Source organism: Polypterus senegalus, chromosome 15 (assembly GCF_016835505.1).
Source record: "Polypterus senegalus isolate Bchr_013 chromosome 15, ASM1683550v1, whole genome shotgun sequence".
Classification (NCBI taxonomy): Eukaryota; Metazoa; Chordata; class Cladistia; order Polypteriformes; family Polypteridae; genus Polypterus; species Polypterus senegalus.
The window spans coordinates 89,541,013-89,613,101 of NC_053168.1; the positions used below are offsets into that span (position 1 = coordinate 89,541,013).

Below are 72,089 nucleotides of genomic sequence, written 5' to 3' on the forward strand. Positions count from 1 at the left end.
TTGGAATTCTAAGGAGATACTCATTTGAGGATCTGAGGTAACAATTTGGAATATAAGATGTCAAACATTCCGATATATAAGATGGGGCAAGATTATTTAAGGCTTTATAAACCATAAGCAGAATTTTAAAGTCAATCCTGAATGACACAGGCAACCAGTGTAGTGATATCAAAATTGGAGAAATGTGCTCGTATTTTCTTTTCCTGGTTAGGATTCTAGCAGCTGCATTCTGCACTAGTTACAAACGATTTATGTCTTTTTTTGGGTATTCCTGAGAGGATTGCGTTACAGTAATCTAGTCGACTGAAAACAAACGGATGAACTAATTTCTCAGCATCTTTCAGTGATATAAGAGGTCTAAATTTTGCTATGTTAAGTGAAAAAATGCTGTCCTAGTGATCTGATTAATATGCGATTTAAAATTCAGATTACAGTCAACAATTACCCCTAAGCTTTTATCTCCGTCTTGACTTTTAATCCTAATGTATCCAGTTTATTTCTAATAGCCTCATTGTATCCATTATTGCCAATCACTAAGATTTCAGTTTTCTCTTTATTTAGCTTGAGAAAATTACTATTCATCCATTCAGAAATACAAGTAAGACATTGTGTTAGTGAATCAAGAGAATCGGGGTCATCAGGTGCTATTGATAAGTACAGCTGTGTGTCATCAGCATAGCTGTGGTAACTCACATTATGCCCAGAGATAATCTGACCTAACGGAAGCATGTAGATTGAGAATAACAGTGGGCCCAGGATAGAGCTTCGTGGAACACCATATAGGATATCCTGTGTCTGAGTTGTAATTCCCACAACTAACAAAGAATTTTCTCCCTGCCAGGTAGGATTCAAACCAATTTAAGACACTGCCAGAGAGGCCCACCCATTGACTAAGGTGATTTCTAAGAATATCATGATCAATGGGGTCAAATGCGGCACTCAGATCTAAGAGGATGAGAACAGATAAATGGGCTCTGTCTGCATTCACCCGCAAGTCATTATATATATATATATATATATATATATATATATAGTCAAAAAGCATGTAAAAATGCAAAAGGGAAACGATAAGAATTTCTGTAAGTAAACAGCAAACATTTTTTTTAGGGATGCACCGAAATTTCGGCCGCCGAAAATTTTCGGCCGAAATAGCATTATCGGTTTCGGCCGAAACGTAAGAAAGCGCCAAAAATAAAAGCCGAAATTGTCGCCACGCCTCCCCATCCTCCCGTCTCGTTCGCGCGGTCATTATGCATCAAACACGGAGTATGTCGGCGGTTTGGAAGCACTTCAAAAGTTTCAGATCAGGACAGCAAAGTTGCAATATGCAACATTTGCTCTGCAAAAGTTTCAAGAGGGGGTTCAACAGCAAAGACATTTTCGACTACAGGTTTAATACACCACCTTAAGTCAAGACACGCAATTGAATTTGAGGAATACCGTCAAACAACGTTGGTTAAAACTAAGCCAACTAGCACATCAACACCCTCGGTTGCCACATTTTTCGAAAAAATTAAGAAATTTGCAAATGACAGTGCTAAAGCACGTGACATAACAGAGAAAGTAATGGAATTCATTGCTTTAGATGACGAGCCGTTTTCAGTCGTGGAGGACATCGGATTTCGTAGGCTAATACACCACATTGAGCCGCGTTACACACTGTCAAGCAGACGGTATTTTGCAGAGACCTCTCTACCTGAAATGTATGACTGTGTTGCAAAACATGTTCATGAGCTCATGACCACAGATATCTCTGCTCTAAGTTTTACCCCAGACATATGGAGCTCTGACGTTAGTCCAACTAGCATGCTCAGTTTGACAGCGCAGTGGATAAACGCGAGTTTAAATTGCAAAACATTCTGCTTCATGCACAGGAGTTTGTCGGCTCACACACTGCAGCAGCAATATCCGATGCTTTGGCTAACATGTTTGAAACTTGGAACATAGACAAGTCTAAAGTGCATGTGATTATGAGAGATAATGCACGGAACATGATAAAGGCTATGGATGACAGTGGATTAAAGAGCATACCTTGCATGGCACACACGGTGCAGTTGGCTGTGAATGAGGGAGTGCTTAGTCAGCGGAGCATATCAGAAATCACAGCAACTGGGAGAAAAATTGTGGGACATTTTAAGCATTCTCCGCTTGCTTATTCCAGACTACAAGATTTGCAAAAACAGTTTGGGATGCCAACAAAACGACTACAGCAAGATGTGGCCACTCGCTGGAACAGTACATACTATGTGTTGCAAGGATTACTTGAACAGAAGCGGGTTTTAGCTGCATACATGACAGATCACGACCTGCCAGCAACTTTGAGTGCACATCAGTGGATGTTGGTGGAAAACATTGTCTCTCTTCTCGCCCGTTCGAACAGTTAACCAAGGAAATAAGCTCAGCTCAAGCGTCTGTTGCTGAAGTTATTCCACTGATCGCAGCACTGAAGCGCCTGCTTGGAAAAGAGGAGGAAACAGATCATGGCGTAAAAACAGCTAAAAAAAACTCTACTGGAGGCTGTTAACAAACGCTTCCAAGATATTGAGTCCAACCCTCTTTACGGCATTGCAACAATATTAGATCCACGCTTTAAAGACCATTACTATGACGATGAGAAAAGGCAGGATGTACGCGAAATGGTGCAAACAGAGCTTACGGCTCTTGAAACCTCTGGTGAAGCACAAGCCGCGACGGGGAGAACAGAGCAAACTGTGCCTGAGAAACGGTCACGTACAAGTGATGAGGCGCACATTCCTTCGCTTTATGTTTGACGAAATTTTACAGGAAAGCGACCCAACCCACAGCGGTGTAAGAGCAAGCGCAGCCTCACAAGAAGTAGCAACCTATCTAGCTGAACTACCCATTGGCAGAAGTGACAATCCACTTGACTACTGGCGCGAACAAAGATCGCTTTCCTTTGCTTGCATGGACTGCGCGCAAGTACTTATCTGCCCCAAGCACCAGCACAGACAGTGAGAGATTATTCAGTGCAGCATCTCATGTTCTTGATGAGAACAGAAATCGTCTCTCCAGCCAGAAAGCTGAACAACTTTTGTTCATAAAGAGAAATCTGCCACTTTTGCTAAAATAAAAGCAGCCTAATTTGATGTTGTTTACAGTTAAAGGTTTGATTTATTTATTCTGTTATTGCAATGTTGTTTTGCACAGTAATTTAAAATTAAAGTAAAACGTTTAATGCAGGTAATATTTTGCACAATTCGTAAAGGCACTAAAAGCTAGCACAGACTGAGTGATTTTATTCAGTGCAGTATGTTCTTCATGAGAAGAGGAACTGTGTCTTCAGCCAGAAAACTGAAAAACTTTTGTTTATAAAGATAAACCTGCTTCTTTTGCTTAAATTAAAAGCAGACCAATTTAGTGTATATAGTTATGTTGTTTACAGTAAGAGGTTGGATTTATTTATTTTTCTTCTGTTTGTGCACTGTTTGGTACAGTAATTTAAAATTGAAGTAAAAAAGCAGCTAGCATTTTTTTTGCACAATTTTGTTACAGAAAGAAATTTTATTTAGTTTTGTTATTGTTAAACAGCCTTATTACTGTTCTTTAATATCAATAAAAGTTTGATTGTTTAATTAATTTGTAGTTTTTTTTAATACAAACAAAAAGAAAATATTTTAAACATGTTTTTTAATGAAGCCATTTTCGGTTTCGGTATCGGTTTTCGGCCAAGTGCATCCAAAAATTTCGGTTTCGTTTTCGGCCCAGAATTTTCATTTCGGTGCATCCCTAATTTTTTTCAGTGCTGCTCAAGTAAAAAAAGAAAAGAAAAAAGCAGTAAGAGAATTTAGGAAGTTTCAGAGATCCACAAAGAAAAGAAACCCTGAAAATGAGCAATATAAAGCCAATGAACTAAACAAATAATTTTATATAAGTATTTATTAACAATCAAAAGATAAGTGAATGCCCCAGGAGACACAGAAATAGAGGACTGTTTTTAAAAATTTTACTTATAAAAAGAGTCAGATGTCCTTCAACCACCCACTAACAAAGTCCCCAGGCCTGATTCATTATAACTGGTAGAATTGCATGAAATTAAATATGTTCCATTAAAAAAACAAACCATTAGTAAAAAAAAATTCTGACAAAAACATAACACTATAACACCTGAGTACCCAAAAACTGAAATGTGAATTCAATTGACAAGGTGAATAACAAAATAAATCCTAGCAATTAAAGACCAATTGGCCTTACTTCTGTTCCCATAACCTTACTTTTGTTTCTAATACCTTTTGAATTCTATTTCATTAGACATTCACCACAGGTTTAGTGAACAGATAAAGACGCTCCAAATGTTAACTGTTGTAATACACAGTAATAGAATAGTATAGCTGCACTCAGAATAAATACTAGATAGGCTTACAAAGCTTGTGGTTAAATAAAAAAATAAAATAAAAACCACCACAAATTGAGAAGAGGTGGTATTCCAGGAATAAACTATGAATCTATGCAATACAGGCATACAACTTAACTTTTTATTTAAAAAAAATGAAAACATGATGTGCAAGTTTCATGCTTTCTAAAACCATCTACCATTTAAACATTAACAATGTAATGCAAAATCCTCAAAGTCTTTGAAATAGATAAGAAAAACAAAGTCAAATAAAAACTCTTAACACTCTTACTTTATGAACAGTAGAAGTTTAATCAAGGTGCAATGTAATTATATCAAGTTCTATAAATTTTATCCTTTAACAGATATTTGATCCATCCACGATTTTAACATATAGTAATTCAGCTAAAAGTAACTGGATAATTACAGTTCAAAAAGAAACATTGTTCTTCAGGCAAGGGACTCCTGTTTATGTTTAACTTCAAGTTCTCATAATTGACTTTTCTTTACAATATTGCAATTTTGGATAGAATTTGTTTGGTTTTCAACTTTGGATTTGTGAATCCATATTTTAACATTCCTCATAAAACCGTACAAATTTTCTGTGTACAAACTCATGATGTACAAAGACAATTCTGCCCCAGTCCTCCAAGGTATCCTTATTCAGATACAAAATATTTAAGCAACCCCAACAAAGTCCTTCATTCAAGACTAGGTGGTAAACTTTTCAAACAAAAACCAATCAGAACTGAACATAACTTTTACGGATGTAAGAATCCCAAAATATGCTACGCAATAATATTATTTTGGAGCCAAACAATAAGAAAATTATATCTCAGAACTCTTACATGACTTTGTGTGAATATATCATAAGATGTGTACAGCTCAGAATTTTGACTTTCTTGACTTGACTTTTTTTTTTTTTTTAATAAATTATTGTTCAATTTTGCTTGTAAAACAGTAAACCATAAAAGCTGAAGTTTCATACTACTGAAGTTAAGTATTTCAAAAATGTACTCAGCAAATTTTACAGTTATGTTGTAGTCTCCTTGGTCCAGTGAAAGTTAGTTATATTTCTGTATTTTACTTTTGGTTTTAAGTTATTTTGAAGGATATAAATGATGGAATTTAAATTTAGATAAATTCTCAGATGATGCAAAAGAAATACTTGCGGCTTCTAATTTCCTTTTTATTAACTTATCCTAGTTTCTGTCATGGAATTAACCCTGCTTTTAGGGAAAGTTGAGCATCCTGAATTTCCCTGAAGGGACGAATACAGTGTCAATCTATGCTTCATTATTCAAAACTATTTCAAAATGAGAAATTTCAATGATTTAATCTATTGGGACCTTCATTTAGTAAGTCAGAAAAAAATAACAGGGTAAAGAAACATCTAAATGTGTCACTGTACTCTTTCCAGAAATTGATGCATTGAAACACATCATGAATTTGATGTGACAACATACATTGTAGATCATCCTCTGATTCACTTCTACTCCAGATGGGACCAATATTTGCAACAAACTTTAATAAGCAATTCATTATAAGAATTGAATGCAAAATAATGCCTACATTTTTTTAATGAAAAGTTTCATTGACACTAAATTCCTCATTATTTTTCATTCAAATGCCATCTAGGATCCCTTAGTTTGTCTAATCAATGATTCCATTAAAGTCCACTGTTCCTTGGTTACCTAGAGAAAGAGAAGTATATGCTTAGAGACCATTGGGTAACCACATGAAATAATTAATTCTTAATTAGAAAACTGTATTACCTTTATTAGGTTATTAAATTCACCAGCCATAAAAACATATTCTCCGCCATCCATTCTAATTACCTTTAAGTGAAAAGAAAAACATTAGTGAATCTTAAAAGTGTGTCTATACTTTTGTAATTTATATTGCTTTAAAAGAATCAAAATGTGTTGCCACATTAAAATGTGCTATAGTTTATGTGTTTGAAAACTGAAGCACAATTTGTTGGTAGCCCTTGCACTTTAACTTGCAAATGAAATAATTTTTTGGATCTTTTTAGCTATCCAGTTGCTTAGGTCCTTCACTATGCCAACTTTTTCTGAGTACTGTATCACAAATTACATTGAAACAAATGTTTAAAAAGTCATCCTTACTATATGGTTCATGCATAGAAGTACATTCAAATATTTTTTCACCTTATCTTGGTCACTGTCACAATAAAATATATAACACAATAATGCTTATCTTTTTAGAGGTACTGTATTCTGACACTGCTGGAGAGACTTTTCTAATACACTGCAGTTCAATCTTTTTACGTCTATGGTGGCCCAGCAATAATTATTTTTATGCAGAATAAACAGAAACTCACTGCTCCATTAACCCAGCTGGCATAGTCACTACAGAGATATGCAACAAGGTTTGCAATTTCTCCAGGTGTCCCCAAACGTCCCACTGGTATTCTGTCAGCCATTGATTTTTCAAATGTTCCTGTTGGATCCAAACGACTAAAGGCACCCTGAGAAAAGATAAAAAAGGAAATTTTGCAGAACATCTCTCTAATTAAATAATTATGAAAATAAAAACTGATAAGATGGTTACCTTTAGACTTGAAAAAAATCAGTTGCAATATATTCATAATTTCTTATGGTGTATTAAATATCTATATGCATCTAATAACTTTGAAGTTTCCTTATTTACATTGATACTGTAACTGATGTTAAAAGTACCTTTGTTTTTATTGGTCCAGGTTGGATAACATTGAATCTCATTCCATATCTTCCCCATTCACCAGCAAGTGACCTAAACATGAAAACATAAATTAAAAAAAAATGACTCTGGGAATGAGCAGCGAGATTAGCAAATTAGGATTAATAAATACTTTGCTGTTTATCATGCTTATGTTTAATAATAGTATATAAATGTAACCCCTTAGGCCAAAATCTCAAGCACTAGCCACCACTGTCAAAGATGTTGTTGCAACAATATATTTTAAGATCATGTCAAACAAACAGGGTATACTTTAGTTATGCATTTATTACCCAATAGACCTTAAATAGTAAATGATAAAATTCAAGAATGGGCTGCACATAATGTTCTTTTAAAAAATGCAGCTTTCATACTTGCTTTGTGGCAGTGAGTGTGATTTGAAAGTATTTTCCAGTTGCCTACCATGCCTCTTAAAGAAAAATGTCAATATGGAATTTCATACCCCTAACAATCCTGTTCAGTCATAAACATTTCATAGGAAGAAATGTTTCATTTGTTGATTTACTCTCTGTAGACAAATTCTATTCAAAAAAATATTGAATTTACCCTTGGAAACAATGCACAAATGTTTTACTATACTGAATTATGGGAGCACAAGTGGTGATATACCAGTTTTTCATATCATTTGGGTCAAAACTGATCCAATTTTAATTAGCAATTCTAATCCTAACTTCTGGAAGAAAAAAAACCAAAACATTATGTTTAGATGGAAAATTGTATTTTATTGGATCCTAACTCCGAGGTAAATTAAATCACTTGTACACTCATGCCAACACAAAAAGTAGTAACTATAATCCTAGATATTTGAAACAGAAAGCAATCTGAAAAAAATGCATGAATATGAAGCACAAAAACATATAATATAATGCAAGCAAAACAATTCCTCTAAACAACGGGATAGAGCTAAAACCCTTTTTTCAACTAACTTTTGAATTAAGCAGTTTCATTAACTACATCATGGCAAACTAAAAACTAACCAAAAACTCCATTCACAAATATACAGATAAATATGATCAAAGAAAAGTCTTCTTCCCCGTATAAAAAAATATAAACTGACAAATCTCTGTCTGTTTCAGATCAGATTTATGCTATGAAACATCACTTCCCCATAAGGAATGAGCAGTTCCTTGTTTACAGATTCTGTACATTTGGGGATTACATGAGAAAGAATTTAAGTTTTTTTTCTTTTAAGGATGTTTCAAGGTAGTTCTGCTCAAATCATGGCACCAGAGAGTGGTGACATATTCCATCTTAATTAACACATGCAAGTATGAATGTTACTGTACTTTGTACATGTGACAATAATGACTTAAAAAAAAAAAAACACACTATAAACCTATCCATCTGGATTTTTTTCCTACTGCACCTCAGATAAGTTGTACAGAATACATAACATAAGCAAGTGAACAAATATGCATATAATGTCCATTGATTTAAATTCAATTTAGAAGTACAGTTCTTTGCATAAATCATGCTACATTCACACTCAGTAGTTTTTGTTACATAAAGAGGACATGAGAGTTCAGCAAGTTGATGTTGCTTCTGTCATCAAGAAAACATTCCCTGCCATTTAAGATAAAAATGCATACTTGCTTGTGATCCATTATGAACTTTAATCAAAATGCAAAGTGGAAAAAAGTGGGGGGGAATAATCCCCTCCCCCTCATTTTTTGTCTAAATCACTTTTAACATTTATTATCATCTTTCAACAACTCTAGCAGCACCAAGATGTGCAAATTCATACAATCCTAAAAATCTGACAGGAAGCTTTTAATCTGGAGAAGCCTCAATCTGAATTTGACTAAAAGTCTGGTTCTTTGTGTCTTCCCACTCTCTTTTTCTAATGTAACACACTGTTTAATTAAAAAAAAAAAAAACTGCTATAAAATTACTTTTTTCATTCAATTATCACAAATCTTTTCATAAAGAACTATTCAAGCATCAGACATTACTGAAAGCTTTTTATATTGCTTAAATTACTAATACCAAAAGCTGTAAGTACAGATCTTCATATACAGTGCATCTGGAAAGTATTCACAGCGCATCACTTTTTCCACATTTTGTTATGTTACAGCCTTATTCCAAAATGGATTAAATTTATTTTTCTCCTCAGAATTCTACACACAACACCCCATAATGACAATGTGAAAAAAGTTTACTTGAGATTTTTGCAAATTTATTAAAAATAAAAAAAATTGAGAAAGCAAATGTACATAAGTGTTCACAGCCTTTGCCATGAAGCTCAAACTTGAGCTCCGGTGCATCCTGTTTACCCTGATCATCCTTGAGATGTTTCTGCAGCTTAAATGGAGTCAACCTGTGGTAAATTCAGCTGATTTGACATGATTTGGAAAGGCACACACCTGTCTATATAAGGTCCCACAGTTGACAGTTCATCTCTGAGCACAAACCAAGCATGAAGTCAAAGGAATTGTCTGTAGACCTCCAAAACAGGATTGTCTTGAGGCTCAAATCTGGGGAAGGTTACAGAACAATTTCTGCTGCTTTGAAGGTCCCAATGAGCACAGTGGCCTCCATCATCCGTAAGTGGAAGAAGTTCGAAACCACCTGGACTCTTCCTAAAGCTAGCTGGCGATCTAAACTGAGCGATCGGGTAAGAAGGGCCTTAGTCAAGGAGGTCATTATGGGGTGTTGTGTGTAGAATTCTGAGGAAAAAAATTCATTGAATCCATTTTGGAATAAGGCTGTAACATAACAAAATGTGGAAAAAGTGATGCGCTGTGAATTCTTTCTGGATGCACTGTATCCAAAGTGCTGTGATTTTTTTTTTTTTTTATAAATTAAAAATGCAACTAAACACCACTTCAGTTGCAGAATTTAACCACTCTTGGTAGAGTGACTATATTTGGTCTAACCATTTGGTCAGGATAAGTCATTGAACTTAAGAGTTTGTACATTATTCCATTATCTGCGCAGATTCAGACTTGGTGTTTTGGCTCTGCTCCGAGTTAATGTTTTTGTGTTACTCGTTCAGATTTCATATAAAATAACTATTTCAACATATGCAACATTTATTTCAAAAGTAAATTAAACACAAAGTAAAATATATCAGATCAAAGCTGTATTGAGAGGATTTCACTGAAGCTGTCAACTGTGTGACATTTGAAATTGGCAATTACTGTGCATCTTTCACTCAATCTATTAATGTGCATAGTGCACAGACATATTTATAATTACAATCAAGTGCAGTTCATACTAAAGGATTCCCAACATAACTTCCACAATTCTGCCCAACAAATCCCAAACTTAACAAAACCCCTTTCTTCATGAGATTGTGAAAAAAATGCATTGTATCATTGATTTTACTTCTTTTGTATAAATGCTATAAATATCAAACAAGACCAACACAAAAAAATGTTCACCCAAAACATGAGTGACAAATTTAAAGAAAAATAAGTTTATAAATCTGAAAGCCATTCATAACTTCTAAAATTCTAATCAGCTATCAGTTTATACATGAAAATATTTATAATGCACAAAATAAAACCTGACCAAAAAGTAGAATTTTTGGAGCATGTCACATAGCAGGATCAAAGAAGTAAATCATGAATATGAAAAAGATTCTTAAGACATCCATTCAGGATCCATCTTTTAACTGGTTTATCTTGCTAGATGCTGCAGGAAACCAAGAACACTAGATGGGGACCAGTCCTGTAGAACAAAGTGCAGTCTTCTACACTATTCTAATGGGCACAGAAAATACAACAATGAATAGCCAAATGCATACAAAAAACATATTGTAAGGGAGTGACTGACCAATAAAAAGTAGCTAGGGAGAGACGTCTTGGAGGGAAAGTAAAGATTGCACAGATAAGAGAGAGAAGAAGAGAGAGATGGAGAGAAACTCACATACTGAAAGTGTAAAGTTCTGTGCTGTATTTGCCAGTTTAAGATGAACAATGCAGCAGACACACTAATGCAGAACAGTTAGAAAAATTGGAAGCCCGGAAAGAATCTACTCCATATCCAAAGAAAGTAAAAATCTATTGCAGGGTGACAAGAGGCCTCTAGATCTCTTAACAAACTTTGACTGGGATACCTAATAAAAAAAAAGAAAGGCTGGTTTCTCTCTTGCTTATCCACTATAAGGACAGCATAAACTCTCCCTTTTGTCTTAATCAGTGAGATCTTTAAGAGCTACCAAAAACACTAGAGTGCAGGAACACCAGAGGCCATTTTAGGAGTTCAAGTTAAGAATCCTTATAGCCAAAGTGGGGCTCCCTAGACATGGAAGGCAATTTCAGAGTCTTAGGAAGTGAAAGTTTTAAGTTGCCTTGAGGCTGATAATAAACAAATTCTATGTTGGGAGAAGAGTTCTGGGTGAAGGTTATCTGGCAGGAGAAAAGAAAGTGAGTGAGAAAGAAAGAGAAAAGATAGACAAGAGAGTGAGTGCTTGGCAGTATTTGGGAAAGTAGGCAATCTACATCAAACAAATATGGGTTCAGTCCTATATGTTAAGAGTCCAAAGGAGCAGTGGATTTTCTTGCTTTGTTTTTTCATTTATAATTTGTATTCTACCCATATTAACCTCTCATTGTGTACAGTAAAAGCACCATTTTATAAACTTCTGTCTGACTTGTCCTCTTTGTAAAGCAATTGAAGATAAAAAGTTATGAGCTTCAGCATGTTAATGAAGAACTCGGGACCTTAAAGAGACAGGTCTAGCAGTTCCTCACACAATAATCCAAGCTGAGGAGAAATTGTCTAAGAATTAGTCATGCGAAGCAAAAGACAGGATGATGTGATGATTGTAATAATAAATACAAGATGGGCAGAGGATGAGTGTCATACAAAATACATGATGGGTGATACTGACTTACAGGAACAATCTCTAAAAAGCATATACTGTAGATGTTTATGTTGATGCATTTTAAATTTTGTCTAAAATTATGAGAACGCAATTACATATAAAAATTACACTGTAAAAAATGTATATAAATAAAGGGATTTTAGGTTAAGCATAAATAATACACAACAAATGTGTTGTATACAGTTCTGGTCAACACACTATAAAAAAGACATAGCAGCAATAAAAGATGTGCAAAGCATCCCTCCCACAGACATAGATGGCTTGTGGGGTCCCCACAGATTCCAAGATAAAGTGGTAAGGACACAAGCTGGAGTTGAGGTACCCAAGTTGGTAATGCCAGAGATGGCTGGTGCCCAAACTGAAGAGAAGGATGGACTATGCCTGTCGGTCCACATATTCTCATGCTGAGGATACATCAGTTTAACAAGAAGGCGCGTGTTGGTTTTAAAAAAAAAGGTCCTGAATAGGTTTTAACCTTGGGATTTTAAATGCGTCATTGATTGATTTATATACTGGACATCCACTGTAACACTGTTTTTATGGATTAATTGACTTATACAGTATATTCCACTTTTGGACTTTGACGTTCTGAACCACTGTTTTGACTTGTGTGTGAAAGCATTATTGCATTTTTGCACCTTATCCTTTGTCTGTGATGTGTCCTCATTGCCTTGGCTCATCCTAGTACCTGAATGATATATTGATATAAATATTAACTAACCAAACAAGCTTGATGGAGTACACTCCATTTGTTTGTCAACCACCTTAAGTTGGCCTAAACTTCTGTGTAGTTATGGTCAGTTAATAACTTGCTTTGTTTGATTAGTCTATTATCTCATAGTAAGTAGTAAGTAAACATTGAAATTATAATTGAATTTTATACACCTTCATACCCATTACAGTTAATTTTTGATACATGTGATTATTTCTTTAGCCAATAATAAATTATGTACTCTCCCATAAAATGTGAAATTTTTAAGATATCCTCCTTCTATCCTGTAATTTTCTAGTCTGAAAATTTCAATATAGTAGCAGTAGCAGCATCATCAACAAAAGTAGCATTTGATACAGTTTTTGCTGTTGATTCTACTCTTTGCAGACTGGGGTTAATTAGATTTTTTTGAGGTAAACATTCACTACATCTTCACCAATACTTGCATAATAAAGTATCTTTTGATAGTCCTACAAAAAAGTGATTCATTTTCCTGGTTTCAGATTATTTCTTAACCATCAAGATGTTACTTAGACCAACCTTCCTTTTTCAGTTGCTGTCTTTACCCCTGCTCAAACATATTCTTCAAGTAATGCAAATAGTTAATAAAGGACTCTTTTATATAAAGAATAAGCTTCTTACCTACTGCACATCACTACCCTTTATCCTTGTATCAATAATTCAGCTTTTTTTTGGTAAAATACATTAGTACACTTGGGTAAAAAAAAAAAAAAACATTCTGTAGCCTTAATTTTTTTATAAAATCACACTGTCTTACTTCAAAAATACAAATATACTATAGGTACAAAGGAAATGTGATTTTACTCAAAATCTACAAATGAAATATTTAGATTTTAGAAAGACTTTGCATGTTTACACCTTATGTAATTTTAAGTGTTTTAAAATTATGTATTACAGATAAATCGGTGTTGCGTTTCACATACTTGCATAAAGCGTCAACTCCTGCTTTTGCAGAAGCACTGGGAACTACAAAGCCTGATCCACTTTCTGCATAGATGGTTGTGATTGCCAGGAAAGCTGCCCCTAAAAAATAAACAAAAAAATACAACAAACAAATATTAAGATGGTTAAAATATTTGGAACAATTGGCTATTCTAAACCAAGTCAAGAAATAGTTAACAAAATTTAAAATACAGTGCAAAATATCCAAATAGAAAATTACTGTTGCCACTATGACAAGAGAAATAACACGACACAATGTAAGGTTAAACAGACCAGCTTTCTTTCTTGTAACTTAGTAAAATATTTAGTTAAAAAAAAACTTGAAACTACTAAAGAAAAGCAATGAATTGAAGGATAAAAATGTGCTTTGGTATTCTCTACTTTTTATAAGAGGCGCGCTTTTTTTCGGAAACATGGTATTTCCTTTCATCTTTATGCAGATGATTGTCAGGTTTAGTTCCCTCTGAAACGCCAAGGTCTATGTTCTGTCCAGCCCCTGCCTGATTGCCTTATTGACATAAGGAGTTGGATGGCATTAAATTTTCTAAATTTTAATGAGAACAAAACAGAATTCATGCTATTTAGACCCAACAGAACCAGCGGAACCCCCTACATCGACCTTTCCACTGTGGCTCAATTTGAGAAATTCATGATCACAAATTTAGGTGTGAAAATGGATCCCACTTTAAAATTTGATAGCCATGTGAACGCAGTGGTAAAATCTTGCTTTTTACAGTTGAGGCGGCTGTCCACCACAATGCGTTTGGACAGCATTACATTTTTACTTTCAATAGTCAAAACAAAAGTAAATTCTGGACAGTGATGTACTATACCTGTAATGTCTTCAAATCACTAGGCTTGTCACCCAAGACATATTTGATACTGATTCAGTGGATCTCAAATTCAACTTTTTTCAAACAGCACAAAACCGAGTTCAGTTTTGGTATTTCTAATCAAAGTTACATTCTCAGGGTGCAAGACACAGATGCTACTCTTCTACAAAAGATAGGCATAGCTCTAAATCTTGAATCGTCTGTTGATACACCTGCCCAAACTAACAACTTATCTAATAGTAAAATCTTGAATAACTCCTTCAGCAATTACACAGATATATGCAAGATCATGACTGTACTGAATTTTTTACCCAGAAAATTCTCTAACATTGAGAGCAGCTCATCCTAGAAGTCACTATATAGAAGCAAGCAAGTATTAAGGTGCCATCTTATAGCATGGAGAAGGCAGGGGCCATAAACACAAATTAGTGGAAAATGAAAATATAGTCTAATTTTGATTAAAGCTGATAGCAAGGAAAGAGATATAAGAACACAGAGTCAAGGGATTAAGAAAATGGAAGGAATCAAAAAGATTTAAGCATGAAATAGTATACAGTAAAAATTCTGAATGGGGTACAAGCTGGTTGGATGGGACTGGTGATCTGCCATAAATGGGATAAATGAAATATTGTTGCTTATAACCGTAATTATCTCACTGTTCCTTCATTGTAAAATGCAATTAGTTATATAGGTAAAAAATTAAGTAGAGGGATATACCATGGCAAGTATATGGAAAAAATGAGGAATTGTGTGATTTTCTTCCTCTGCAATTCTGTTAGTATAGCTAAATCTCTCAAAACTAGTGATGCTCAGATCAGTCGGCCACCAATCTAAATTGGACATTTTTAACTAAACAAAAAAAAAAAAAAGACACAATCAGTGATTGGTAAATTGGCCAAACACAAAAACAGATTGTTTCATCTGCTGCATTTCTAAGCTTTACCGTAGTTTAGCTGCAGTGCTCCTTTGTGTAAGGTATTATGATAATTCAGCCAGAACTTTTCTTTTTTTGCTGCAAGCTTCCTGCAGTGTAAACAAAGAGCAGCAAGTCAAGGCTTGTTCTACCAGAGAGTGAGAGATTATTAGAATATTACACTTTACATTAAAAAAGTGGAGAAACAAAAAAAAAAAAAGGAAATGGAGAAGTCATCCAGTGCAATTTGACAAACGACAAGAAAAGATACTTTAATTCAGACCTTTTTATTTTCTCCTATAAAATTAAAATTGACACTGCTTGAGTTTGGACAGCGAGCTTAATTTAAGTACAGCAGCTTACATCTTTAATTGGAAAAAGAAAAGAAAGACGAATATGAAATTGCTGCTTAGTAAACAATAGGCTTGTTAGCATAACCGCGAAATGTACTTATAAACTTGTTAAAAATGTTATTTTTGTGTCATCTTGATAAACAACTTATGAACATTTGTCATATTTGTGGCTTTTTTGTTAAAGATTTGTACTGTGTTTATTTACAAACCAACAACTCACCTGTATAAATATAGTAAATCTTTATTTTAACAGCAAAAAAGCTATAGTGCAATTAATGATTAAAACCATAAGTGCACAAATATTTACATTTAAGCAGTGTTTAAATACCAATATCAAATAATTGATTGTGTGAGAATATTAAACAAAATTTATTTGTAATTTGGTGAAAACTACTTTTTTTTTTTTTTTAAATTAAGCCTTGTTTCAGATAAGTATATTATAGAAGAAAATTAAATATGATAAACTTGTTTTTTTGACATTTTTCTTTTTCCTCCAGCCTAACTGGAGTTTTTTTTTTTTTTTCTGTCCTCCTGGCCATTCAAACTTACCTTTTCTTTGTTACATACTGTATAATATTATTGCCTAATCTTGTTTGCTTATGTTTTTTATTAATTTTCTTTTATATAATTTTGTAAAGCACTTTGAGTTGCAGTGTTTGTAAGAAAATGTGCTATATAAATAAATGTTGATGTTGTTGAAATTGCGAGAAACATTTTTTTCTTTTATGCCATACGTATTATGGATTCATATTTCTGTACATATTTTATTTGTTAAATATGTCTTTTAAGGAAATTATTTATTTTACCATTTTTATGGTCAATGAACAATAAGCCTACAAAATTTAATTTTGTTAATATAGTTTAACTATAAAAATACACTTTAATAGGGGACATAAGGCTTCTATAAGGCTTATGTAGGAGCTTAATGTAAACATTTTTAAAGGGATAAAGGAAAAAAACCAACTCCGAATTAGCCGATCAAGTAACATGAAATCGGTGATGGGAATCGTTCCTTAAAAAGCCTGATCAGAGCATCCGTACTGATATTCTTCAGAACCTGAGCTCAAGTTTACTGTGCACTAAAATCACAACATCATGCTTTCCGATGAGTGCCGATGAAGAGGACACAACATAATGATATCTGTTGCATAGCCTTGTCAAATCACATTCCAACAGGATGTTCTCTTGCAAAAGTGAGAAATCCATCTTCGTATGTCATAAATATTCAAGGACATTTGCTTTTTTAATATCTGAACCTAGAGCCCAAAACATTCTAAGATAAATGGATGAGATCAGCACCAAAAAGAAAGGCATATGAGAAACCTAGCCAGAAGAAAAAAGAAAGTAAGAAACAGAAGACAGGGTGAAGATGTGCTGCTACTGACTCCATCCGCCAGCCACCAAGAATTTAAGAATGAATAGCAGGGCATACCATAAAAACAACTGACTCCCAAACTACAGCACCTACAGACAGTAATCCTTTCTGTCACAAAACAAACCCACAAGAATGGATACATGAAAAAGTTCCACTTAGAATTTGTTACTTTACAACTGCATGAAGCTTTCATTGTTTTAAATATTGTGTAAAATGCTAAATTTTAGAATTTCTTGATCTAAATCATCCATGTTAAACTTATTGCCAATATGGTACCTAAAATTTGGCAAGAAGATTTAAAAACAGTAATTTTCTGTCAAGATATTAGAGATTAAAATCGATCAGAAATATCATGATCTATAAACCTCTAGCCCCCACTAATACCCCATTTCATCTGGGTACGATACTGTGTGGAAAAGGCATTTCAAAAAATTTTCCACAGCAATTAAAATACCTAATCTAAAATTTATTATGCTAACCCAGAATACATTATGGGTTTTATTGTTTCAATTCACTGTCTCATAGCCAGGTGGGGCCAGATGTGATTCTTGAACAGAAATACACATATGAAGACAACCCATAAAAAGTTTATGGTGAATAGCAGCAAAATCCTGCACTATAAAGGTAATACGCAAAGACTTCTGCCTGAAACACCTGCCCCCAATTTCTCCAGTCTGTTGCGTTTTAAACTGCCAGTGGAAATTCCTGAAGAGAGCAAAAGACTCTGGGAGAAAAAAAGAAAAGACTTAATGCTAAAAGAAAAAGTTAAAATTGCTATTATCAATTCAGAAACTCAGTAGCAAAAGGCAACTAAAATTTAATGCTTAATATGTACATTTTAATGAACAGAAAGAGGTACACTGCTGTACATGATTGAGACATGATTCTGTCTGCTTTAATATCCTTCTGTTGTTTTGACTATTGCATCACTATATGCCATAATAGTGAGCAGGGTTTAGCAAAGCATTGGGGTCAATACACTACATGTTAAAACACTGTGGCTATTCTGGCATGAAATGTTTGCATTTTCAATTAGAATATAATGCAAACTTTTTAGTTATTTGTTTAGACATGCAGTCAGAAGGTGGATGCTGTACCGCCTTTTCATTGTTCTATTGATGTCATTAGGCAGATTTGGTAATTTGGGTGTGATGAGCACTGAAATCTGTATCTCCTGTAACTCTTTGTTAATAACATCCCCAAATGGCTGTCCTTTAGACAGGGAATGACACATTGTTTACTTCTAATGCATACTTTGCAATTCATATTTTCACGAACATAGCTGCCAATTCTTTCAAGCTTACATCAACACCTACAATATCATCGTAATGCTGACTAAAAGAGGATCACACAGCACCTGCGACAATATATCATATACACTTGATGTCTCTGAATGACAAACTTTAATTCGAGTGTACAGAAAGGTTTTTCCCCTTGCAAAAGGTTACGCTTATTTTTAACATACACAATGTGCTCTCTGTACACACAACACACATATGTTTAATAGGGGTCTTTTTTCCAAGACCTTTCGGCTGTATAATTCATTGAAACGAGAACCTGGCTGTCTGTTAGATCAGGCTGACAAAAGCACCACTCTTTGCAGTTCAAAAATCACTGCCCATACTTGAGAACTGCCTTTACAAGGTATTGGATTGTTTAAGAAATGTGACACTCAGTGAGCCATCTAATATTTACCACCCAATTTTAAGCACAATTCACTCATGGGTTGTCTTCAGACATACATATTATATGACTCAGCAAGACTAGTGGAAAAGGTAGGTAAATAAATAAATAAATAAATAAATGTGATTACAAAACTAAAATTTCAAATTAAAGTATGACTTAACGAGTTCAGATGAATTACCAAAATAGGGGAGGAAAAAAAAAGTTGCAGCCAGTCACCTATAGTTATGACCTTACAACATTCGCAAAAGACTGATATATGCATTAAACAACAAAAAACTTTACCAGATGTACTGCAAGTACTGCATTTGATCACTTTTCTAAGATTTTTCACTGCAGAAAAGAATAATCCATGAGTGTTTGTTCATCAAACTACTTGCTGTTTAACAGAAAACCTTATATCTTTAGGGAAGGTTATAACTTTTTATAATGGATAGCTTAATTTGTTTAACATAACATTATTTGCAAACTTGGAAGATGAAATGAATACTTCCACATAAGACAAGAAAATAATGGCACAAAACTTACATTTAAACCTGTGCATATTAAAGAGCATTAAAAATTAGGAAAAAGCACAAAACTGAACTACTGGACCTTACACAATGGATACTAGTTGAATTTAGTAACTGTGCTCTCGGTGTATTTGCTCAGAACAATAAATTAGCGTGGAGTTTAAACTAAAACAACTAAGTGCAATAATACTACATTGTCAGTTATGCACAGTTAAACAAAATTGGGTAAAGAATTCAAATGAAAGCCCCACACATTATAAGCATACAAAAATTTACCACATTTACCTTTTTTCTCTTTAATTAGACGTTTTCCAATATCAAGAGTTACATAGGCTGTGCCATTTAAAACTATATCTGTTATAGTTCTCCAGGCATTTGGAGATAGTGCTTCTGTAGGAGAGATGAAATTGCCAGCAGCATTATTGATTACCACCTGCAAAATTAAAAGTAATACAGGAGCTTTTAAATATGTGCACCAATTTATACAATATTTATGAACAGTGTATTCATAACAAATTTATGTTAGATCTTTGTGTTGAAAAGCACTTGGTTTGCTTTTGCAGTATGTTTTCCCTCATTGTCCATCTGTACTAAGAAGCATAGTTTTGCAGAATTTGGCTGAATCGGGGCAAATAACATAGTCCTATACACTTCAGAATTCATCCTGCTACTTCTACCAGCAGTCAGATCATCAATAAACACTAGTGATGGACCTCCAGTCACAGCAATGCATGATCATGCCATAAAACTGCCTCCACCATGTTTCAGAGATGATGTGGTATTCATTGGATCATGAGCCATTCCTTCTCTTCTTCATATTCTTCTCTTTCCATCATTCTGGTATATAATTTATTTTGTTTCCTTTGTCTGAAGAAAACTGTTCCAGAACCAGACAAGTTTTTAAAAAAATGGTTTTCTGTCAAAGTCTAATCTGTCCTTCTTATGCCTGAGGTGTACCAGTGGTTTGTACCTTATGGCAAACCCTCTTTACTTTCATGAAGTCTTCTCTTGATTGTACACTTTGGTAATGATTGGTCTACCTCCTGGAGACTGTTCTTTGTTTGGCTAAATGTTGTGAAGTGGTTCTTCTTCACCAAGGACAGATTTCTGCAATCATCTAGCACGGTTGTCTGGTCTTTCCGGTGTTGTCGAGTTCACCAGTGTGTTCCCTTTTTTTTTTTTTTAAGGATGTACCAAATGGCTGATTTGACCACTCTGTGCGTTTCTGCCATCCCTTGTTTTGTTCTCTCAGCCTAATGATAGACGGTTTTTACTTGCATGGACAGTTCTTTGGACTTCATATTGTGAGTTCACAGCAATAGCTTCTAAATGCAAATTCCAGACTTGGAATCAACTCTAGATACTTAACCTGCTTAATAGTTAATGAAATAATGAGGGAACTACTCCCACCTGGCTATGAGACAGCTTTTGAGCCCCTGGAAATGGTGGGGCTATGCAGAAAAATGGCTGTCACTCAACACAATATTTTGGTTAACCCCTTAAATTAAAGCTGAAAGTCTACAATTCAATCACATAATGATTGCTCAAATTCATAGTGATGGCATACAGAGCCAAAATTAATTGTGTCACTGTCCAAGTACTTACGGACTTGACTGCAAAAAGGGATGTGAAGGATTGTAGAAAAAAGAGAGAAAGGAGAAGTGACAGGAAGAAAGGACAGTTTGCAGAGGTACCGTAACAAGATATAAATGAGCCCAGGATTGTGCAGTGGCCCTGGGTTCATGGTTGGGGGTGTTTGAGGAAAAAAAAAAATAAAAATCAGCAAATATTGCATTGAACAAATTTGGGAAGGTTTGTGTGGTCTGAAGAATACCAGTAAGGAGAAATGTTTCCCCTTGGCTTCTGGGTATTTATGCTCAGTAGTCCCTCTGTGGCCAGTCGCGAATAGCTGACACAGACTGCTCAGCCAATCAGGCCTGTCGTGTCTCATAGACCGGAGTTCGGTTCCCCGCTGGGGAGAAAGTTTTTATTTTATCTTTTTAACCATAAAGAGACTGTAAATAAAGCACCATATAATAGGTATAAAACTGACGATAGATAGAGATAGATAGATACTATATGATAGGCAGACAGGGAAGCTTCTATATAATAATAGCATTACTTATTTCATAGACAGGGATTTCACTGTATAAAAGACACATAGAGAAAGCACTAGACAGATAACAGTATTAGCAATATATTAGTTTTATTTTATATGTGTATTTTATCTCTGATATTTATGTTAAAAAATACACTAAAACGAAAAATGCTACAGCCTTTTTCTTAATCAACAGATACTTTAGGAAGGCAAGTAGGCAGTGAGAGTACATGTAGATGTGAAAAGCACTAGACAGACAGTTTTGTATCTGTTATATAGTGCCTTCCATATTTATCATAAACCGGGTATTCAATAAGTAATATACAGGCAGAGAAGCCACTAGATAGGTATATAGATAGACAGACATGAATGGCATTATATAACAGATAGACAGACAGATAGATGGGAAAGGCACTATATACTAGGCAAAGAGTGAAGGTACTATATAAGAAAACATACAGAGAAAGCACTAGACAGAAAGATATCAGTATTAGCAATATATTAGTTTTATTGTATATATGTATATATTTATCTCTGAGATTTATTTCAACAACAAATGAAAAAATGCTTCAACTTGTTTATTAATCAGCATACGCTGCAGGAAATCAATAAGGCCGTGAGAGTACATATAGATCTGAAAGGCACTGTATAGACAGATAAATAGGGAAGACACTGTACAGTAATCCCTCACTATATTGCACTTTGACTTTCGTGGCTTTACTTTATCGCAGTTTTTATAGGTAAGCATATCTAAATATACATCGTGAGATTTTCCGCTGCTTCGCGGGTTTCTGCGGACAATGGGTCTTTTTACTTCTGGTACATGCTTCCTCAGTTGGTTTGCCCGGTTGATTTCAAACAAGGGACACTATTGGCGGATGGCTGAGAAGCTACCCAATCAGAGCACGCATTTAAGTTCCTGTGTGCTGATTGGCTCAGCGACAGAGTGCCAAATTCGATTCCACTGCTTTAACCAGGAAGTTTTGTCTCATTCATTCAGTATCAACGTGTTTCGCTGTGTAAAGAGTTAACATTTGTGCTCTTTTGGGTTTATCTTTGTGCATAGTCAAGCCCTGCATTATGGCTCCAAAACGATCTGCTCCTCCTACTGCTTCAGGGGCCGTGCCAAGATGCTAACGATTGCCGTAAAAGTAAAGGTTTTGGATATGTTGAAGGAAAGGAACAGCTACACCGCTGTAGGACGCAATTACAGCATCAATGAGTCCACGATTCTTTTTATTTAAAAAGGAGGAAAAGAATACAAGAGCTACGGCCACAGTATCCTTTAACCAGGGCGCAAAACGAGTTGTAAGTGGACGTAATAAGGCGGTAGTCCAGATGGAATCTGCTTTAGGGATTTGTATTGAAGACTGCCGAAAGAAGAATGACGACGGTGCTACACAGTCGCCTTAAGAGGCTCTTTAAAAGAGCTGTAACTCTCTCCTTTGTTGTGCAGTAAAGTTAAACTTGTCGTTATTGGACAAGTCATCATGTCATTGTTGGTGAGTAACCATAATTAATTTTCTACTTACAGTACATGTACGTACATTTAGTGTCACTGTACACACATTTACTGTATACAATTTTTCTTGCATTGTACGTATTTATTGCTGGTGGCCTGTCTATCGTAATGGCTGTAACATATGCAATATCGGAGACACTCGATATCTTTAAAATAATACTTAGGTTTTACTGTATATAAACAGTGGGTTTACATACATAATTTCAATGAATCTTACCTAATATCTAAGAGAATACAAAGGGTTTATGCTGTATAACTGTGCAGGGAATATTTATAAACAGTGTGGGAGAGTTTATAAGGGCTTAAAATATATAAAAATAACCATACAAACATACGCAATCCCCACGATCGAGGAGGGATTACTGTATAATATTATACTCACCTAATGGATTATTAGGAACACCATACTAATACGGTGTTTGACCCCCTTTCGCCTTCAGAACTGCCTTAATTCTACGTGGCATTGATTCAAAAAGGTGCTGAAAGCTTTCTTTAGAAATGTTGGCCCATATTGATAGGATAGCATCTTGCAGTTGGAGATTTGTGGGATGCACATCCAGGGCACGAAGCTCCCGTTCCACCACATCCCAAAGATGCTCTATTGGGTTGAGATCTGGTGACTGTGGGGGCCATTTTAGTACAGTGAACTCATTGTCATATTCAAGAAACCAATTTGAAATGATTCGAGCTTTGTGACATGGTGCATTATCCTGCTGGAAGTAGCCATCAGAGGATGGGTACATGGTGGTCATGAAGGGATGGACATGGTCAGAAACAATGCTCAGGTAGCCCGTGGCATTTAAATGATGCCCAATTGGCACTAAGGGGCCTAAAGTGTGCCAAGAAAACATCCCCCACACCATTACACCACCACCAACAGCCTGCACAGTGGTAACAAGGCATGATGGATCCATGTTCTCATTCTGTTTACGCCAAAATCTGACTCTACCATTTGAATATCTCAACAGAAATCGAGACTCATCAGACCAGGCAACATTTTTCCAGTCTTCAACTGTCCAATTTTGGTGAGCTCATGCAAATTGTAGCCTCTTTTTACTATTTGTAGTGGAGATGAGTGGTACCCGGTGGGGTCTTCTGCTGTTGTAGCCCATCTGCCTCAAGGTTGTGCGTGTTGTGGCTTCACAAATGCTTTGCTGCATACCTTGGTTGTAACGAGTGGTTATTTCAGTCAAAGTTGCTCTTCTATCAGCTTGAATCAGTCGGCCCATTCTCCTCTGACCTCTAGCATCAACGAGGCATTTTCGCCCACAGAACTGCCGCATACTGGAGGTTTTTCCCTTTTCACACTATTCTTTGTAAACCCTAGAAATGGTTGCGTGTGAAAATCCCAGTAACTGAGCAGATTGTGACATACTCAGACCGGCCCGTCTGGCACCAACAACCATGCCACGCTCAAAATTGCTTAAATCACCTTTCTTTCCCATTCTGACATTCAGTTTGGAGTTCAGGAGATTGTCTTGACCAGAACCACACCCCTAAATGCATTGAAGCAACTGCCATGTGATTGGTTGATTAGATAATTGCATTAATGAGAAATTGAACAGGTGTTCCTAATAAACCTTTAGGTGAGTGTATATGTGTGTGAATGACCTCCAAAGAGCGCGGAGACTTTTGATCACGTGAACGTGTCTGCAAAAAGTGGCGTCTCCTGCCCTGCAAAAGTCGAGCAGCCGGCGCGCGCGTGCATAGCTGTGCTGGCCTTTGAGATGCTGACTGCACTACCATAGAGAATGAATGGGAAATGGTTTAGGGAGTTTTAGCTAAAGAATTCGTGGCGGCCGCTTCTGTGCAGCTGAACTTTTTAATGATGCTTGATGTGACGAGAAAAATAAATTGTAAAATGCTTATATAATATTCATGTGTTATAATAGTAACTATTAAAATACATCCGACTAAAACAATACTCCATACAGGGCAAGACTTTCCTAATAAAAAAAAAACAAAAAGATGTGCAAGTATTTGGTAAGAAAAAGCCTGGACAATAAATATTTTACTCAATCTAATCTAATAAATAGAAATCAAAATAATATTAAACTTTAATTTCTGTGCACTCTGTAAAAGAAAAAAAAACCTTCAGTTTTTAGGTAGTTAATGAGCACATCTTTAATTGATAAGAAGCAAAGCAAACTTTGTGGAGATGTGAAGAAACACAATTAAACTATAATGATCCCAGTTACTAAATTACTAATTTCTGGACATTCCGAATTTATATTACACTTGCAAAGCATATGAGCAAAATGCAAATATTTCTCTGCTAATTTTATAAAATTTTTCTTTGGAGTGAAAACACTCATGCAGAAAACCCAATTATTTAATGATGCAATTACTATGAACATTATCATTAACTACTTAAACTAAAAACGGAGCTAAATGCCAGCATAACACATTTCATAGTACGTGTTAAGATTTTCATTATAAAACATTACTTAAAAAACAACTTTAGAAAAATATGGTTATTGCCAAAACCATGCAAATTGCATTCTGAAGCACAATATAGTAGTCATGTTAAGGTAAGACATATAAAAGAAACAAAAACTGTAGATATCACACTTACATCAGGAAGCCCTGCAACTCGGATTAGTTCATCTACTGCAGCCTGTACAGATGCCGGATCTCTCACATCACACTGGACTGCATGAACCTAAAAGAAAAATTGTGCAAACACACCACTGTTTCAGTGACTACCAGAGGCACCAGTGCCAAAATAAGAAATTTCTGTAATCTCTAAACTAGTTAAATGTACAGTAAGCATCACATAGATTGATCAATAGACAGAACAAATTTTATTTGTTACTAGGGGAAAGATTCACCCCCCCCCCCACACACTCTCGGACACTTTCTCAGGTCTGAAAACACCAGAATAACTAAAATGTTAGAAAATTAAAAAGAAAAAAATTTTTTGACTGGTTGTGGAATGAAGGAGCCCCAATAGTGTTTCCTAACACACTTCTGCTGAATGATTTGTTGGCTGAATGTACTCAGTGCTAGTGTTTCAGAGAGAGGATGTATAGCATTGTTCATAATGGTATTCAATTTTGTTTTAAATTCTCTCCTTTGCTCTCCAACCTGACCTGCATTATAAGACCAGTCCAACTTGATACCGATGTGAACCCCAGAGTACCCATAGCAGATCACCACCTCTACAACAACTCTTTGAATAGTAGTCAAACACAGATGCTCTTTGGTGCAGGTAAAGTCAATACCCAGTTCCTTGAATTTTTAATGTTAAACTGCAGACAATTCTTTCTGCATCAAAATGAAGGTCCTCCACCTGACTCCTATACTCTGTCTCATACTCCTTATCAATACACCCCATAAGTGTAGAATCATCTGAGAGGTTCTGCAAGTGACACGACCTGGTGATATATTTATAGTCTAAGGTGTACAGAGTAATAAGAAAAGCAGACAGAACTGTTTCTTGTGAGGATCCAGTGTTGCTCACATCCATATCAGAAACACAGCCCTTGAGTTTCACAAACTGCAGTCAGACTGACAGAGAGTCCATTATGCAGGACACCACAGGCTCATCCACCAGCATATTTATGATCTTTGCTCTGTGTTGTTGCTCCAAGGGTGTTGATGGAGAAGTACAGAGAAGGTCAGAAGGAGTTGCATTGTGTCTTTGTGGACCTCGAGAAAGCATATGACAGGGTGCCTCAAGAGGAGCTGTGGTATTGTATGAGGAAGTCGGGAGTGGCAGAGAAGTATGTAAGAGTGGTACAGGATATGTACAAGGGAAGTGTGACAGTGGTGAGGTCTGCGGTAGGAGTGATGGATGCAATCAACATGGAGGTGGGATTACATCAGGAATCGGCTCTGAGCCCTTTGCAATGGTGATGGACAGGTTGACAGATAAGATTAGACAGAAGTCCCCTTGGACTAATGTTTGCTGAATGAAGGTCAGTAGGAACAAGTCAGAATACATGTTTGTGAATGAGAGTAAGGTCAGTGAAATGGTGAGGATGCAGGAAGTAGAGTTAGCGAAGGTGGATGAGTTTAAATACATGGGATCAACAGTACAGAGTAACAGGGATTGTGGAAGAGAAGTGAAAAAGAGTGCAGACAGGGTGGAATGGGTAGAGAAGAGTGTCAGGAGTAATTTGTGACAGACTGTTATAAGCAAGACTGAAAGGGAAGATCTAAAGAACGGTAGTGAGACCAGCTTTAATTTTATGGGTTGGAGACGGTGGCACTGACCAAAAAGCAGGAGACAGACCTTTTGCTTTGGGTGTGACGAGGATGGACAAGACTAAAAATGAGTACATTAGAGGGTTGGCTCTGGTTTGACGGTTGGGAGACAAAAACAGAGAAGTAAGATTGCATTGGTTTGGACATGTGCAAAGGAGAGATGCTGTGTATATTGGGAAAAGGATGTTAAAAGACAGAGCTGCCAGGCAAGAGGAAAAGAGGAAGGCCTAAAAGAAGGTTTATGCATGTGGTGAGACATGACATACAGATGGGTGAGACAGAGCAAAATGTAAAGGACAAGAAGATATGGAACAAGATGATCCGATGTGGCAACCCCTAACAGGAGCAGCCGAAAGAAAAAGAAATAGTAGTCTAGGAGAGAATAAGCCTTATGGAGCAGACAGAACATTGCATGCTTCACTCCAATATTTGTCTGATAGGCAAACTGCAGTGGGTTCAGGTGGTCTACCACAACAGAACTCATAGGACCAGAGGTGGGTAGTAACGAGTTACATTTACTCCGTTACATTTACTTGAGTAACTTTTTAAAAAAAAATTACTTCTAAGAGTAGTTTTACTGCACCATACGTTTTTACCTTTACTCGAGTACATTTGTGAAGAAGAAATGCTACTCTTACTCTGCTACATTGGGCAACACTTGACTCGTTACTTTTTTTCCCCCATTTACACATTACACTAGATTTTTGCCAAAGAGAAGTCACCAGTGGATCTACTGCATGACTGTTTTACCAATCAGACGTAGCAACAATAATCACATGACTCCATTTCACCAATCAGACATAGCCATGACTACAGTCACATGACCACACACAAACTCCTGTGAGAGACTTTTTAGTCATGTGGGGCCCCTGATACTGCTAAACAGTCACAACTTCACCGCAAAAACCTTAACCATCACTTCACGGAGTGAAGAACAAGCACATTTTAACCAAACATGCACAGACAGTCATGGTAAAGAGGGACTTCTTGTATGTGCACAAGCTGCCTTGTTCTAATGTTATTTTCTATCAGCTGTGCTATCTGGAGGGCGAAAGTGTGCGATGATGCTGGTCCCCTACAGACTCCCTCTTCCCACATGTCTGCTGAACCCATACCGAGGTCGGCTTTCCTCCCTTCTTCCTTCGCACTCACGTTGTCGCACCTTGGAAGCCTAGGGAGGGCACCTGCCTTGCTTGCCACACTCCACCCGAATGTTCAGTGGGGTGGACTAGCCCCTAGAGCACCAAAGCACTCTTTCATGGGGCCCTAGCTCGCACTGCTTCCTCCCTCCAGGTGGACAGATAGTCGTTCCCAAGCTTGCCTTTCATGTTTTTTAACCTTTTCTTCGATTCCTCCTTTTTTTTGTGCTGACTCGTATATATACACTCCCATCTCCGTGAGCCTTAATCATACGCCGCAGGAAGCGACTCGCTCCAACTACCTCATTAACTCCCCGCGGTCGTGCAATTGCGCCCACAGAGAGTGACACGGCTTTATGGATTTGAAACTGGCCTTTTTTTTTTTTTTTTTTTTGAAGCCGCAGACCCACTACACCACAAAGTCAATATACAGTATATCTTGTCACTGTAAGTAGTTTGCACTGTTCAAAAGTACATGTTACCTACTGTAGGTATTGGCTTCAAAAGCTTTGTTGTGAAAAACTGAGATTTGAAACTTTGTGTTATTTGTGCATCTTTATTTTATAAAGATGTTATTTTTACTCATTTTATTATTGTATTATTTGGAAATAGCAGAATTTGCACATTTTATATTTTCGTTTGTCTTATTACAACATTTCTAAAAAATAAACCATTTATTATGTTCAAAGAGTTACTCAGTACTTGAGTAGTCTTTTCACCAAATACTTTTTTTTTTTACTTTTACTTGAGTAATTTTTTGGATGACTACTTTTTACTTCTATTTGAGTAATATTATTTATTCTTACTCGAGTACAATTTTTGGCTACTCTACCCACCTCTGTATAGGACCTGCCTCTCAAATGTCATGAGAAAGACTTCTAAATTGTGTATCTTTACCACCAATGGAATTTAAGTACATTTGTGATGTTACATAGAAAACATAGGCAAAGCCTAATGTAGGCTACACAATACATGTTTACAATTACTAACTCTTCAATCCACAACCCTCACATGAGCCTTAATGGACAAACACATCAGTCACTGGATGGGGAATACGTAAAAAGCTGTAAACAGAATTCGTTCATAAAGTTAGCATTTATCATTTTATATTGGCAAAAAATGAAGATGAGCAACTTTATAAAGTTTTTGCTTTATTCTTTGCATCATCATAAAAGTAAAAATTGCAGCAGTGAATGGATTTGTGTTAAAACAATAGATTACTATAAGAAAACTAGAAAGGTGAAAATTTTTAATTCTATTGCATAACAGTTTTAGAATGCATGAATTAATAAAAGCGGACGTTTTAAAAAGAGAGCAACATGTAGAAAATTTAGTTTTATCATGCAATCTATTTCCCCTGAACCTAATAACTGGTTGGGCCACCCTTAGCAGCAATAACTGCAATCAAGCGTTTGCGATAACTTGCAATGAGTCTTTTACAGCGCTCTGGAGGAATTTTGGCCCACTCATCTTTGCAGAATTGTTGTAATTCAGCTTTATTTGAGGGTTTTCTAGCATGAACCGCCTTTTTAAGGTCATACCATAGTATCTCAATTGGATTCAGGTCAGGACTTTGATTAGGCCACTCCAAAGTCTTCATTTTGTTTTTCTTCAGCCATTCAGAGGTGGATTTGCTGGTGTGTTTTGGGTCATTGTCCTGTTGCAGCACCCAAGATCGATTCAGCTTGAGCTGACGAACAGATGGCCGGACATTCTCCTTCAGGAATTTTTGGTAGACAGTAGAATTCATGGTTCCATCTATCACAGCAAGCCTTCCAGGTCCTGAAGCAGCAAAACAACCCCAGACCATCACACTACCACCACCATATTTTACTGTTGGTATGATGTTCTTTTTCTGAAATACTGTGTCCCTTTTACGCCAGATGTAATGGGACATTTGCCTTCCAAAAAGTTCAACTTTTGTCTCATTAGTCCACAAGGTATTTTCCCAAAAGTCTTGGCAATCATTGAGATGTTTCTTAGCAAAATTGAGACAAGCCCTAATGTTCTTTTTGCTTAACAGTGGTTTGCGTCTTGGAAATCTGCCATGCAGGCCATTTTTGCCCAGTCTCTTTCTTATGGTGGAATCGTGAACACTGACCTTAATTGAGGCAAGTGAGGCCTGCAATTCTTTAGACGTTGTCCTGGGGTCTTTTGTGACCTCTCGGATGAGTCGTCTCTGCGCTCTTGGGGTAATTCTGGTCGGCCGGCCACTCCTGGGAAGGTTCACCACTGTTCCATGTTTTTGCCATTTGTGGATAATGGCTCTCACTGTGGTTCACTGGAGTCCCAAAGCTTTAGAAATGGCTTTATAACCTTTACCAGACTGATAGATCTCAATTACTTCTGTTCTCATTTGTTCCTGAATTTTTTTGGATCTTGGCATGATGTCTAGCTTTTGAGGTGCTTTTGGTCTACTGCTCTGTGTCAGGCAGCTCCTATTTAAGTGATTTTAAAACAGGTGTGGCAGTAATCAGGCCTGGGGGTGGCTACGGAAATTGAACTCAGGTGTGATACACCACAGTTAGGTTATTTTTTTAACAAGGGGGCAATTACATTTTCACACAGGGCCATGTAGGTTTGGATTTTTTTTCTCCCCAAATAATAAAAACCATCATTTAAAAACTGTATTTTGTGTTTACTTGTGTTATATTTGACTAATGGTTAAATGTGTTTGATGATCAGAAACATTGTGTGACAAACGAATAAGAAATCAGGAAGGGGGAAAATAGTTTTTTACACCACTGTGTGTGTATATATAAAATTTGCATATATTCTTAATGCTAGAGCTCCAAGGAAATACAGTGCACTGAACAAATATTTTAAATTAGCTATTTTATTCTCAAAATAACAGAAGACTATTTTTTAATTTACTACTTTTCAAAAAAAATGTAATAAATTACATTTATTTAAAGCAACTAAATCCTGAAAAAAAGTTTCTGGACTTATTGTTTCACCAGGGTAATCAAACTAAAAATAAAAAAGGTACCATGTTCTTGTCTATCTATACTAATAAAAGGCAAAGCCCTCACTGACTGACTGACTGACTCATCACTAATTCTCCAAGTTCCCTTGTAGGTAGAAAGCCCAAATTTGGCAGGCTCATTCCTTACAGCTTCCTTACAAAAGTTGGGCAGGTTTCATTCCGAAATTCTACGCGTAATGGTCATAACTGGAAGCTATTTTTCTCCATTTACTGTAATGGAGTTGAGCTCGAAAGCCTTGGGGGGCAGGCAGGCGACAGCTCAATAGCTCGAATTTGGATACAAGTAGCTTCTATTTAGTCGCCAGAAATATCTTTGTTAGGAATGGAAGTTTAATTTAGTCTTTAAATTTCTATGGTAAAGAAAAAAAGTTATGCAATGATGACTACATTTAACTATATAAAGTCAAAACTTGTATATATAAAGTCATTCGCGAATATATATAGTCAAAAATTAATTATATAAAGTCACTGTCGGAATAAATAAAGTCAAAACTTTAATATATAAAGTCAGCGTCGGTATATATAAAGTCAATACTTGTTTCTGAATATATAAAGTCAAAACTTGAATATACAGTAATCCCTCCTCGATCGCGGGGGTTGCGTTCCAGACTCCCCCCGCGATAGGTGAAAATCCGCGAAGTACAAACCATACGTTTGTATGGTTATTTTTATATATTTTAAGCCGTTATAAACTCTCCCACACTGTTTACAAATATTCCCCGCAGTTATACAGCATAATCCCTTTATATTCTCTTTGATATTAGGTAAGATTCATTGAAATTATGTATATAAACACATTGTTTATATACAGTAAAACCTAAATATTATTTTAAAGATATTGAGTGTCTCCGATATCACATATGCTACAGCCATTACGATAGACAGGCCACCAGCGATAAATACATACAATGCAAGAAAAACAGCATTTAGTAAATGTGTGTATAGTGACACTAAACGTACGTACATGTACTAATTACTGTAAGTAGAAAATTAATTATGGTTACTCACCAACAATGACACGATGACTTGTCCGATAACAATGAGTTTAATTTTACTGCACAACAAAGGAGAGCGTTACAGCTCTTCCAAAGGAGCCACTTCAGGTGACTGTGTAGCACTGCCGTTGTTGTTCTTCTGGCAGTCTTCAATCCAAATCTTTAAAGCAGATTCCATCCAGACTACTGCCTTATTACATCTACTTACAACTCGTTTTGCACTCTGGTTAAAAGGACACTGCGGCCATAGATCTTATATTCCTTTCCGACTTTTTAAATAAAAAGAATCGTAGCCTTCAACAAATCCAAAACGTTTACCTTTTCGGCAATCGTTAACATCTTCCGTGTGAGCTTGGGCATGGCCCCTGAAGCAGTAGCAAATCGTTTTGGAGCCATTATGAAGGGCTTGACTATGCACAAAGATAAACACATAAGAGCACAACTCTTTACACAGCGAAACACGTTGATGCTGAATAAGCGAGACGAGACTTCCTGGTTAACACTGTATTCAGCACGCAGGAACTTAACTGCGTGCTCTGATTGGTTAGCTTCTCAGTCATCTGCCAATAGCGTCCCTTGTATGAAATCAACTGGGCAAACCAACTGAGGAAGCATGTACAGGAACTAAAAAGACACATTGTCCAGAACCGCGGCAGCGAAAAATCCACGTTATATATTTAGTTATGCTTTCATATAAAATCCGATAGAGTGAAGCCGCGAAAGTCGAAGCGCGATATAGCGAGGGATTACTGTATAGCCTAAAGTAATTTCCAAATATATAAAGTCAAAACCTGAGTATATAAAGACAGCGTTGGAATATTTCGAAATATACTGTATAAAGTCAGCGTCGGAATATAGGCTATAAAGTAAGCGCTGCAATATATAAAGTCAAAACTTCAATATATAAAGTCAGCGTCGGAATATACAAAGTCAGCGCTGGAATATCCATCCATTTCCCAACAAGTTGAATCCGACCACAGGGTATTGGGGGCTGCTGGAGCCAATCCCAGCCAACACAGGGCGCAAGGCAGGAAACAAACCCCGGGCAGGGCGCCAGCCCACCGAAGATAGTTACATTACAGCCTTAAACAAAATTTGTTTAGATTTTTTCTCCTCTTCAAGCATCATGCAATACCACAGAATAAAGCAAAAAAGGATAATAATTTTTGCAAATATATAAAAAATAAAAACTGAAATATTCCAATAACACAAATATTCAGACCCTTCACTGCAGCAACTGAAATTTGGTTCAGCTGCATCCCACTTTACTGGTCAACACTGAGATTTTCTGCACCTCGTTTGGCTTCCAAATGTGGTAAATTTATTTGATTGGACACATTTAGGAAACACACCTCAAAGCCATGAGGTCAAAAGAACTGCCTGCATAGCCTACAGACAGGACTGTGTTGAGCCACAGATCTGGGAAAGACTATAAAAATTTCTGGTGCATTTCAGATTCCCAAGAGCACAGTGGCCTTCTGAATTCTAAAATGGAAGAGCCATGACTCCTCCTAGAGACGGCTAACTTACTTTGGGTGAGCTCCAGAGACAAAGTGTAGCGACAGAAAAAAACTGCCAGAAGGTCAGCGATCACTGCAACACTCCACTGATCTAGGCTTTACAGCAGAGTGGCCAGACAGAAGAATCTCCTCAGTAAAAGACATACGACAGTCTGTTTGGAGTTTTCAAAAAGGCAGCTAAAGAACTCTCAGACTGGGAGAAACAAAATTGTCTGGTCTGATGAAACCAAGATTGAACTGTATGGCACCAACTCTAAGCATCAAGTCTGGACTAAACCAGGCACTGCTCTTCATCTGGGTTGTTACTCATTGGCAGAGGCTAGGAGACTAGTTAGGGTCAAGAGAAATCTGAATGGAGTAAATTACAGAGATATCCTTAATGAAAACCTGTTCCAGAGCCCACAGGACCTCAGATTAGGCAGCAAGCTCGCCTGATAAAAAGGTCAGTGACCCGAAGACCAAAACAAATACAACACAGTAGTGACTTAGGGACAACTTTGTGAATGTACTTGCGACTAGACCGACTTTAACCCAATCAAACATCTTTGGAGAGACTGTCCATGGACAGTCTCCATCTAACCCGACAAGGTTTGATAGAATTTGCAGAAAAGAATGGCCGAAAATCCTCAAATCCTTGGGTTTGTAGTAGGGCTGGGCAATAAATCGAGATTTTAAAATATACCAGGATATAAATAGAGTGGGAAATGGGTTGAGGCAATATTGTTTATATGGAGTTCAAATAAAGTTTTGGTTTAATCTTGGAGAAAGCCTTTTTTCTTATCCCTCACTGCCTGCTCCAGGCTTCACTACTGTGCTCTGCTAGCAGCCCCGCCCTCCACTTGTGCTTGTGTGCATGCAAACAACTGTCTCGCAACATGGTGGGGCATGACACACAAATTATAACTGAAGACGACTTAGTATGTAAAAAGAAGAACAATGGGTTGAATATTTGGAGGTGGTTTGGATTTCACAGGTCAGATGAGCAGCAGAAATCGCATATGTAGGGAATGCAGAAAGGAGGTAGTGTCAAAAAGTAGGAGCACTACCAATCTTTTTAATCACTTAAAACAACGGCACAAAATTCAGTATGAATGGGCTGTTAATCTCAGTTCTGCTACTGCAGTTACAAAGCCTTCGCCCCCTGAAATGCCTAAACCAATTCAGAGGACATTGCAAGCTTCATTTACCCACGCCTCACCTAATGAAACGAAAAGTGCAAAGTGGCACTGAGGCAGTTGCTTACTGCATAGCAAAAGATATACATCCCATCTCAACAGTGGAAAAAGATGGTTTTAAAAGACTGATCACAACTCTTGACCTGCAATATGCATTGTGCAGTTGCAATTACTTTGCAAGAGAAGTGCTGCCTAACATGTACATTCAAGTCAGACGTGCCCTTACCGACCTGATAGCTAAATTAAAACATTTTGTGTTGACAACCAATATGTGGTCAAGCCACACCTGCCAGCCATATTTAAGTGTGACAATTCATTTCATTGAAGAATGAGAGATTAAACGTGTGTGTCAGCAAACGAGTTATTTCCCTGAAAACCACACTGGGGTGCACATAGCTGAAGCTCTGCAAGATACCCTTGCAAACTGAAAGCTGGATGAAAACAGGCTCCTTTCTGTTACAACCAACAATGGGAGCAACATTATCAAAGCACTGCAATCGCTGAAGTGGCAAAGAATGCAGTGCTTTAGGCATCAACTTCATCTGGTAATTAGGAAGTGTAAGTTTTAAAAATATTGACTGCTTAAGTGTTATATTTATCAAAGCCAGAATTATGCAGTAAAATTGAGTTTTAAACTGCTTGCCTTTACAGTGGGTTATGTCAGTTATACACATTATTTCACAAAGTGAAGTTAAGCAAAATGACACTTCAAGGCAACTCAGGCCCCTTCTTCAGGCAAGATGTAATACAGAAACTGGAGTTCCCTGTGTTCATATAGACATCAGGACAGATACAACATTGGAAACCTTTAAATGAGACATCTTAAATGTAAAAAATTAATAGAACTCTTTAGACTAAGATTCATTAAACAAGCGAGGAGAACAATGTATAAGCAAGATCTTTGGATAAGATAACTGTCCAACAAAGTCTTTTGAAGTTTCTTATGAGTTTTTCAATACATTGTGGGTCTGAACACTGACTTCTATGGCCAGATAAGAGGAATGTTTTACATCTCTCGGATTGACACAGACAACCTGTCTACAGACCCACATTGTATTGAAAAATATCTTATCCAAAAGGTCTTGCCTATACATTGTTCTCCTCTCTTCCAACTAATATTTTATGATCGTCTGAATGGAAATGAGCCCACACAGCAACATCAAGTTGTATCTTTCAGCAGATCCCATTAGGGCTAGGTGTGTCATATTTTAGGTATTCTCCAATGCACACACAAAAAGAAACATACACACCCTACCGAGGCATGGGTTTATAGATGGCATTTATTAGTGTTTTAGCACTTTGCCCAAATAAATATGTTTTTAAGTGAACTACAGTATCATGATAGTCAATTTTTAATCATTTAAAACTTTAACTTTACTCTTTAAGCCATTTACCAAGGTTAAGGCTACAAGGAGCGCAAGGCTCGAGAAAACAGCAAAAATTATTACTTGAGCATGTTAACTCTAAAGCACTGCAAAGTTAGGATCTTGGTAGGAGTAAATAAAGTATTAACAATTATCATAAAAAATTAAGTTTGTAACTTTACCTTGTTTCCAGTCTCTTGAGAAATTTCTTCAGCTGAATTCTGTAATACGTCAATTTTTCTAAAATGAAGCAGCAAGGTGTCACATTTTTCCTGTTATTTAACAAAAATATCTGACACTTGAAAGTAATATAAAACTAATACATATTTAATAAGACATCAGCAGGAACTGTTCCTCCATAGGGCACCACTCCATTGCAAGGCACACAACCATCAAATGGAAGGAAAGCTCAACACTATTAAAAAATTGAAGAGATCTGTTCAGCCACAAGCCTACAACACTGAACAAGTGAAAAAATGTAAAAAAAAAAAAAAAAAAAAAAAAGACATAGGTTGATTGTGCTTTGCAGCATGTCATTGACAAATTCAGGACCTTGGAGACAGATTTAGCAACATCTAGTATGACAATCGTAGGTTAGGAAACAAAGAGCTCACCTACTAGACAGGTAAGAAGCTTCCTCTGTAGATAGAGTTGACTGTACAATATCAATTCTAGATTGTCCTGCTCAGACCAAAGGCCATGTCAGCTTTATCACCATTCCTACTCATGATTATGATGATGGTGACAAAATCTTAGGAGATTTAGCAAAACAACCAGTGGTCCAAGCCCAGGTGACTTCTGCTAATCAAGCAGACTTCACAGTTAGCAACCACTTTGAGCTGCTCTGCTCTCTTATCTTGCTAGCCAGTTGTGTTGATATTCTCATTGTTGGAGTTGTAATAATACACAACCAAGGGCTCAAATAATGGTCGATGATATCATCCATCACAGATTGGCTGAACACATTGTTCACGTAAATAAAATTGTTGTTTAGCCCCATGAATTTGCAGAAATTTCCTCTAAGTGCCAGACTGCAATTTTATTTATTGCAGGTTTTCTCCTTTTAAAGGGTCCCCTGAAACCACTCATTTGTGTGATGTAATATCATCTAATAGTGTTGGTGCAATGCACTAATGTAATTACAAATATTTTCATTCACCATCTGTTTTCCTAACCTGCTTATCCAGCCAGAGCTGATCCTTGTGGTTTTATGCAGAGAATTTTGGGTGCCAGGCAAGGAAACTGGCAGTGTGGTGGTGGTGCTGGTTTGGTCTTATCAGCAGCGCTCAAAACTTCAAGGGGAACCCCAACCTTCAATCAAACGTTAGTGTATCATGGTGTTCACAGACTCACAAAGACCAAAAATATATGATAAAATACTCATGCTCTGACCTCCATGGGAGAAGCTCCCATTCTGTCACTTAAAAGTAGTAATGAATTGGGAGGAGGAACAAGATGCTGACTAAACAGAGTATTGCCAGTAATTTCTTTCCACTTCAAACACTGTTAGTAGGCAAATAGGAATGTAATTGTACCGTGTACACAAAATAATAAATCTGAAATAAATTGGATTCACTATACAGTACTATATTAAAGAAGTGCCTTTCATTTTATAAAAATGCCAGCGCCATTGTTCTTCTTGCAAGCAAATTGCAATTGCAAGCTTACAATACCAATTAACACCCAGTGTTATGCAAATTTTGCAGCATGCCAATGGCACACATGATAAGAAAAGGCAAAACATACACTATAACCAAGCCACTATGATCCACAACAAAGTACAATTTTTTCTATAACGCATGTGGAGTCGCTTTTTGTTCAGAAGATGGCAGAACAAAAACAACCGAGGGGACAATATTTGAGTGAGTAAAATTAGTAACTTCTATTGTTGCTCTGTCGGTGTTGTTCCTGCCTTGTACCTTATGATTGCTTCACTTTAGAAAGCAATTTCATGTGGCACACTAATATATACAATGACTGTTAAGAAATCATTTTTACTTAAAGGTAAGTTTGGTTATTTTCTACAGTCAAACTTTTGTGTTCTGTTTCCAAGGTGCTTGAGCAGCCCAATCAGTATCAAGAAACTTAAGAAATAGACTTTTGGTACGATAGTACTGAAGTCAACGACATTCAATGGCACCTATCAGAAGTTTAAACCATGAAAGTAAGGCGCAGTACTGCAAGAACCATCATTTCTAGACTGTTGCCTATGCAGAGATTCAGGGCCATTAGGCAGAGAAGGCAGCGGGAGTCAAGAAGGCTTAGGATGGTGGGCCCCAGCATGAGCACCCTGGCTATTGGGGACCCGAGTCTCAGTCTGGCAGGGGAGTTGTATGTAGCCAAGGGATGGAAGGTTACAGGACCAGTTTGGAAGGCAACTGCACCTGCTGAAAGGGGCAACTCCCCTGTTGCAATGCCTGTACGAGAGAAGGAAGGGAGCCGCCATTTAGAAGGAAGAAGGCACTGTGACGATGTGGGTTCTGGCTCCACGCTCCCATGGCTGTTTGGGAACCCTTGGAACCCAACACCGTCGATAATGAAACCGAGTGAGCCAGTCAATGGAGGCAAATTGAGCATCTGAGCAAGGGGATGGTTGAAAGTACAAAAGTGCTTTTATTAAAACAGTCAACAAAAACAGTGTTCCATAAATAGTGCAGTTCTTCCATGTTCATTAAATAAATAATCCATAAAAAGAACGTGGAGTAAAATCAATAAATAGAAAAAACAATCCTTAAAAACGAGAGGTTAAAATCTTTTTAGGAAGCTGTCTTTAAAACAAAAAAACAAATCCGGTGCTTTTCTGTATGCGTCTCACCTGCTTATCCCGTATGGGCCAAGCAGCAGGCAAGACGCTCTCTACAGCTGCCCTCCTCAAACACACGCAAGACTGGAGACCTCCCGATCCCTGGCTTCGGTTTGGCTCTCATCCCAGCCTCGAGACTTGGACTCCTTGGTCTCCAGGACGCTCACACCAGGACTGCCACTCCAAGCCTCCGACTTCCGCTGCCTTTCCGCGGCCTTCTGCGGCTCGTCGCTTTCACCTTGTCACTCCCGCTACCAGATCGCTCAGCGGAGCGACATCTACACAAACACCTGGGTGTCGGCCTAACACCCAGCTTCCTCGCAGCTGCCCACAAGCGCTCGATCGCGCGCTCACCACACGCTCCGCGTGTCCGTCTCTCTCCTGCACCGCTTGCTTCCACGCTCCCTGTAACCTCCGTCCTCTCCTTTCGATTTTCTCCAATCGATTCTTTCTCTTCCCGAACGTTTCTTTTTTCTTCCCGATCGTTTCTTACACTTCCCCAACAACCGACTCGCGCCTCTTTTTAAAAATGACGAGGGCCACAGCAGCTGCAGCATTAGCCGCGGGACAATCATGAATGTGGGCAGTTCCTCACCTGTGCACTAGGTGAGAAACGCCCACACCCTACGGATCGTCCCACGTCCCACGGCCCACTATGGCCCAACGTCCCCTCACTAAGCCGCGAGCACATTGATTATTTATTTAAAAATGGCCTTTACTCAACGAGCTGTGGACCCATAACACCACAGGCACTAGATATTTAAAACAGGGACGGTTTCCAGTCTGTTGGATTTATTTATTTTGGATTTTAACCTCCACTTTTAATCACCTCACTTTTATGGATTATTTATTAACTCTGAGGACTGCACTATTTATTTGGTCACTGGTTTTGTTTTAATTTTTAATAAAAGCACTTTTGCACTTTGCACCTTCCCCTTGTCACAAGAGTGTTTTGTCCCCATTTGCACATTTCATCCGGTTACAATGCCGACGGTGTTGGGTTCAAGAGGCCCTAAAAACTGAAAGAGGAAGCATGGATCAAGAATCGCATTATCACAAGTGGAAAACCATAAGACTGTAGTACTCCAGATGAGGCCTTACCAGCACATTGTACAACCTAAGCATAGCCTTCCTTGACTTGTTCTCCACACATTAAGCTATATTAACCAAACATCTTCTTAATCCCTTCTGTACACAGTCAGGATACAGATAGTTAAGTGTTCACAAACACTTCTAGGTCCTTTTCATAAGATGTACTTTCATGTTTACACATCTCATTATCTGCTCAAATCTATGTACAATACTTTACATGTTTTTACATTAAATTTCACCTGCCACAAATATGCCCAAGCTTGGATGCTGTTCAGGTCCATTTGTAATGGATCAGGTTTTGTCATGACTAACGCCTTTTCAATTCTCCCCTCAATTTAATAAACTGGATAAAACTGGACTGCAGAATTGGCAGTCTGTACTTAACTGTGCAATTTTTTCCAAAGTGAACAATGACAACCACCCCTGGACTACCCTAGACCCTATCCACCTTTCCAGTGGGGACTCCCACATGTGCACCAGGAAGGTAACACACCATACAAGACTCCCAGTCTCTGGAGAAAACCTCACTTTAAATCTGCCTAATAACAATGCTCACTTTTGTCACTACCTCTATATTTCAGGTGGCTGGTTTTCAAATACCTGTTGGGGCTCCTCAATCCCCAATAACTACCACAGATTCCTTAGAGACATCTTGCAGCTCAATAAGGTCCTAAAAATATGATAAGATACTTCAAATTATGGGGCTGATGGCCCTGTACAGTGTACACCTATACCTTGTACTTATGCCTGACTTCCCCTTACACCACTTTAGGGGCACACAATATTTCCCTTAATGTCACCTGGATAAGATCTACCTATTCCTAAGTACAATGAAGGCTAGCTACTTTGTATGCTTCAAGTTCAGAGACCCTGAGCACGAGGGACTGAATTAATAATAATGTTTTATTTATTTATCACCTCTCACATGTTAATTAGTATCTCCCAAATACAGACCTCCTGGAGGTAGCCAAACTTCCAAAAGTTCTAACATTCAAGACTAGCATTACACTGGTATTATGTTTAGAATTCAGACTGTGGACTGTTTAAACCCTCTAAGTATATAAAAAGTTATATATATATATATATATATATATATATATATATATATATATATATACACACACACACACACACACAAGGGGGCTTCGCTCGCCAACCCCTGTGTTTAGTTAATCGGTTATACAATTTTAATTTTTTTTTCCTTTGGAATTGTTTCAATTTCATTATTTGCACTTTTACTTTAAAGCTTCATTAAAAACAATATTTTGGGAGATACATTGTGACAATGCAACGTATAATTGCCCGTGAGTGAATATTGTTTGTTTCTCTAATAAATAATCTAACTTTTTCTAATGTTTGTCCCTGTGATTTATTGATTGTCATAACAAAAGTTATTCTGACAGTAAACTGTAAACATTTTAATACGAATGGCATATCACGATTTCCTTTGGTGTGAAATGTTATTCATGAAATGTATATATTTCCTTTCTTTTTGCCTGTTAAAATTTGCATCGCTTCTCCGTGATCATCAATATATACCTGACCAAACTGTGTATTCTTTGAAATTTAACTTGTCGTTGCTTTAAGTGTTGCGGGACCACAGATTCTCATAGCGTATGGTCTATTATTGTGTAAATCCACATTTTGTGCATAAGAATGATGCGAATGCAAAAAGACTTTTGTCTACTCTTTGCCTTTTATTTCTGACCTCGATTTGTCCTGCTCTTTCTTCAATTACACCTGGTTCTGATAGTTATTCACCTTTTGTTTTGTGCTAATGCGATCTTTTCTATCTTTTTTTGATACTGTAGCGACTGACATGATAATACATTTTATTTATATAGCGCCTTTCCCATGCTCAAGGCACTTACAGAATATAATAAAGAACGGCAGGGTATACAGTATATAGCATAGTACAAAGCAAATAAATAAATAAAAAACATTCAGACAGTAAATTCAGAGAAAGCCTAACAGACAACAGAATTGATGGTCTAGCACATACACACAGGTTACATGAGCATCTTGACAGAGAGGTAAACTGAGAGAAGGGAATAAGTCAATAGAGCTAAAAGCCTTCCTGAACAGATGAGTTTTAAGTTGTTTTTTTAAAAGAATTCATGGAATCAGCTGACCTGATTAATTTGGTAGGTCATTCCAGAGTCTGGGTGCTATACAGCTGAAGGCCCTGTCACCCATGGAGTGTAGATTAGTGTGGGGCACAACAAGATTGCCAGAATCAGTGGACCTTAGTGAGCGGGCACATAGTGATGGAGAAGTTCACTGATGTAGTTTGGCGCGAGGTTATTTAAGGCTTTGTAGGTTATTAGTAGGATTTTATATTCGATTCTGTAAGACACAGGGAGCCAGTGAAGACGGAGCAGGATGGGTGTGATGTGCTCGCTGCTGCTGGTTCGAGTAAGGACTCTTGCAGCTGAGTTTTGAATAAGCTGGAGCTGTGATATAAGATTAGAAGGGCACCTGCCAACAGCGAGTTACAATAATCTATGTGGGATGTGATAAAAGCATGGACAAGTTTCTCAGCATTAGAAAAGGAGAGGAAGGAGCGAACACGGATATGTTACGGAGGTGAAAGTAAGAAAGTTTCTTAATGTGATTTATGTGGGTGGAGTAAGAAAGGGAGGAATCAAAAATGACACCAAGATTCTTTGCAGTAGAGGCAGGTCTGATGAGATCACCACCAAGATGGACTGGGAAGGAGCTCATTTTATTAAGTTGCATTTTAGTCCCAATTTGCAGGAGTTCAGTTTTGTTGCAGTTTAATTTTAAAGAGTTCTGCTCCATCCAGGTTTTAATTTCACTAAGGCAGGTTGTGAGCTGAGAAAGCTCTGATGAAGTTCCACTTTTAACATTGAAGTAGAGTTGAGTATCATCTGCATAAAAATGATAGCCCAGTCCAAAGCTACGAATAATATGGCCAAGGGAAGCATATAAATACAGAAGAGAAGAGGGCCGAGGACAGAGCCCTGAGGAACTCCTTGTGTGACTGGGCTGAGCTGGATCTGCTGTTGCCAAGACTAACAAACTCTTGCCTATCAGTCAGATAGGACTTGAACCACTGGAGGGCAGTGCCAGAGATACCCAGCATGTTCTCCATTCTAGACAGTAGAATGTCATGTCTGACAGTGTCAAATGCTGCACTGAGGTCTAACAGAATTAATATGCTGGTTTGTCCAGAGTCTGCTGCCATAAGCAAATCATTGGTTACCCGTAGCAGAGCAGTTTCACAGCTGTGCTGCACCCTGAAACCAGACTGAAAGGGTTCCATCAAATTATTAGACGTTAAGTAATTGGTGAGCTGGGAAGCTACAACACGCTCAAGAGCTTTTGACAGGAAAGGTAAGTGGGAAATAGGCGGAAATTGTTAAGACTGTCAGCATCAAGACCAGACTTTTTAACATTGGGGTTACAGAAGCGATTTTAAAAGTGAGCGCACAGAGCCAGTGTCAAGGGATGAGTTTATTATTGTTGTAACAGTCGGGATTATGGCATGAAGGCAGGATTTAAGTAGTGTGCTGGGATGGGGTCCAGTACACAAGTAGTGGCCTCATCTTACAAAGCAGGTTATTAACAAACGCAGATGTGACTGGTGAGAACTTAGAGAAGGAGCTGGATGGAGTGGGAAAACAGGGAGAGATATAAACAGATGATGTATTTATGTTAGTTGAATTATTTAGATCTTTAATTTTGTTACGGAAAAAGTGGAGGAAATCCTCACAGACTTCAGTAGAAGAGGTAGTTGGGCCAGATGCAGGTTCGAGTAGTTTATTAACTACAGAAAACAAAACCCTTGGGTTATGTGGCCACTTTCTATTATTCTGCCATAGTGGGTGTTCTTAGCAGCAGTTAGTGCTTCTCTGTAAGCTCTTTGGTGGTCAGAGAAAGCCTGGATGTGCACGTGAGGCCAGTCTTACGTGACATTCTCTCAAGGCGGTGGCCAGCTGCTTTCATAGATCGCAATTCTGAGTTATACCAAGGAGCTGAACGTTTAAAGGAAACCTCCTTATGTTTTAAAGGAGCTGTTTTATCTAATGCTGAATGAAGGGCTGAGTTATAGTGGTCAACAAGACTATCTAGTGTTGACGGAATAGGTGCAGACAGTAAAAGATCAGAAATGGATCCAGAAAGGATAGAGGGACAGATATTTTTAAGGTTTCTGTAAGAAATTTGTCATTTACAGGTAAGAGGAGGTAAAGGCAGTGAGACAGTGAAAAATACTGCTTTATGGTCAGAGAGTCCCAAATCAGTGCTGTAAATATTGGCAACAGATAGTCCAGAAGTGCAGATCAGATCCAATATATGACCACCAGAGTGGGTGGGAAAATCAACATGTTGTGTCAAGTCAAAACAGTCCAGTAAGGATAGGAATTCATTTCTCAGTTTAGATGTAGTAATGTCAATATGGATGTTGAAATCACCAAGAAGGATAATTCTCTGAGAGTAAGAGCTTAGGTGGGTTAAAAGTTCAATCAGATCAGATAAGAAGGATGCATTGTATTTTGGGGGACGATAAAGAACAATGAGTGAGACAGGACCTGTTTCCGTTATTAGTTTAAGAGCCAGGCACTCAAAAGACAGTGGACAGTCAATTGGGATTCGTTTGATATTTAAGTCTGCTCTGATAATTACCGCTAGCCCACCTCCTTGTCTAGAGCTGCAAGGTTCTGTATGGAAAGTGAAACCAGGTGGAGTCGCCTCCGTGAGAGACGTCAATTCGTTTGGTTTTTGCCAAGTCTCCGTTAAACACAGTATATCAAGTTTGGTGTCAGTGATGAGTTCTGACAGCACCAATGCTTTGCCATTAAGAGATCTCGAGTTAAACAGAGCAATATTAGTTAATGAGGCATCTTTTTGCACAGAGCCTGATCAGGGTTTATTTCCACAATGTAAATTTGGCACACTGACACTTGTATTTCCAGGGCCATGAGAAGGAAGGATTATTCCTGAGCAAATGCTGCCGGTTGTCTTTTCATTCGCAGCCCGGTGGCGCGACCTGACCCGCAATGTATATATTTCGGTCACTGCAAAATACTGGCGTCTTTTAGGATGTTCCAATCAGACCATTTGCTCTGGACAAACTGTTTAATAAGAAGGAGTTTGTCATGAGAGTATTTTAGCATGATACTGGGCAATACTTATCTGAAAAGCAGTGGAGAAGCAGCACAGGATAGCGGAACCATTTGGAGTAGATGAGATGAATGGCGATAGCAAAGCAGCAGAAAGCATAGCAGGAGGAGGTAGCAGGATTTGGAGGTTCCAATACACAGCCACAAATAGTAACGCTTGGTAATTTCATGCGTGATCGCCCTGGAGCCATAAGCCAGGTTAGTATGAGCATCAGATCAGATCCCAGTCGTACAGTACTGTAAAATGAATCGGGTCATAGCGAATATAATCACGGAGACAGATCATCCCGAGGTCATAGATTGCCAGGTACTGTACAAAGAAATGTTTGTAGGTCTCGTCCCGCGATTCACAGACTCGGCAGTTCCCAGTCAAAGTGGAGTCCATAAAATCTGTAAATATTAAGCCAAATCCATGCAATTCAAGTCGGCTGTATCCACGAACTATACGTACAATAAAAGAAATAAAACAAGTGTGAGAAAGTGTAGAATTAAGGCGAATTTTGCGAAAAGTGTTGTTAACAGGGAGAAGCAGCAGCAACTTGCGTGCGCCAGCGTCCCCTCACCTGTAGTCCTGATAAAGTGTCACAAAAGTTTTACTTGAACAATCGCTGACTTTGTAACCCCAAACACAACTTTCTAGCACCCTCTCCAATCCCTCATCCCCCACGTCTCGCCCCCCCCTTACCGCATCAATCAATACCCGCTATCAGTCTTCCATGCTGTACTCCACCCTCCCTCAATCGGACCGAGCAGTCACTTAAAACTAAAAAGGCTGCAACCTGGCCAAGACACTACAATATTTTAGAATTTTACTGGTTTCATAATCTATCTGCCTTTTTTCTCTCCAACACCTCTGGGTGTCTATTCTCCGTATTGTCCTTATACGCTTTATATTTGTTGAGAGCACAGGATATGTGTGCACTACGTGCTTTTACATGACTGACTGTTTTTTGATGCATGTGCTCTTGTATGATATCTGTTGTAATTAGGGCGTGTCTTGCAAGAATATCATGTTCCGCGTCCCCGTGAGACAGCCCTGGGACAATCTCTTGGCACCAAGCCTTATGTTTACAGTCCCCGCGAGACGCTCCATGGCAAGTGTCTTTTGTCTCGCGGGTCTTTTAAATGTCTTCTGAGAGAAGATCACATAAGGTAGCCTTGCTTTTGCATTCCAGGATTTCTTTTTATAATATATATATGCAGCAATCCACCAATCAGGCCTGTATGGTAGAGTGGTCAGATGGAAGCCATTCCTTAGTAAAAGGCACATGGCAGCCCGCCTGGAGTTTGCCAAAAGGCACCTGAAGGACTTTCAGACCATGAGAAACAAAATTCTCTGGTCTGATGAGACAAAGATTGAACTCTTTGGTCCAAATGCCAGGCGTCACGTTTGGAGGAAACCAGGCACTGCTCATCACCAGGCCAATGCCATCCCTAGAGTGAAGCATGGTGGTGGCAGCATCATTCTGTGGGGATGTTTTTCAGAGGCAGGAACTGGGAGACTAGTCAGGATAAAGGGAAAGATGACTGCAGCAATGTACAGAGACATGAAAACCTGATCCAGAGTGCTCTTGACCTCAGACTGGGGCAACGGTTCTTTCAGCAGGACAACAACCCTAAGCACAAAGCCAAGGTATCAAACAAGTGGCTTCAGGACAACTCTGTGAATGTCCTTGAGTGGCCCAGCCAGAGCCCAGACTTGAAATGAGATTGAACATCTCTGGAGAGATCTTAAAATGTTTGTGCACCGACGCTTCCCATCCAACCTGATGGAGCTTGAGAGGTGTTGCAAAGAGGAATGGACGAAACTGGCCAATGGTAGGTGTGCCAAGCTTGTGGTAACATATTCAAAAAGACTTGAGGCTGTAATTGCTGCCAAAGGTGCATCAACAAAAGTATTGAGCAAAGGCTGTGAATACTTATGTACATTTCTCAGTTCTTTTTATTTTTAATAAATTTGCAAAAACCTCAAGTAAACTTTTTTCATGTTATCATTATGGGGTGTTGTGTGTAAAATTCTGAGGAAAAAAATGAATTTAATCAGTTTTGGAAAAAGGCTGTAACATAACAAAATGTGGAAAAAGTGATGCGCTGTGAATACTTTCCAGATGCACTGTAATTACCATTCCTTTCAGGACATTATTCTGGAGAAGTTAGGTGGGTAGGTTTGATGAGATTTGTTGGGCTGAATGGCCTGTTCTCATTAATATTTTTCTAATTTTCTTTGAGTCTAAGAAATCAAAGGTGTAAAAGTTAAAATCAGTATTAACACAATAAAACAAACTTCTAAGCTTATTTCCTGTAGTGAATATTCAGTCAAGTAATTAGTCGCTACAGCTACTTAAATACAGTGATCCCTCGCTATATCGCCCTTTGACAGTCGCGGCTTCACTCCATTGCGGATTTAATATGTAAGCATATCTAAATATATATCACAGATTTTTCGCTGGTTTGCGGATTTCTGCAGACAATGGGTCTTTTAATTTATGGTATATGCTTCCTTATTTGGTTTGCCCAGTTGATTTTATACAAGGGACACTATTGGCGGATGGCTGAGAAGCTACCCAATCAGAGCATGTATTATGTATCAAATAAAACTCCTCAATGATATACGATATGCTTCCCGCGCAGTGCTTCGCATACTTAAAAGCCCGAACAGCATGCATTGATTTTTGATTGTTTGCTTTTTTCTCACTGACATTCTCTGCTCCTGACGGAGGGGGTGTGAGCAGAGAGGGTGTTCACACACTGGCCTAGAGGACACGGACGCTTCTCTAAAAAATGCTGAAAGACTACCTTCACATTGCTCCCTTTCTTGCGGCTGCGTTGTCGGGTGGTGCTTCGCATACTTAAAAAAAAAAAAAAAAAACCTAATGATTTTTGATTGTTTGCTTTTCTCTCTGTCATTCTCTGCTCCTGATGCACACTCCTTTGAAGAGGAAAATATGTTTGCATTCTTTTAATTGTGAGATGGAACTGTCATTTCTGTCTTTTCATGGAGCACAGTTTAAACTTTTGAAAAAGGGACAAATGTTTGTTTTCAGTGCTTTAAAGTCCCTTTTTCTACAACCTCCTGTGTTTCTGTGCAAATCTGTGACCCAAGCATGAAAATATAAAAACAACAATATAAATGTATGGTTTTTACTTTGCGGATTTTCACCTTTTGCGGGGGTTCTGGAACGCAACCCCCGCGATCAAGGAGGGATCACTGTACTCGTAACTAGCTCTCTCACCACTGCTAACTAGTCACAATTATCAGTTTATCAATTAATAGTGGAACAAACCAATTAGTCAAACAAATATGCACCTTAAAATGTATGGAAGGTATTTTCTGCAAAAAAAAAAAAAAAAAAAAAAAAAGAGAATTAGAATTATAAAATGAAAATGCAATCTCTCTTTTGCAATTTCATTTTCAAAGTCTGTGCATATGAATGCTGCAAAAATTAAAAATAAAATGAAGTAACCCCATTTGCCATTTCACTTTCAGCCTGGACAGCAATGAAGCTGTACAAATGAAAAGTAAAACGCATTTCTACTTTGGGTTTTCATTTTCAAATTCTCAACATGCAAATAGCATGGGTCAATGGGCGGGGCTTTGCGCCTCCATTTCCCACAATTCTTTGTTCTTCATAGCTGTATAGCCACTTCGATCGATAGCATACTTTTCACTTCAACTATGTTTAATTCACGTGATTTTGATCTTCACAGCGACACCGTTTCACAAAATCTGAAGACCTTGCATAATTGTAGTTCTATAGTAAATAATGTGCTATTTAATTACAATATTTAACACAACAGAAATTAGTCTTTACCAGGTCATAATTTACATTTATTTACACTGAAGAGGAAACAGGATGCTTTATATTTTTGTAGTATTATATTGTAGAGTCAGCACCGTGTGTTGCAATGGCTGGATTCGGTGCTCTTTGCATGGCTTTTTGAGTGGCTTGCTATACTTAAAAGGACTGCTTGCCTTTGGCTGCACTATGGTAGTTGGAAAATCCTGTGCAACTATGCAGAATTACTCGCAGTACGCGAGTGAAAAGATCAAAATCATGTCAATTAAAAACTGACGAAGTGAAAAGTATTTTATCGATCAAACTGGCTCTACAATTACAAAGCACAAAGAATTGAGGGAAACTGAGGTGCAAAGCCCTGCCCACTGACCTGCACTATTTGCATTTTGAGAACTTGAAAACGCAAAAGTGGAAATGTGTTTTACTTTATATCTGTGCAGCTTCATTGCTGTTCAGGCTGAAAATGAAATGGCAAATGGAGTTATTTCATTTTATTTTTAATTTTTGCAGCATTCTTGCACATACACTTTGAAAATGAAATTGCAAAGCAAATATTGCATTTTCATAAATTTTCCTTTTCTTTTTTGCAGAAAATACCTCCTTTATAAATGTACCATTTTGTACATTCAATTTGACCATTTGTGAAACGCTGCAAGACCCTTAATGCCCCAGTTTACATAAATAAAAGACCGACAGTCAGAATATGAATTCTACTCTCAAAAAGCAAAGCAAGAAAAAAAAAAAAAAAACACACACAACAACAACATTGTATGACATACAGTCTGCAACTAGAAAAATGACATACAATGTGAAAGTACACAGTTCACCCCCTTCCCTTTAACTACATCAATATGTGTATTACTAGAATCCATACCCACTGGACCCTTCAGTACGAGGAGAAGCTCTGCAGTGCAGTCCACATTTTAAAAGTGAAACGCCTGCTTTTTCCCCTCATTGAATTCAAAGCTGTCCATTTCACAGATACTACTGTAGTTGTGCAGTCAAAAATACAAGTAGGCTATTTCTGCAAGTGACGTTTGAATACAAAATGGCAACTGAAAAACCTTGTAATTTTTGAAATGCCCAAATTACCAAATGGTAAATAAAGCCACAGATCTTAAACATTTGGCTGTTGGTTTAGATTTGAATAATGTTTAATTAGTAGTACTCTAAGTATAGGAAAGGCACCATTTAAATAAAATGTATTATTTTAGGCATGATTCATTTGGAGTGTCTTGCTACTTGTGTGTCTCTTCCTATGGTTTTGTATAAACATGGACAATGTGCACTGTTCAAGGCCAGGAATCAAGACCATGTGAATCATGTGACAAACTATTAGTTAACATATATAAACTAATAATAAAAAGTAAACATAGTAAGAGTTCCATAGTATTACAATATGTATTGTAGACAAGACAAACATGTAGTAAATGGTCCTTAAAATTCTAGTTTACCTGTATTTGTGAACTTCAAAAGTTTAAAACAATTTGCTAAATTAATAAAACTGGAACAGAAAGATGAGGAAATGTGTTCTACTTTATTTACACTTCATTATAATTACTTAAGAACAATAAAACAAACTAAGAAATTTTGAACAGCAGGCCATGAGTTGGTCTGACTTTACTTATAGATTGACAGATAACTCACCTACTGGCAATTACACACTGTGCACCCAAACTGGACAGGGTCTTAGTCATCCTCTTTCCCAAACCAGTGCCTCCACCTGTGATAAATGCCACCTTATTCTTAAATGTATTCGGTGGCAACATGATTTCTTCAACAGGCCTAAAAAAACCTGCAGCCTGGTGGTCTCCAGACTGGGATAAAATCTTCACACCAGTTCTGAAAGTCTGAAACGGGCCAAACGAAAAAGAGTGTAAAGATTAACACAATTCCACGTTTCTTTTGCCAAACGTTCAAAGATGTTCTTACATTATTAGATGTAACACCCTTTTACATAAAACCCCCTTTTAACTGTGAAATAATTAGGACTAGTAATAAACCACTCTGGTTGACGCCGAACAGTAATAAAATTGAATAATCCAGTTTAAAGAGAATCACACTTTCAAAAGAGATATCATAAAAAATAAAGCTACAGTTCTCAAAAAGTAATACTTCCGCGGATTAAATCTCAGTCTTCGTACAAGCCGCCCTCTTTCTATTTTATTATTACCACGCTTATATTAACTTCAACTGTTTCTTTTCTGGTGCAAATCTTGTAATCGATATTTAACCCACTTCCTATTCTTCAAATGATTTGAAATTTTGCGCACTTCCTCACTTCCGATGACAATACATTAATCTATAATTAATTTCACTAACTGATCGATTAATCCATGTTAATTAAGAAATGAAATGTTCATATTAAGAATAGTTCAAGATTTCACCAATAGATGGCGCTAGTAACGGATAGTGCTAAAACAAACCCAAGACTAAAAAGTTGAAAATATAATAATATATACACTTTTTAAAAACCACGCTTATATGAAGTTAAAAAGTGTACTAAAAGTAAAAAAATAAGCATCTCATACATCAATTTTAAAATAAAAGCGTCAGCGCTTTTCATCAATCAACATTCAAAAAACACTTCTTAAAATCTTAGCAAAAGCGACCACGCTTTTATTTTTTACGAGTGATGCATGCGAGGCTTATTTTTTACTTTTTAATTTTAGGTTTTTAAAAAGTATTTATAAGTATATTTTTGCAATCACTTCTATGCTCAAACAGAAATGTTAGTAAAAATCTGCAACTATTAAGCTCGAGACCTTAACATTTTATCATTTATTATTATGCATACTTCACAGATAAATGTAATAAAATGTTACTCTACCCGAATAGGAGAAAAGATGCCAACTGTCCTGCGTGCATCTGCAAATAACACATTCATAACCTTCAAGCTACGCAACGCGGCCATAACTTCAATGTTGCCAATGAACCACCAGTCCGAAGGTAGACTGAAACGCGAGAAGACAAAAACTTTGTAGTTTTGTGACGCACTCTTTCAATACCACCAAAATCACCATAGACATCACACACTTAGTTAGAGTGGTCGGTCTCGCCCAGCATAGACACAGAATTACTAGATGTCACATGACCGGCCGCATCGTACGTCAACGTCGCCCTCATATTGCGAGTGGCACTGCTGTGGAGTGAAGCAATGGATAAAGATGCCTCATGCATGTGCTGCTTGGGATTGTACAAACCGCTGTACGCTCCAAACCAGATCCCGGGGGATTACATTTCATAGGTAAGGCTGAACAATTGTTTTGGTTATATTTGGCCTTTAGAAAATCCCGTTTTATTATCTTAGCACTCAAGGTCACCTTACAATATAATTAAACAACATTAGTAATAGGGTGTTGTACCGTGTTAGCCATTATGAATGTAGAAAAAAGCCAATCAAAATGACGCCTTTTATTGGCTAACTAAAAAGATTGCAATATGCAAGCTTTCGAGGCAACTCAGCCCCTTCTTCAGGCGAGATGTAATCATACCATCATTAGTAAAATTAAAACAAGAGAATGATAAATCGAAAAGCAATAATTAGCAAACAAACAAGGATAACTGGCAGTAACCATGCAAAATTCACAATTGGTACGCCAGTTTGAAAAGATAAGTTTTGAGGGCAGTTTTGAAATGTGTTATTGAATCGAGCTGACGTATATGAGAGGGAAGAGAATTCCCGAGTTGAGGAGCACTATGAGAGGACGCTCGAGCTCCCATAGAGCAGAGTTTGATGTATGGTACAGAAAGTAGAGCTGCAGAGTAGCACCTGAGTGAGTGAGAGGAGTGCAAGTCTGTAGGAGCCAGTGAAGTTGAGAAAGAATAGGTGTAATATGTTCAGTGGATTTAAAACAGGTTATTATCCTGGCAGCAGAATTTTAAAGAAGTTGTAAGCAACAAAAGTTTTTCTGGGATGCCAGATAGAATACCGGTAGCATTACAGAGAAGAGCCAAGCAAAATGACACCTTTTATTGGCTAACTAAAAAGATTACAATATGCAAGCTTTCAAGGCAACTCAGGCCCCTTCTTCAGGCAAGATGTAAACATTACAGTAGCATTACAGTAATATGTGAGGTGAACAGGGCATTAACCAATACTTCAGTACTGTGGTGCGTAAGAACAGGACGAAGTCTAGAAATGTTTCAGAGATGGAAGAAGGCAGTCCGAGAAATGTTATTTATATGGGAGGAATTGTTTAATAATAATAATAATAATTATTATTATTATTATTTAATAATTGCCACTATTAGTGTATAAATGGATATAAATAATTTAATGTAAACGATTCGTCAAAATCTGTTGTATGTAAACGATACTGTTTTAAACATTATTGTTTTTTCATCAGAAAACCCGGTTTCCACGTCTACCTGTATTAGCTTAAATGACACTTTTGCCACTTGCAATAGGGCGGACGCGCTTACATATCGTGTCGACTGGGCAGCACAGTGAATGCGGCGTCTATCTATATATGTCTGTGTCGCCCTGAAGTGTTATGTTGTGCATTGTCGGTAAGAGTCTCATTGAAACTCATTGCTAATAACACGCGTATACTAGTGATGGGCGGAGTGAAGCCTCACAAAACATTTGAATCATTTGTATTGAAGCATTCAATAATATGCCTCCTAACCATTTTCATTAATGTTACACAGACTTATGATCAACTTCAACAACATCTGTTAAAACTGTATTGCTTTTACTTTTTCACTGCTACTGACTGGCAACGAAGAGAAGGGTTCGTCAGTGGCTTCCAGTGCCTGATATCTAACACATATACATACATATGTTAGACATCAGATATATATAGCAACGTCTGTAATGTTTTCTAGGTTGAAGTAGCGACACACTCAGAATAACGTTTTGAATGCTGGTTATTTTGAACCCTGTTTAACCAACTCTCCATACAGCGTGTTTTTTAAACCACACCCTTCTCTCAGGATGTCATACGTTCTAAAAGACGCAGACCATAGCAATCAATACCTGAACATAAAGTAATCGACAAAAGCATTATTGAACAATCATATACAACATTCCCCCCCACCAATTGAATTAGGTGTGAAAAGAGGGTAGAAAGTCTTGGAAGCGGGCAGGCCTTGAACACAGTCTTGCTGTTTGAGATATTGAGGCTCCACTGCTATCAATGGTTTGAGGATCTGTATTCAGGGGAAGAAGAAGGGGGGACATCCAGGTTGTGTCATCTGAGGTAGGGTTGCCCTTGATGATGCTATCAGACCCTGAAGGGCCTGGTACCTTGCGCAGCCTGCTGGCGTGCCACCAAGACCCATCCACTAACTGAAAGGTTGCAGGTCCAAGCTGGCTCTTAATCTGAAGGGGTGACGACCACAAGGAGTGAAGCTTGCTAGAGCGACATGGGCGGCAGACCCTAACCCAGTCCATCACCTTGAAATTGGGAATCCATATTCTCCTCTTCCTGTTGAAATCATGCTGAGACTTTGCTTGTCATTTTTGCATGTTTGACTCAACTGACTTGGTGGGTGAAAAAGTTGTAGGAGGACGAAGTCTATGCAAGGGCACTTCCAGCTCACAGCCTAGCAGAAGTTTGGCTGGGGAAACCCCAGTCGTAACATGATGAACAGCTCTATAATGCAGCAGGGTCTGTGACAGTGCTTCATTAAAAGAGAAACCCTGCGATAGGTGAGGCCTGAGACCATTTTTTAGGCTTTGATTAAAACGTTCAACCCTTCCATTAGCCTGGAGGTGATAAAAGGATGTTTTAATATGGCGTATACCCCGATTTTGGACAGAATCAGTGAACACAGCAGATGTGAACTGTGGACCATTATCCATTGTAATGCATTTTGGTAAACCCCATTGAGCAAACCGTGTGTCCAGAAACCAATGAGAGACTCTTCTGTGACTAAGCCCTTGGGAATGACCCCTGGCCACTTTGCATGGAGATCATATACTACTGCCAAGAAGCTCTGGTGATGTGGCACACCTTTTAATTTGCCATGGATATCAACTTGAATGTGTTGCCAAGGCTGATCAGGCCAGGCCAAGGGTTGGAGAGGGGGCATTACCACTTATTAAACATGGTGCACAGTTATGCACCAGCTCCTCTAAGTCTCGATCAATGCCAGGCCACAAGACTAGGTCCCTGCAGTGTTGCTTTAGTTTTACAATTCCGAGGTGGCCCTGATGAGCCATGGCCATGACCCGACCCCTGAGGCTACTTGGCACAACTGTGCGATGTCCACAAGCTAGACAAGTCTTATTCCAACACAAAAGCTCATCTTTAAATTGGATGCAAGACTGGAGGTTAGGGGGAACTTCCAATGGCCAGCCATTAGCAATATACTGTCATAGGACTGTGAAAACTGGAACCAATACAGATTCTTTTGTAAGTTCCTGGAGTGATACCATATCTTGGAGTGGAGAGTGCAGCAAGTGAATCAGATCCTCCTCATGATCAATTTGCATAGTGGTAGGGGGATGAAAAACAGAACATGACAACAAAGCAGCCACTACATTGTCCCGTCCTGGGGTAAACTGTAACTTAAAATTGTACCTCTGGAGACGCTCATCCCAGCAGTGCATGCATAGCAGCCTGTGACCTGAACCAGCAGAGGACATCAAAGATATTAGAACCTGGTGGTCAGTTCGTAAAGTAAATGGACGCCTGTACAAGTAGGTATGCCACTTTTCACAGGCCCATACACATGCAAGTGCTTCCCTCTCCCCTACTGTGTATTTCTGTTCAGCTGAGCTCAATGCACGGGAAGCAAAAGCCAAGGCTTCTCCACTCCATCTTGTATCTGTGAAAGAACTGCACCTACTGCTGAAGCAGATGCATCACAAGTTACAATAGCTGTACTGGCCATATTAAAATGTGCCAAGACTGGTGAAGTAGTAAGCAACTCGAAGTTTGCAAAAGGCTTCTGCACAGTCCACCGAGCAACTCCAGGATGCCTCTTTTTTAAGCAGCTGCCAAAGGGGCGTAGTGAGTGCAGAGTATTGTGGCATGAAGCTCATGTAGTACCCTGTCATCCCCAGAAATAAGGCTAACTGTGAAGCTGAAGTAGGTGCTGGAACACGCTGAATGGCCTCCACATTCAACTGAAGGGGTGGTAAACCTTGAGTTAGGAGTTTTTTCAATCAGTTGGTCTCTAATCATTTTATCATGAAGAAGGTCAAATTTACAAGACTCGGCTAAACCCTTTAAGTCAGCCATGTACTGCGAAATAGACTCACCATCACGTTGTATCCACTGACGGAACTGAAGCTGTTTCAAAAGGACGCTCTGCTTTTTTGTAAAAGTGCCCGTCAAGGTTCCCAATAGCACAGTGTTTTCCAAACTCGGTCCTGGTGAACCCCTGTGGCTGCAGGTTTTTGTTCCAACCAGATTCTGTTTTTAATTGGACTCCTGGGTTAATTAAGTGAACTGATATTTCCCAAGTTCTTTGTCTAGGGAACAATATAGAAATTAGAAAACTAAGTTTGCTAAATAATAAAAATATTAAAATGTACCAAGCAGTTATATAGGAATAACAGTATTTTCATCTTGATTTTTATTCTACTTTTCTAGGTCTTCTAATTGTTTAATTAATCAATTTTTTACTAATTAGTGGGTCTGACTCTAAAGTAGTTGCAGCCTTTGATTATTCAGTGTTGTTTGCCTGGGTGTCTGATCTGCTCGTTTTAAATTTTCATTAATAAGATACAACAAAGGGGGAAAAACTGCACAGAGAAAGGGCAAAGTATAATGAAATCAACAAAAGAGAATTAAGCATTATAGCAAAAGCAGAAATATTTCTAAATATCTTATAAATGTAAAAATCATGCTGCTAAGCTTTTCTGAATGTCGAATAAAAGAAAAAATACCAGCTAATTAAATGAGATCAGTGCTATCAGGTGTTGTCACTGATTAGGAATTTGGTTGGAACAAAAACCTGCAGCCACAGGGGTTCACCAGGACCGAGTTTGGGAAACACTTAGCGGCTTCGTATGTGGCACTGGGAGTTCTTCTGAGCCAAGGCAATGCAGGAGAATAGCTATTTCCCTAGCATTAGCAACTGCGTTCAAACCCACAGCAAGCAGGTACGTATGAAATGAAGACTTCCATCTGTCCCACGGAACAGGCGGTTCCCCCAACTGAGGCAAGAAAGGCTAGGAGGGTGGCAGCGAAACAAACGGAACATTTTCAGCCATCATCGTTCGCCAATTGTAATGGTCACTAGGTTGAAGTAGCGACACACTCCGAATAACGTTTCGAATTGTGTTTATTTTGAACCCTGTTTAACCAACTCTCCGTACAGTGTGTTTTTTAAACCACACCCTTCCCTCAGGATGTCGTACGTCCCAAAAGACGCAGACCATAGCAATCAATATCTGAACATAAAGTAATCGACAAAAGCATTATTGAATAATCATATACAACAACGCCGACAAGCAGAATGTACTTGTACGATAGCAAGAGTTAAAATAAGACGCCTCACTCTTGGGTCCCCGGCTCTGTCAATGAATTCACTTTTACACTGTATCGTTATTATTGCTCCTGTTATTAGTATTTTAATTAACCCTCATCTTTTCTTGAGATCACATTTAATAGCCCGACGCTTGGGGTTCCATGGCCCTAATGTTGTAATTAAAAAAAGAAACAAAATGCATTGAAAACGAACCTTGTTGTTTATCCTTAAATGGTTTTTCTTTGTTCTGATTTAATTAAAACTGAGTAGACGGAAATAAAGGTTTATCCCTGTGCTTTGCCATAATATAGGTAAGCACATCTGAGAAAGAAAAGATAAAATCCTTAAAACACATATTCGATCAAGTATTGAGATATTTCATTTAGTAATACTTTACAATATTTTGTGGAGCACAAAAGTAACGAGTTCGCAACGAAAAAAAGACGCCGTCACCGTTGATTGTGGCTCAACTGACTAAGGTGGTGGCTTTTCAAATTCTGAGCGTAGTGCGAGTTCGATCCAAATTAAAAGGTCACTAAAATTAATAATAAAAAAACGATCAGGAGTGAAATCTTTATAACCAATTTGAACTAAATAATTTTGAGAGATACTGTGAAACGATCGCATAAGAGATCTGTTCGGGAATCCTCCTCATTTAGAATCGCCATCAAAATGCGATGACTAATTGCGGAAGGCAACTCGCGTATTTAGGTTAATCCTTGTTCTATTCACTGCCATCTGACGTCCATGAATCTCATCATTGAATAAGACAACAAACCCACTGTAGTAGATCAGGTTGAGTTTGCTCTGCTGCACCAAACATTCAAAGGTGTCGGAGCACATCATAGTGGCTGAGAGACACGTTGCAGATCAGTCACCGGTACACTGTTTACTGACACACACGGGACACTCCAAGGTGAGCGTTGCATGTATCAAGTAATCCACACTCTGTAGTTGAAATCTATAGTACTGTATATGTAATGTGAATAAAAGTACGTGCAGCGCAAGTAATTACAATTGTCTTTCAAACAAAAACCGCAGCCACTGTAGACGCCTTTGTGGTAAAAAGAGAACCCGGCGATTTTTACGGAGATCGACATTAAAGATCCTCTTGAGTGCTAAGGCAACAAAAAGCAGCGGGATAAACACATCTGGACCTGCTGTCGAAAAAGCATTTACCTTTACAAGCAGCATCCCTCCCTCGTTAACACATTGTTCAAGGTCCGGATAGGCGATCAATAAAAAGTTGTCTTAGTCACAACACGGTACAATAATAAAACATTGGTTAATGAAACGAGAAGCGAGGTTCAAAGCACCAAGCAAACATGCGCACTGGTTACTGAACTTTTAAGGCGATCGAAGCGATCAGCATACGGGAGCAGTTGGAGGTTTTGTGAAGCCTCAGCACACTCTTAGGCATTGACCTCAATATTTTTTAGAGTCTGACACTTAACTCTCTAGTTATATTTTGTAATTTGTATTGACACTGCACACTTCGGTTGATATAGTTAAGTGACGGCCTGAAACGACAATTCAGGTAGTCTCTGAGAATTCATTATTGTTATTGTGGAATGCTGTGATTTCCTTTGTCTGATACATAATGTCAAAGATAGATAGATAGATATGAGAGATATAGATTAGGTAACTCGTACAACCTTCTTATGCAACGCTTAATTTTCTTCAAAACCGTATGTCATTTACTGCAGTATACATCTATAAATATAATTGTTTCCTCTTCATTAGGAGAATACAACAATGATACTCTTGTGTCAATTAAACCAATTTAATGTGTAGATGTTAAACAGCATATATTGTCTACATCCGCTGCGGTAAGAACAGTAGTAGTAGTTCAGTATTGTGGAGCTTGTTAATTACTCCGATTAGGTGCCTCAATGGTATTACATCAGTCTCTCAGTAAAACGCCAGAGGTTCACGTCGTTGATCATCCTGTTCTGGAAAGTTTTTTTTTTTCTTTTTCTATTCCTCCATTTAACAAAATTGTGCCGCTGTAATTATTTTGTGGTTGTAAAGAGTTTCACTGTAAAACGTAATAAGCTTCATATTTCAGTGTTTGGATACCTGGTATCGTACCTAATTGGCATTGTAGAAAAACATAAACTACTGCCCAATATGCTTAAATGTGTCTTTTCGTTTCTGATCGCTATACGGCACTTCCATCCTGGGACAATTCGTTATAAATAGTTTCAGCCAATCAGCGCCTTCTAAAAATGCAGAATGACAGTGTGAATCTTTATTGTAGCGGCGCGGCATCTTTGTTTCATTTACTTATACTGTATTTAGTTATAATTTATTATGTATATTTAGTTATTTTAGTATTTACTGGTAAGTGCTGCTTGAGCTACCGTTTAGTACAACAGATGGCTTACATAGCTCTTAAATCGCTATTGAAATGCACACACAAGCCTCCTAAATTTATTGAAATGCCTGTCCGTTTTAGGAAGTCGTAGTTCTTACTTGTTCTCGTTATAATGAATTATAATTTCTCAGTGTCACATTATTCGTTACTACTCACGGGTCCCGCATCACTGAGCTTCTGTTTTATATTCTGTACAGTATATGCAAACTCTTTAAAATGAGCGTTAATTGAACTGACTCAAGCAGACTTGTCATCTTCTTAAAATGACTATTTATTTGATATTGACAATTAATCATAAGGTCAAAAATCAAGGAGGCTATGAGTTTGCATGGACTGTGCTGTCTTTTTTTTTTTTTTTTCTCTCCAGACATCATGTCAGTAGAAAGTGCGTTGCGTTAACAATTCATTCTGTCCTAAATGACAGGGCACAAGCTCTTTGATATTTCCTAAAGGCCAATGTGTGTCAGTTTGCTCATTAATATATTTTGTCAGTGTATTTTAATGAGAATTAACGACGAAGAGACAAGGATTCCACGATTTGACAAAACTGCTGTTGGGAAACGAGTGTCCGGTGAACAGAGTAACACAGTACGCAAACTGGACTCTACACCACTAAAGGTTGTGTCTTCCACTTCATACTTTTAACGGGCTCTTAGAGTGTGGATTGTATGCTTTCCTTTTAAAAAAGGGAATTTTGTTCCTGATATTAGATTTGTTTAGGTTTGTTTCTTTTTAATGTACTTTATATTGTCTTGGTGATATCGTTACTGTTGCTTTTCTTATAATTACTGTTGTCTTTCATTGTGTGTTTACCCACTGCCCAATTTAAAGAAACCTGTGTGTTATTATCGGTAAATTTCAAGAGTTCCCAGTCTCTTAAAACTGGGTGCCCTAGTCGGATATTTTAACGGTGTCTAGATTACATTACCTGTAAGTGTAACCAGACACCTGTCACACATATAATAGGTTGCATTGTTTATAATTCACAAAACTCATCATTTATCTGAAATGTTCTACTTTTGTATTTTTACGTTTGGCAATAGAATGCTTCAGTATATAGTCGATTTATTTCACTTCTGAATTGGCTGTTTTCTCCATTGCATTTGCCCACAGTGTAACTGAAGGGCGGCAGAACCGCTCACGTAATGGGAGACAAGGCACCTCCTCACCTTGATGCCCAAGCTCTTCTCATAAATATTCCCATTTTGTGCTTTTTCTCAATCCTGCCAGTTTACTATTAATACTGAACACGTATGTAGAGGAGGAAATGTGTGTCTCATTTTATGTGTTTGAAAGGAAGCCTTGAATGAAATTCGGTGTTGATGCTTTGGGTAACAAGACGGGTAAGGAGCAGAGAACGTTAAATGTGACCGTAACTACGAGGGATTGTATAACTGGAAGATAGCTTAAGAATACAGAAACGACAAAAGCTTAGTCTTTCAATAATTCTGTTTACATCAATGATTTATTCTGTTATGCTGCAGTTCGGAAGACTACTTGGGTGTTTTTTTTTTTTTGTTTTTTAAGTTTGGCTCCAGATGTGCTTATCCAGCTGTTCATTCTTGTCAGTACTTGAGTGATCTTCTTTTCAACGTTTTTGTCTTATTAATGCAGAAATCCCGAGGCTTTCCCTAAATTACACAAGACGCTGTTGATGGCGCTGATTCTGTTTTAAAGACAGTTGTGATTAATTATGCAGCACACACTTTTACTCACATTGCTTCTTGGAAATAAACAATACATATCAGCTACAGATCTCGGAATCACTGAATACTAAAAACGTTTAATGAGGAGTGCTTTGCGCATATACTGTTGTGATGACCAAGTCCGCTTTGGGGAAGCGCTTCTTAATTCCCCTCTGATATGATCGACATGGGATAGAATAAATTGTTATAATACGTGCTGCCTTACGCAAAATATGCTCATCAATTTGTTACAGATTCTACGTGAACACGATTCTACACCAAGAACGAGGTGCCCCATATAAATCGTTCATAATGTCTCCACAATATTTGTTAACTTAACACACAAGTACTACATAACTGCTTTTAATAAAGTCCTTATTTTAACTTTAGGCAAGGACCATACGCGAGCCCCAATTAGGATTTTAACTTGCATCACTACACCTTACCGATGCAGCAGGGCCAACCACTTTTATGCTTTGAGCCAAAGAAGTTCAGCAGATGAGTGATTGACCAAATCGGCAGCTGACTGCGCAGATCATAGACATAGAATTACTAGATGCCGCATGACCAGCAGCATTGTACGTCGCCGCAATATTGCGAGTGGCACTGCTGTGGAGTGAAGTAATTGATAAACGGATATGTTCAGTGGATTTAGAACAGGTATTTATTTTATTTATCCTGGCAGCAGAATTGTGAAGAAGTTGTAAGCGATGGATATGCTTTTCTGGGATGCCAGATAGAATCGCATTACAATAATCTATACGTGAGGTGACTAGGGCATTAACCAATACTTAAGTACTGTGTTACATAAGAAAAGAACGTCTAGAAATGTTTCGGAGATGGAAGAAGGCTGTCCGAGAAATATTACTTATATGGGAGGAATTATTTAATAATAATTTAATTGCCTTTATTAGTGTATAAATGAATATAAAAAATTGCATTTAAACGATACTGTTATTGATTTTTCATCAGAAAACCCAGTTTCCACATCTACCTGTATTGGTCACTTTTGCCACTCGCAATATGGCAGATGCGCTGACGTATCATGTCAACTGGGCAGCACAGTGAATGCAGCATCTACCTATATATCTCTATGGCGCAGATATCAATGACATTATGCCAGCGTGCCTAAAAATCATGTGACGTGCGCATTTGAAACAAACTTCGCAACGGCGCTTTAAGCACCAGTGCTTTGAAAGCTTGACAAGGTGTCAAAACGTCAGTATCGAGCAGCCCATCATTATCTTCTTTCGGCTGCTCCCGTTAGGGGTTGCCACAGCGTATCATCTTCTTCCATATCTTTTGTTCTCTACATCTTGTTCTGTTACATCCATCACCTGCATGTCCTCTCTGACCACATCCATAAACATTTGCTTAGGCCTTCCCCTTTTCCTATTCCCTGGCAGCTCTATCCTTAGCATCCTTCTCCCAATATATCCAACATCTCTCCTCTGCACATGTCCAAACCAATGCAATCTCGCCTCTCTGATTTTGTCTCCCAACTGTCCAACTTGAGCTGACCCTCTAATGTACTCATTTCTAATCCTATCCATCCTCGTCACACCCAGTGCAAATCTTAGTATCTTTAACTCTGCCACCTCCAGATCTGTCTCCTGCTTTCTGGTCAGTGCCACTGTCTCCAACCCATATAACATAGCTGGTCTTACTAACGTCCTGTAGACCTTCCATTTCACTCTTGTTGATACCTGTCTGTCACAAATTACTCCTTACACGCTTCTCCACCCATTCCACCCTGCCTGCACTCATTTTCACCTCTCTTCCACAATCCCCATTACTCTGTACTGTTGATTCCAAGTATTTAAACTAATCCACCTTCACCAACTGTACTCCCTGCATCCTCACCATTTCACTGAACTCCCTCTCATTGACACACATGTATTCTGTCTTGTTCCTACTGACCTTCATTCCTGTCCTCAAGAGCATACTGTGCATCCAGAAAGTATTCACAGCGCATCACTTTTTCCACATTTTGTTGTTACAGCCTTATTCCAAAATGGATTACATTAATTTTTTTTCTCAGAATTCTACACAACGTGAAAAAAGTTTACTTGAGGTTTTTGCAAATTTATTAAAATTAAAATATGAGAAATCACATGTACATAAGTATTCACAGCTTTTGCTCAATACTTTGTCGATGCACCTTTGGCAGCAATTACAGCCTCAAGTCTTTTTGAGTATGATGCCACAAGCTTGGCACACCTATCCTTGGCCAGTTTCACCCATTCCTCTTTGCAGCACCTCTCAAGCTCCATCTGGTTGGATGGGAAGCGTCGGTGCACAACCATTTTAAGATCTCTCCAGAGATGTTCAATCGGATTCAAGTCTGGGCCCTGGCTGGGCCACTCAAGGACATTCACAATTCAGTTGTCCTGAAGCCACTCCTTTGATATCTTGGCTGTGTGCTTAGGGTCGTTGACGTGCTGAAAGATGAACCGTCAGCCCAGTCTGAGGTCAAGAGCGCTCTGGAGCAGGTTTTCATCCAGGATGTCTCTGTACATTGCTGCAGTCATCTTTCCCTTTATCCTGACTAGTCTCCCAGTTCCTGCTGCTGAAAAACATCCCCACAGCATGATGCTGCCACCACCATGCTTCACTGTAGGGATGGTATTGGCCTGATGATGAGCGGTGCCTGGTTTCCTCCAAACGTGACGTCTGGCATTCACACCAAAGAGTTCAATCTTTGTCTCATCAGACCAGAGAATTTTGCTTCTCATGGTCTGAGAGTCCTTCAGGTGCCTTTTGGCAAACTCCAGGCGGGCTGCCATGTACCTTTTACTAAGGAAGGGCTTCCGTCTGGCCACTTTACCATACAGACCTGATTGGTGGATTGCTGCAGAGATGGTTGTTTTTCTGGAAGGTTCTCCTCTTTCCACAGAGGACCTCTGGAGCTCTGACAGAGTGATCATTGGGTTCTTGGTCACCTCCCTGACTAAGGCCCTTTCCCCCGATCGCTCAGTTTAGATGGCTGGCCAGCTCTAGGAAGTGTCCTGGTGGTTTCGAACTTCTTCCACTTACGGATGATGGAGGCCACTATGCTCATTGGGACCTTCGAAGCAGCAGAAATTTTTCTGTAATCTTCCCCAGATTTGTGCCTTGAGACATTCCTGTCTCGGAGGTCTACAGACAATTCCTTTGACTTCATTCTTGGTTTGTGCTCTGACGTGAACTGTCAGCTGTGGGACCTTCTATAGACGGATGTGTGCCTTTCCAAATCATGTTTCTGCAGCTTAATTGGATTGGACATCTCCAGGATGATCAGGGGAAACAGGATGCACCTGAGCTCAATTTTGAGAATTCATGTCAAAGGCTATGAATACTTATGTACATGTGCTTTTGCAATTTTTTTATTTTTAATAAATTTTCAAAAACATCAAGTAAACTTTTTTTAATGTTGTCATTATGGGGTGTTGTGTATAGAATTCTGAGGAAAAAATGAATTTAATCCATTTTGGAATAAAGCTGTAACATAACAATGTGGAAAAAGGGATGTGCTGTGAATACTTTCTAGATGCACTGTATCTTCACCTCTCCAGGGTCTATTCAACCTGCTCCCTACTATCGCCACAGATCACAATGTCATCAGCAAACATCATAGTCCATGGGGACTCCTGTCTAATCCGTCTGTCAACCTGTCCATCACCATTGCAAATAAGAAATGTCTCGGAGCCGATCCCTGATGTAATCCCACCTCCAACTTGAATGAATCTTTCACTCCTACCACAGACCTCACCACTGTCACACTTCCCTCGTATATATCCTATACAACTCTTGCATACTTCTCTGCCACTCCTGACTTCCTTATACAATACCACAGCTCCTCTCGAGGCACCCTGCCCTATGCTTTCTCCAGGTCCACAAAAATGCCACGCAACTCCTTCTGGCCTTCTCTAAACTTCTTCATCAACATCCTCTGAGCAAACATTGCATCTGTGGTGCTCTTTCTTGGCATGAAACCATACTGCTGCTCATTAATCATCACCTCACTTCTTAACCTAGCTTACACTACTCTTTCCCATAACTTCATGCTGTGGCTCATCAATTTTATTCAGTAACCCCTATAGTTACTGCAGTCCTGCGCATCCCCCTTATACTTAAATATCAGCACCAGTACACTTCTTCTCCACTCCTCAGGCATCTTCTCACTTTCCTAGATTCCATTAAACAATCTGATTAAAAACTCCACTGCCATCTCTCCTAGACACCTCCATGCTTCCATAGGTATGTCATCTGGACCAACATCCTTTCCATTTTTCATCTTCTTCATAGCTGTCCTTACTTCCTCCTTGCTAATCCGTTGCACTTCCTGATTCACGAACTCCACATCATACAACCTCTTCTCTCTCTCCATTCATCGTACCAATCGGTACAGTTCCTTTTCTCCCTCCTTAGTGTCCAACCTCTCATACAACTCATCATACGCCTTTTCTTTAGCCTTCGCCACCTCTCTCTTCACCTTGCGTCTTATCTCCTTGTACTTTTGTCTACTTTCTACATCTCTGACTATCCCACTTCTTCTTTGCCATCCTCTTCCTCTGTATACTCTCCTGTATTTCCTCATTCCACCACTAGGTTTCCATTTCCTCCTTCCTCTTTCCAGATGTCATGCCAAGCACCCTTCTAGCTGTCACACTTACTACATCTGCTGTAGTTTCCCAGCTGTCTGCCACCCAGTGCCTGTCTCGCCTCCACCCGAAACTCAACCCTGCAGTCTTCCTTTTTCAACTTCCACCATTTGATCCTTGGCTCTGCCCTCACTCTCTTCCTCTTCTTGATCACCAACGTCATCCTACAGACCACCATCCTATGCTGCTTAACTACACTTCCCCTGCCACCACTGTGCAGTCTTCAATCTCCTTCAGACCAACTCTTCTGCATAGGATGTAATCTAACTGTATGCATCTTCCTCCACTCTTGTACGTAACCCTATGTTCCTCCGTCTTCTTAAAATACGTATTCACCACAGCCATTTCCATCCTTTTGGCAAAATCCACTCATCTGACCTTCTTCATTCCTCTCCTTGACACCATACCTACACATCACCTCCTAATCTCCACTGTTCCCTTCACCAATATGCCCATTGAAATCTGCTCCAATCGCTACTTTCTATCCCTTGGGTACACTGTTCATTACTTCATCCAACTTACTACAAAAATATTCTTTCTCACCCATCGCACACCCAACTTGTGGTGCATATGCACTAACAACATTCATCATCACACCTCCAATTTCCAGCTTCATAATCATTACTCTGCCTGACACTCTTTTCACCTCCAAAACACTCTTGACATAATGTTCCTTCAGAATAACCCCTACCCCATTTCTCCTCCAATCCACACCATGATAGAACAATTTGAATCCACCTCTGATCCACCTGGCACAATATATTAACATTCCTTCTCTCCATCATATCTGCTAACGCTCTCCCCTTATCAGTCATACTGCCAAACATTCAAATTTCCTACCCTCAGTTCTACTCTCTTTACCTTCCTTCTCTCCTACTGCCTCTGATCACATCTCCCCCCTCTTCTTCTTCGGCCAACAGTAGCCCAATTTCCACCAGCACCCTGTTGGCTAACAGTACTGCTGGCGGTTGTTGTTAATCCAGGGCTCGACCGATCTGGAATGGAAATTTGTATTGTTGTCTGCATATTAATTTGACAAAATTTTACACTGGATGCCCTTCCTGATGTAACCCTTCCCATTTATCTGGGCTTGGGAGTGGCACGAAGAAACAAACTGGTATGTGCATCCCCTTTGGCTGGGTTAGTCATGACCTGATCTATGCTTCTTTAATATTTCACCCAGGCCTTAACATATGTTGATGTTTTGTTTGAGATATTTTTAAATAAACTGCACTGACGTAAAGCAGTAAGAAATCAAGACTGTTTCTAGAAAAATATTAATCTAGAGAACACATGCGTGATTTGCTTTAGTTGAAAATTAGGATTTAAGGTGACATCTTTATTTTACTGAAGTTTCACACGGTCTTTATTAAAGAAGTAATCAGTGACTGTTTTGCATCAACTTAAAACAAAATCAGTCAAATGTATATAAGGAAAAACTGTTCTAGACAGTTGCCTGGTTGTACGTGGCTGCCCATGTTATGATTTCTGATGTGTACACTCACGCTTTTATACAAAATATACTCATACCAGCTCACATTAAAAAGCTTACACTATACAGTGTTTCATCTGAAGATGGGGTGCTAAAATGAAAAGTGATACTGTATTGTATCAGTTATTTACTTTATCAGGGATCTCATGCACACCAGGAAACGCACACTTCCCCACTGTCAGCCTGCACAGCTGAGACCTTGTGCAATGCAGTTCTCTCCCCAGCCTTGTGTTAAATCATCCTTTAGTGGAACTGTTTTTCATCATGTTGGTCATGGTGTGTCAAATTTTATTTCTTTATAATATTTACTGTTTTTGGCCAAATCAAGTTGATCTAATTTATCATAGGATGACCTACCATAGAAAGTTAATTTAAATAACAACCATTGACTTTGTGTAGGCCTTTGTACTACAAAATATTAAACATCTTATTATAAATCATCCATCCTCCCATTATCCAACCCACTATATCCTAACTACAGGGACACTGGGTTTGTCTGCTGGAGCCAATCCCAACCAACACAGGGCGCAAGGCAGGAAACAAACCCCGGGCAGGACGCCAGCCCACTGCAGCTTATAAATCATTATTAGTATTTTTTTTACATGCAGACCTATTTGAAGCACTTTCTGAACTGATCGTTTTGACAGCTAGCAGATGTTTGCATGGGAAGGAAATACAAAGCCTTTTGAATGAGAAGATAGCTCAGTTGTATGCTGATCTGGATGGAGGCTTCACTCGTGCAGCTTGGCAATGGGAGCCATCCAGCCAGAAGTCAAGTTTCAGGTAAGACAAAATGGACATCGTCCCAAACACACAAAATGTAACCACTGACTCGCACTGGGGCAACTTGGGCTACACTTGCACTACCACTCTGATGTGAACAAAATATCAGTTGGAGAGGAATGAAGGTCATTAAAAACAAGACCGAATACATGTGTGTAAATGAGACGGAGGTCAATGGAATGATGAGGATGCAAGGAATAGAGTTGGCGAAGGTGGGTGAGTTTAAATACTTGGGATCAACAGTACAGAGTAATGAGGAGTGTGGAAGAGAGCTGAGAGATTGCAGGCAGGGTGGAGAAGTGTCAGGAGTGATTTGTGACAGACAGGTATCAGCAAGAGTGAAAGGGAAGGTCTACAGGACAGTTACATTATACGGGTTGGAGACGTCGGCACTAACCAAAAAGCAGGAGACAGAGGCGGAGATAGCAGAGTTAAAGATGTTTGCATTGGGTGCGCCGAGGATGGATAGGATTAGAAATGAGTACATTAGAGGGTCAGCTCAAGTTGGACTGTTGGGAGGCAAAATCAGAGAGGTGAGATTGTATTGGTTTGGACATGTGCAGAGGAGAGATGCTGAGTATATTGGGAGAAGTATGTTAAGGATTGAGCTACCAGGAAAAAAGAAAAGAGGAAGGCTTAAGGGGAGTTTTATGGATGTCATGAGAGAGGACATGCAGGTAGTGGGTGTAATAGGGCAAGATGCAGAGGACAGAAAGATATGGAAGAAAATGATCCACTGTGGCGACCCCTAACGGGAGCAGTCAAAAGTAGCAGTCCGATCTGACTTTGTCTTGAGTATTGATTCTGTCATTTTTGTTCATCATGGCAAATGAATGAAATGGTCAGTGGTGTAGCAAGGAAATAACATTTTTAATAAATTTCTGTAATACACCATGATTAGAAAATTAGCACTGCTTGCTAAAATGTAAGGATTTAAAGAGGAGCAGCAGCAGAGAAAACATAACGAGATCTATATTTATGCATTACCTGTGTAAGGGCCATTTGCTAGATATTTAAGTTATATAAATGTTTCCCTAAATATTAGTGAATAGTCTATGGGAGGTTCCTAAAAACCCATATATTTTGAATAGAATTGGTGTGTTCTAATTATTTCTAGCTTCTCTGTCTATACATTACATTATACTCAGTCAGTGAGCTACCTGCCTTCCCAGGTGTAAGGTATTGAGGGCACATGGTTTTAAACTTTAGTGTAGCTGTGAGTGTGTAAGGCAGGTTCAAGCTCAGGTAAAACGCATGCTGAAAGAAATCTCTCGGTCCAAAAGTTTGTTTTAAAATATTTAGTGAAAATTCAAAGCAAATAGTCCACACAAGAATAAGGAAAAACGGTTGTTACACACACAGAATAAAAGGCAAAATATTATAAGAATGTATTTTCTCTAAACTTGTCAAACTTTAATTGTTTCTGTACTTCAGGATGCTTTACTTCTTCTTCTGTATGCTTTAAAAGTACGGCTCTGCACATTCAATAAAGCTCATTGTCTTTCATGTTAGCATGTAAGCCACGCAATGCATGTTCCAAGTAAACCAAATTCTTATGTTCCTGAGAAACCAGATGTGAGAAATGAAGAACCATATGGATAGATAGATACTTTATTAATCCCAAGGGGAAATTCACAAATCCAGCAGCACTATACTGATACAAAAAAACAATATTAAATTAAATAGTAATAAAATGCATGTAAAAGCAGAAAATAACTTTGAGTAATGTTAGCATTTATTCCCCCGGGTGGAATTGAAGAGTCGCATAGTGTGGGGGAGGAACGATCTCCTCAGTCTGTCAGTGGAGCAAGACAGTGACAAAAGTCTGTCACTGAAGCTACTCCTCTGCCTGGAAATGACACTGTTCAGTGGATGCAGTGGATTCTTCATGATTGACAGGAGTTTGCTTAATGCCCGTCGCTCTGCCACAGATGTTAAACTGTCCAACTTTACTCCTACAATAGAGCCTGCCTTCTTAACAAGTCTTCTTGTCCAGGTGTGAGGCGTCTTTCATCTTTATGCTGCCTCCCCAGCCCACCACCGCGTAGAAGAGGGCACTCGCCACAACCGTCTGGTAGAACATCTGCAGCATCTTATTGCAGATGTTGAAGGACGCCAACCTTCTAAGAAAGTATAGTCGGCTCTGACCTTTCTTACACAGAGCATCAGTATTGGCAGTGCAGTCCAATTTGTCATCTAGCTGCACTCCCAGATATTTATAGGTCTGCACCCTTTGCACACAGTCACCTCTGATGATCACAGGGTCCATGAGGGGCCTGGGCCTCCTAAAATCCACCACCAGCTCCTTGGTCTTGCTGGTGTTAAGGTGTAAGTGGTTTGAGTCACACCATTTAACAAAGTCTTTGATTAGCTTCCTGTACTCCCACTCCTGATGCAGCCCACAATAGCAGTGTCATCAGCCAACTTTTGCACGTGGCAGGACTCCAAGTCGTATTGGAAGTCTGATGTATATACTGTAGATTGAACAGGACCGGAGAAAAGTACAGTCCCCTGCGGCGCTCCTGTGTTGCTGACCACAATGTCAGACCTGCAGTTCCCAAGACGCACATATTGAGGTCTGTCTGTAAGCGAGTCCACAATCCATACCACCAGGTGTGAGTCTACTCCCATCTCAGTCAGCTTGTCTCTAAGGAGCAGAGGTTGGATTCTGTTGAAGGTGCTAGAGAAGGCCAAAAACATACTACTTACAGCACCACATTGCCTCTGTCCAAGTGGGAGAGGGATCGATGTAGCATATAGATGATGGCATCCTCTGCTCCCACCTTCTCCTGGTATGCAAACTGCAGATGGTCGAGGGTATGGTGGACCTGTGGCCTCGGGTGGTGAAGCAGCAGCCGCTCCATGGTCTTCATCAGATGTGACGTCAGAGCAACAGGCCGGAAGTCATTCAGCTCACTAGGACATGATACCTTTGGAACTGGGGTGATACAAGATGTTTTCCAAAGCCTCGGGACTCTCTCCTGTTCCAGGCTCAGGTTGAAGATGCGCTGTAGAGGACTCCCCAGTTCCAACGCACTGGCCTTCAGCAGTCGTGGCGATACACCATCTGGACCCGCTGCTTTGTTGGCACAAAGTCTTCTCGGCTCTCTGCTCACATGGGCTGCTGTAATTGTGGGTGGGGATGTCTCACCTATGCTGGTATGATCAAACCTATTAAAGAAGTTGTTCATTTGGTTTGCTCTCTCCACGTCTGTCTCGATGATGGCACCCCGCTTGGAGCTGCAGCCAGTGATAATCTGCAACTTCTGCTCCAGCTTTCTCCTGTACTGCTCTTTTGCCGCTCTGAGCTGGACTCTGAGTTCCTTCTGCACACGCTTGAGCTCATGCTGATCACCGTCTTTAAAAGTCCTTTTCTGGTTCAGAAGGCCTTTGATGTCACTTGTAATCCATGGCTTGTTGTTAGCATAGCAGCATATTGTTCTTACTGGAACTACAATGTCCATACAGAAGCTGATGTAATCAGTTGTGCAGTCAACAGCCTCTTCAATGTTCTCACTATTTGACCCCAGCAGTATATCCCAGTCTGTAGTTCCAAAGCAGTCTCTCAGA

At 38.6% G+C, this 72,089-nt stretch overlaps 1 protein-coding gene across 1 annotated transcript; it reads right to left on the minus strand.

Annotated features, from left to right (window-relative positions):
• Window positions 1-4,643: 4,643 nt before the first annotated feature.
• Window positions 4,644-52,102, minus strand: decr1 (2,4-dienoyl CoA reductase 1, mitochondrial). Its single transcript, XM_039736633.1, has 10 exons — window positions 51,943-52,102; window positions 50,760-50,962; window positions 36,459-36,516; window positions 25,464-25,550; window positions 19,554-19,701; window positions 13,581-13,680; window positions 7,054-7,126; window positions 6,696-6,842; window positions 6,127-6,189; window positions 4,644-6,045 (listed from the first exon to the last, which is right to left on the minus strand). Exons 1-10 carry the CDS (start codon window positions 52,024-52,026, stop codon window positions 5,986-5,988), a joined length of 1,023 nt encoding a protein of 340 aa, XP_039592567.1. The 5' UTR covers window positions 52,027-52,102; the 3' UTR covers window positions 4,644-5,985.
• Between the last annotated feature and the right edge of the window lie 19,987 nt (window positions 52,103-72,089).

Bases quoted from the DNA above. Each gene is read 5' to 3' on its own strand.
- decr1 (XM_039736633.1), bottom strand. From the start codon at position 52,026: ATGGCCGCGTTGCGTAGCTTGAAGGTTATGAATGTGTTATTTGCAGAT. The intron at 7,127-13,580 runs GTATGTGAAACG...TTTCATGTTTAG, and splicing joins GGAGTTGACGCTTTATGCAA to GTCACTTGCTGGTGAATGGG. The intron at 6,843-7,053 runs GTACTTTTAACA...ATCTTTTCTCAG, and splicing joins CTGGACCAATAAAAACAAAG to GGTGCCTTTAGTCGTTTGGA.